At 46.9% G+C, this 71,943-nt stretch overlaps 3 protein-coding genes across 4 annotated transcripts; all 3 read right to left on the bottom strand.

Moving 5' to 3' along the window:
• Positions 1 to 28,622: 28,622 nt before the first annotated feature.
• On the bottom strand, positions 28,623 to 31,887 carry LOC119318392. The gene is made up of 8 exons (XM_037592950.1): positions 31,609 to 31,887; positions 31,352 to 31,439; positions 31,155 to 31,243; positions 30,591 to 30,669; positions 30,447 to 30,506; positions 29,795 to 29,916; positions 29,640 to 29,711; positions 28,623 to 29,279 (listed from the first exon to the last, which is right to left on the bottom strand). The coding sequence occupies exons 1-8, from the start codon at positions 31,866 to 31,868 to the stop codon at positions 29,177 to 29,179; spliced, it is 873 nt and encodes a 290-aa protein (XP_037448847.1). The 5' UTR covers positions 31,869 to 31,887; the 3' UTR covers positions 28,623 to 29,176.
• A 194-nt stretch (positions 31,888 to 32,081) lies between these two features.
• LOC119318391 (pentatricopeptide repeat-containing protein At5g38730-like) lies at positions 32,082 to 34,747 on the bottom strand. Of its 2 annotated transcripts, none has more exons than XM_037592948.1 (3): positions 33,459 to 34,747; positions 32,604 to 33,227; positions 32,082 to 32,520 (listed from the first exon to the last, which is right to left on the bottom strand). In XM_037592948.1, exons 1-2 carry the CDS (start codon positions 34,711 to 34,713, stop codon positions 32,689 to 32,691), a joined length of 1,794 nt encoding a protein of 597 aa, XP_037448845.1. In that variant the 5' UTR covers positions 34,714 to 34,747; the 3' UTR covers positions 32,082 to 32,520; positions 32,604 to 32,688. The 2 variants fall into 2 exon arrangements, with proteins under 2 accessions (XP_037448845.1, XP_037448846.1); XM_037592949.1 differs by having other exon boundaries at positions 32,621 to 33,227; positions 33,459 to 34,713.
• Positions 34,748 to 43,045: 8,298 nt separating this feature from the next.
• On the bottom strand, positions 43,046 to 48,157 carry LOC119318390 (betaine aldehyde dehydrogenase 2). Its single transcript, XM_037592947.1, has 15 exons — positions 47,974 to 48,157; positions 47,747 to 47,889; positions 47,402 to 47,482; positions 47,171 to 47,316; positions 46,461 to 46,553; positions 46,259 to 46,382; positions 46,105 to 46,170; positions 45,878 to 45,944; positions 44,952 to 45,028; positions 44,481 to 44,594; positions 43,983 to 44,060; positions 43,748 to 43,899; positions 43,571 to 43,631; positions 43,385 to 43,491; positions 43,046 to 43,307 (listed from the first exon to the last, which is right to left on the bottom strand). Exons 1-15 carry the CDS (start codon positions 48,086 to 48,088, stop codon positions 43,223 to 43,225), a joined length of 1,509 nt encoding a protein of 502 aa, XP_037448844.1. The 5' UTR covers positions 48,089 to 48,157; the 3' UTR covers positions 43,046 to 43,222.
• Positions 48,158 to 71,943: the final 23,786 nt, after the last annotated feature.

Genomic DNA, 71,943 nt, shown 5'->3' with positions numbered 1-71,943 from the left:
ATAGGAATATGATTTCATGATGAATTTTGCAAGCACTTGAAACTTTTGTCACAAAAAAATTCAGATTTTTTTGATTTTTTATGTTACTGTTCACCAAGCTCATTTGAGCTCAGGAGCAGGACACTTTCGTCTCATATTCGTCTCTCCCAAGAAATTCAAGACACCATAGCTGGGAATTCACTTACAAAGGGGAGTACTCCGCGACCTCGGCATAAAAGGCACAATTTGTTGGCCGCACCTCTATTCCCATGGTTCCAAACGGTTTGAAAGGGTTGAGCTGCCCCTGAAGTACAAATTTTTCGCTTGGCTTGTCATCCAAAATAAAGTTGTTGTATTTGAAAGATTACCATCATTTGAAAAAGATTGTTTTTACTACATGCCATTAGAAAAAAAATGATTGTTTTCTTATATAACCTGCCGTTGGAAGAAGTACCGGTCCGTATGTCATGGTGAAAAAACAGGAGGCAAGAATGGCTATCAAAGTCAATGGCAGAACATTTAATTAATACACTTTACTCCCGTACTCGAGTGCGGCAGCGCGGTAAGTCTTGCTTTCAAATCAAACTTGCGCTCTTGCTGATCTCCGCACAGACCTCGTATAGTCCCGACGCATCAACATGATGATGAGATGCATTCAAGACGGTGCAGCTGTGTTCACTGCTCTATATGTTGCCAAGAGCAACCTTCTAGAGCAGTAGCGATGCATGATGAGCTATGCATACCTCTTCCATTCAAACCTCCATCATCATCATGGCACATCACTTCATTCTTCAGATTGATGTGAAACAGTGACACATATCTTGTTCAAGACTTCGGAAAATGTCAAGAATGTGATAATTTTTTGCTTGCTGGGTTCTGTAGATTCTGCAGACATTTCTTCAACATCTTGACCAGCTAGTACTATAGCAGTATAAGTGTTTCTCTGTAGATAGAAGAATGAAATTAGCGGCAATGTGCAAGATCTCCAATGAGCAAATTTCTTTCTGTATGTTATCTTAGGAAGAATAATCCTCTCGCCTGTACTCCCTCCGGTCCTTTTTACTCTGCATATAAGAATTGTCTGAAGTCAAACTTTACAAAGTTTGACCATATTTATATGAAAAAATATTAACATCTACCATAATAAAGTTATACAACATGAAACTTTAAGTCATGACGCATCTACTAGTATTGATTTCATATTGTGAATATTGGTATTTTTTTATAAAGTTGGTCAAACTTTACGAGGCTTGACTTTAGACAAATCTAATATGCGAACTAAAAAGGACCGGAGGGAGTATCTGTAATCAAGAGTTCAAGACTCAAGTTCAGCTCAGTTTTTTTGGTTTTTTATCGTACTGTTCCATTTTACCAGTAAAGCTCTTGAATATGAAATGGGGAGATTTCTGAAGAAGTTTGCCAAAACAAAAAGATTTCTGAAGAAGAATAATAAAGGGAGTGGCTAGGTCTCTGTCGACTGAGATTTAACCAAATCTCACTCAAGTGATATACTAGTATTTAAGAAAAAAAAATACTGAAAATAAATTTTTTGTATGAATCTCCATGCAAAATCAAAGGAAAATAGTATCGACTGGGACATAACGAAGTCTCAGTCGACTGAGACTTAGCAAAACTGAAGAATAAATTTCTCATATAACACTCCAAATCCTTGTCAGATACGGTTCCTGCAAGGAATAAATTTCTCTAAACTCTTTGCTTACATAAATCTAGTACTACTAGTAGTAGTACAGACGAACTAGTACTGCAGTTGAGATATGGTGCAGGCACGAGTGCCAGCAGAGATGTAAGGGATGGTACCCTACAGAATAATGCAAGATCTGGATTCTTGGTCGGACTAGACATATTGACCTTGGAAGCCACCTGCAGATCTTACTTGCTCTGCCTGCAAAAATCATGATGACTGAGCCAACTGAAGTTGCAACATGTTCTTCCTCCCTCCATTCCTGTGAATGCAGTGCATGGTCATTGCTGGAGACTGAGAAGACTGAAAGACAGTAGTACAAACATACTCCCTTGGAAAAACAAAAGCCTGCCACTGATGTGCACCTTCCCTTGGAATATGAATGCACTGCGAGGAGCTCGGGCGGATAGGATTTCAACTTGGGCCATTACCAGGAGGACGTGAGCTCAGCAGTACTTCACTGTCACAAAGACCTGTACGTCACATACTCCTCGCTGATGGTACTCTACTCCGGTGGCATGGCTGGAATTATTTGATTTGTGTCGTGTCGCACGTATGGATGATTTATGGCATGCCTGCTTGATTTGCAGATTTTGTTATTGAATGCACATTTCAATACATTGGAGTATATAATTCGTCAATTCTTCACTACGAGAGGAAGACAAAAAACAATAACCATAATTAGACACTTTAACAGATATCCAACTTCCATAATTGCTCCCACTAGTTGGATTAATATCATTATTGATATGCGGCTTCTCGAGGTTGCACACTTCTTTCTTCTTCGATTCTGAAGAAGTAGACGATGTTTCGCATCTAGTTCCTCTATTCTAGCAACGAGTGCACGAGCATCTATCAATTTTGTGTTATCAATAGATTGATGTAATCTTCTCCCCAATATCAAAATTTGCATCCATCCTACACATAAATTTGAGCAAGCAATGAGCTACCGAAAATGCACCGAATCTGGTGAGCACAACCGAATCAAAAGTACCCCCCCCCCCCTGTTTGCACTTGAAAAATACCCATCCGGGACGTTCTGGCGTTGTAGAAACGCGCCACACGACCTGCTGCAGGCAGTCGTCGCACTTTATGACCGGCAAAGGTGAGCAGTCGAGCCGCTGGGCCAGCACCAAGCCGGGGCGACGGCCGGCGTGTCTTTGTCGGTGAACCGCCAACAGGATAGATCTGAGCGGCTAGAGACGGAGTCAATACCTGCATGCGGCGCGAAGGCGTTATGGGGGTTGTTCGGTCTAGTACCCAACCAATCCACGGCAAGGCGCGGTCGCTGGCGGCCGGATGCTCCAAATCCGAAGGCCGGCGACGGCAGCCGCAGATCTATCGGTTGTGCGCTGGCGACGAGCAAGAGAGACACAAATTCGGTGGTCATGCTCTCGACGACCGGGCTGGACAGCGAGGAGGCGGCCGGAAAATGGGCGGCGACGGGGCGGGGGAGGGGGAGGGGACAAGAAATAGGAGTGTTTGTGGCCACGATGGGCAGGCCAGGGAAGGCCAAGGGCACACGTCCAGCCCGTCCTCGCCTGTCCGTTTCGCCGCAAACGCGCCCCAAATTTGGGCCAGAAATGGGAAGAAAGCGGACAAAAAACGGATGTTTGTTCGTTTTGTCCCGCGCATTGGCCGCGATTTGTGTCTGTTAGCCCCAAACGGGCGCGGTTGGACCATTTGGGGTCGTGCGTTGAAGTTGACCTAAGGTTTGAGTTTCTTGACGTATGTGTATGATGGTGAGATCTCGTGTCAGGCGTTTTGAATCAATTCAAGGGTTCAATGATGACAACTGCAGCTTTGAAATGTTGGTCCTTAGGGCATGTGCACAAAAACTTTCCAGCTCTCATTGACAAGGTCAGGTTCACTCCGATAAGGTAGCAACGAGAGTGGCGCGTCGGTTGCTCGTTCTGATGGCAGTAGTGGCCATTCGGTGGTCCAGGAACTCCATATAACTCGTATTATCTTTGGGTGTATTTCTGGCGAACATATATAATAGATCCGGGGTCTTTTTTGCAAAAAAATAAAGGTAAGTCATGAGTGTACAATTAGGGCTCCTCTTTTGATTCAAAGGAGTTTTATAGAAACTTCAGGGGATGGTCCTTATGGAAACAAATTGCCAAGGCTTTTGATTCACATGATTTTTCTACACTCTACAATGAAACTTAGAAGAAACTTCTCAAATCTATTGCTATAATTCCTTTTATTTTTATGGTGTCAACACTATTTGATCTAAACTCGTGTATTTTTTTAATCATGTGTGATTAAAGAGGACATATGATATTCTAACATAGACCAAATAGTGCTTTAGCAGAAAAAAATAACTTAATTGATTCAACGAAGAAATGCAAAAGCCCCTAATAATAGTGAAAACTAGTATCTTAATTTTCTACTTGTCAACTAAGTAATACTCTCTCCATCCCAAAATAAGCGTCGCTGATTTAGTATACGACGGAGGGAGTATGTAGCAGTTGGTGTTGAGGCTCATCTTTGCGCTTACTAAATTGTGTTGCGCTCATCTTTTGTAACTGTCAACTAAGCAATATGTTTCAGGACTTTTGTGGGAGTAAAAGTTTGTCATCCAAGCGATGAAATCAACAAGTTTAGATAATCAATTTATCGTAATCCACCGTGATGGCAAAAAGCATACTTAACCATAGTGCACAATCATCCTGTTGTGAGAGATCAACTTCTTTTTCATTTCTGAAATGTCTAAAGTAGAACCACCTTTGATGCTTTTCATTTATTTTATTATTGATCATCATGTTTTCCTATTTAAACAGCATTCAAAATACGCATTCACAACATTTCCATAACACCTGCATTCATGTCACATTTGCATTGCATTTTATAAATAGACTCATACCTGTCCAACAGTAAGATACAAAGTGCTAAAATCTACGGTGTGTGTAGGGTCAATATATGCAATATTTTTAAGATAATGAGGTCAGTGACGTTGCATATTTCACATTCCAAAGAGTCATTCAAACCACTGGAAAGAGTGCCATCTTCTCATATAGGTGAAAAGAGGCGACACGATCGGATCTACAACATAAATGTATTTGCACAAGAATGTAGTAAGTAGTTCATATGAATTTAACAAATTGTAAAAACTTACCGATGATGCACTTGTAGCGTCCTCGTTGTACACCTCCTTTCACTATCTTTGTTTATTGCAACCAAAATATAGTGTCTCTACTGATGTGACATTGTAGTTATAGTACTGCATAAGACATTCTTATCAAAATAAGTGTTTTGTGTAGTACACTAAAAGGTCACAATAGCAACATGTGTGTAGAAAACTCTGGTTGCAAAAAATAAGTAGAATAAGCTTAACGTAGGAAAAATTAATAGTATGAAATTTAACATAGACATTGCAAAGCTAATAGCCAATTTCGTTTATCAATAAATATGCATACAGTTTCCTAACGAGGATTGTTTGGCTTTTGTAGAACCGTAGAAGAATCATGTGCTTGAATCATTGTTGCATGCAAGGAATTAAATCAAATGACCAAATCATATTTTATCAAATCAAACATGGAAGCATACATATATATGATTAAAAAATTAGAGAAATTGTGGGTTGTTCTACCCCTACCAAGTACGAACTAGGGTTATTTCATGGCAACAAATCGAATCAAAACCCGCAGAGCCGATTCGTGACCAATCAATCGATCTGGAATCAAGGGACACAACACACACAGAAGAGGAATGGATAAGGAGGAGACGCAAGGATGGCGGTGACGGTGACGGGGAGAGTTGAGGACGGCGCGGGTGGCACGGCAACAACATGCCGTGCGCGTGCTCGGCGCATGCAGTGACAACCAGCAAGATCGCCGTCAATCGGAGAGAACGGCCGTGACGAAGAGTTGGCAGCAGTGAGGCAAATCTACTATGGCGGTCGGGGTGTGAGATGGGGGGAATGGGCTAAAGTTTATGATGAAATGATGGTAGGGGGTTATGTAGTTAGGGTATAACAGTGCCGAATTTTTTTTGCAAGTGTTACGGAAAGGATATGCCAACGGCCTGATGTGGCAGAACAAGAGAACGATGTGAGCCGAAATTTACACGAAGTAAAAAAACTGAGCACCAAACAACTAGTTCCACCTTCGCGTGTAATACGGGTGGTATAACAAACTCTATTATCTTTCTTAATTAATGATGGGTGGTATAACAAACTCTATTATCTTTTTTAATTAATGGATGAGGCAAAGCTTATGCCTTCAGTTAGTAAGTGTAGCATTATTGCAATATTTCGGTCAGGAGCCTCGCTTTCTAAGCCTTCACACACCTGTCTGGCAGTCGAGCCATTGCATATACATCACGTCATGTTTGTAAAAGAGAGATTTTCCCAAATTGTTCACATTAAACTACAGATTTTGGCAAGTAGTGGAATAACCAGACCTATCTTTCATGTTACTGGTAGTCTAAGTCTGGTACGCTACGTGCCCATCATCATCAGGGCCATCAGATCAGACTGAGAAAAGAAATGGCGCCAGAGGCAAAAGCCATTCAAATACAACCCCCAAAAGCGCTACCTGCTGCCACCACTACTACTTCCTCTAGCTAAACAACCAAAGTAGAACTAAATCGTCCACTAGGACTACCAGCTTGTGCATGCATGCCAGCTCTAATCTACTCCCTCTGTTCCTAAATATAAGTCTTTGGAGAGATTCCACCATAAACCACATACGGATGTATGTAGATGCATTTTAGAGTGTAGATTCACTCATTTTGCTCCGTATGTAGTGCATAGTGAAATTTCCACAAAGACTTATATTTAGGAACGGAGGAAGTACAATCTGCTGAGTACATAGTGCTACTTAATTAACTACTCCGTTTCCACGGCTGCATTCACGCACCCGCGCGACTCCGGCGCGATCACTGGGGCTGCTGCTTGCCGGACTTGAGGCCGGACGGCTCGCCGCCCTTCGCCATCTGGGGCGCCGTCTTGGAGGAGGCCGCCATGTGCTGCTGCTTGCGCTTGAGATCGGCGAGGAGCTGCTCGTTCTCCTGGGCCAGCAGCTGTGCTTTCCTCCGGAGCCGCTCGTTCTCCTGCATGATGCACAGGTTCTCCAGGTACAGCTCCGTGTTCGCTCGCTCCATCCTCCACGCCCTGCTAGCCACCTGCACCACATTCACATCCATCTATAGTTAGATACTAGATAGTATTCAAACACAAACACATTCCAAATGTTTGTGCTTGATTCAAGAACAACTAGCACCTAGCAGCACTCAAGATTCAAGAAAGAAGGCAAGAAATGCACCAAAGATGGATTGTGAAAATGCAGTGCAACTTCTTCATATACCTCTTTCTGAGGTGCTGAAATGGTAGTACTCGGGCTCGGAAGACTGGCACTTATAGCAGAGGAAGAAGAAGGCTAGCTAGCTCGAGTGGGGGAGAAAGAACTTGTGGTGTGGGGAGAGGAGACGGGAGAGGGCGTATTTATAGGCCCGCGCGCCCCAGCAAAGCAGTGGATGGAAATGTGCATGTGACCGAATCCAGTTACTACTCCAGTGTTCTCCTGCACAGCTTGAATGCAGGCCGAGCTGCCTAGGGCTCTGCAGGATTGTACAGTGTACATTCATGGTTGTGGTTAGCTGTCAATGAGAAAGTGTGATGATGGTGATGAATTGATGACGCACTTCTGGTTCTCCGTCCAAAGATACGCAATCATTCTTATTCTCGGCCGTGCCGCGCGCTTCTCCCGGCTGACAGCATTTCCAACCTACTCCCTCCGGTCATTTTTACTCTGCACATTGCATTTGCTGAAAGTCAAACTTAGCTAAGTTTGACCAAATTTATATTAGAAATTATTAGCATCTATAATATCTAATAAATATAATATGAAAATATATTCCGAGATGAATCTAATGATGTTGGTGTTGTTATGTAAATGTCAATAATTTTTTATATAAACTTGGTCAAAGTTGGATGAGATTGACTTCAAACAAACCTAATATGCAGAGTAAAAAGGATCGGAGGGAGTAGTACCCATCCCTCCAGTCTCTCTCTCCAGAAACGGTCAAACTTATGGAACACAGCCCTGAAAAATTTGCAAACCGGCCAGGTGCATGCATCCCCGACGAATTGGTAAAAATGAGTATTTGATTTTTTTAGAAAACTTCGGATCTTTTCATGGCAGTATAAAAAATAAACACAGAAATAAAAAGATTTGCATCCATGTTCATAGATCGCGTAGCAATGACTACAATTACGGGAGCGACCAAAAGGAACGCCCTCCTCACCACCGCTCTATTATCGGAGATAGGCCAAACTTGTTGTAGTAGAAAATCGGTAAATCGACATGATAAGGCCCGTCAGAACCAGCGCGCTAGAATAGCACTCGTCACCGATGAAGAGAAGTATACGTCGAATGGATCCAATCCGTACATACACGAATAAAGACTGGATCTAAGCAGATCCACCGAAGACCAGAATGAAACCGAATCCCGCGAGATCTATCAGAGACACACCTTCACACACTCTCTGACGACGCAAGATGCATCACCAGAGCACGGGCTAGGCGAGGAGAATCTTATTCCTACTCCAGGGAGCTGTCATCGTTTCGTCTTCCTGATCAGGATACAAAACCTAAATGAACTCACAAGAACACCTAAAAACGGAGCAAGATTCCTCCCGCCAGCAGGGGCCGGGGTCCACCGCACCTCCATGGCCCTAGGGCCATTGGAGATGAGGCGGACTGGCGCTGGCGCCAAGGGAGGCAGAAGAACCCTGAGCCTTTTTCTTATAGAGGAGTGGTAGTTGCGTCTAAAAAATGAGTAGTATTATCCTTTGGAATATGTTAAATGTGTGTAACTGATTGAAATTTGTGTACAATGACAATAACTTGTTTTTGACTATTGTATCTGGAGTATTATCCTTGAGGATAGGCCATGTAATGACATTGCAATGACCGAGATATTTTTGTGGCGGCCACCAAGGTTACTGTGGTGAACAAAACAAAGCAATTTTTTGGGATTCTCCATGGCTCAAGGATATTGGCCTGAGAGACATCGCCCCAAGATCTACAAGCTCTCGCACAAGAAGAGTTGCATTGTAAGAAAGGCACTAATGGATACCTTGTGGGTTAGCGACATTGACACCCACCATGACATTCCTTTGGAGCACATTTTAGGAACTCCTCACCCTTTGGAAAAATCCCTCTCATATTTACTCTCCCAAGGAATTCAAGACACCATAGCTTGGGAATTCACTTCCGATGAAAAGTACTTCGTGTCCTCGGCATATGCAAGGCTCAATCTGCTGGAATCGCCTCCATTGTTATGGTTCCAATGGTTTGGAAGGTCTGAGCTCCCCTTAAATGCAAGTTTTTCGTGTGTCTTCTCATCCAAAATAAAAGTGCGGGCGACCGGTAGATTGCATCGCCATGGATGGACGAATTGCGGCATGTGCACTCTGTATAAGTGAGTGCATGAGTCTATCGTCCATCTCATTTGTCATAGTCGATACATGCGTCGGGTTTGGAAGGATATTACTAATTGGCTTGGGCTTTAACACATCATGGCTACGGATTGGCGCCCTGCGACAGTTAGAAAATAGGGTTTGGGGTTTTTTGTAGAGCAAAGCCTCTCCACGTCTTTCTATATATATAACAATCAGCATACAATTACATGAGACGCTAGACCTATTTTAACACTCCCCCTCAATCTGAACTTCTACTCTGTACAAGGTTTAGATTGATACTAAAACGGTCTAGCATCTGTCTGGTGGCTGGTTTAGTAAACACATCAGCCAGCTAATCGTTAGAAGAAATGAATCTGACCTCAAGAGCTCCAGAAGCAACACGCTCACGCACAAAGTGAAAATCAATCTCGATGTGCTTGGTACGTGCATGGAAAACTGGGTTGGCAGTCAGATATGTGGCCCCTAAGTTATCACACCAGAGAACCGGAACACGCTGCTGAGACACTCCAAGCTCTTTGAGTAGTGACTCTACCCAGATGGCTTCAGCAGCTCCATTTGCCAAGGCTTTGTACTCGGCCTCTGTGCTCGACCTCGACACTGTTGGTTGTTTCTTCGAACTCCAGGAAATGAGGTTCGGTCCAACGAATATGGCGAAACCTCCAGTTGAACGACGATCATCCGGACAACCTACCCAATCCGCATCAGTGAAGATACTAATGCTAGTAGAGACAGCCTTGCGAAATTTCAGCCCTGTGTGCAATGTTCCTTTCACATAGCGTAAAATCCGCTTAACAGCTTTCCAGTGAGCATCAGTGGGCTGTGAGAGAAACTGACACACCTTGTTCACTGCAAATGAAATATCCGGACGGGTGAGTGTTAAATACTGCAGTCCACCAACAACACTGCGATACCGGAAAGAATCATCGGCACTAAGAGGTCGTCCAGACACTCGTGCAAGCTGCTCGGAAGTAGACAACAGTGTGGAAGTAGGCTTACAATTCTCCATGCTCACACGGTGTAAAAGATCCAAGGCATACTTCCATTGAGTCAATGTCATCCCCCCTGAATTGTACGATGCTTCCAGACCAAGAAAATACTCCAACGGCCCAAGGTCCTTGATAGGAAAACTGGCAGCGAGGGCATGAACAAGACCATCAACCGCACGGGGAGAAGATCCGGCAATGACAATGTCATCCACATAGACAAGCATATAGATCTGAACATCACGATAGCAGAAGAAAAACAGAGATGTATTTGCTTTGGAGGAGGAAAATCCCAAAGCGAGAAGACGAGCACTGAGCCGAGCGTACCAGGCACGAGGGGACTGCTTGAGCCCATAGAGCGCTCGCTGAAGCTTGAACACATGCGAGGGAAAACGAGCATCCTCGAAACCAGGTGGCTGCTGCATATAGACGTCCTCAGAGAGATACCCATGAAGGAAAGCATTGCTGACATCAATCTGCCGAAGACTCCAACCACGAGAAACAGCCAAGGCAAGAACCAAACGAACGGTAGCCGGCTTGACAACCGGACTGAAGGTATCACCATAGTCAATGCCAAGCTGCTGTGTGAAACCACGGGCGACCAGACGAGCTTTGTACTTATCCACAGAGCCATCCGGACGATGCTTGGTCTTGAAGATCCATTTGCTCCCAACAACATTAACACCGCGCGGCCGAGGCACAAGAACCCAAGTCTTGTTGTGATGCAGAGCAGTGAGCTCATCAACCACCGCGGTACGCCAGTCAGTCTCACGGAGAGCATCACGATGAGAGACAGGCACCGCAAGAAACGCACGGCGACGGGGATCATAGCGAATTGTCCCGTCAGTAGGAACAAGAGCACGGCGAGTATGATCGCGGGTGCGGGTAACCATGGTGTGTGCAGGAGCAGCTGGGGGCGTCGCGGTCGAGGGAGCGGGACTTCCCTCGACAGAGGGCGACATGAGCTGCGGTGGCGCTGGCGGAGCATCATCCTCGAGCACCGGGCGGGGGACACCACGTCACCGCGCGGCAAGGAGGCCGCAGAGGAGCCGAGCGAAGCGGCCGGGTCCGTGGACGGGCCGGTCGAACCGGGCGAGGAGGTAGCCGATGGGCCAGCCAGGCCGGGCGAGGTGACGACTGGGCCGGGCGATGCGGGAACCGAGCCGGGCGACGCGCGAGCCGGTCGGGGAGACGTGCATGTCCCATGCACGTCGATCGCCAAGGAGGGCTGCGCGATGGCCACGGGAGGGCGGCGGGCAGAGGGCGTGCATGCGCCATGCACGTTGGGCGCCGGAGAGGGCGGAGCCGAAGAATCCTGCACAGAAGCAACAGGGCCTGGAACAGGCGTGTCAGTAGACAAATAGGACAAGTCGTATTTGCGCATATGGTCACCCGTGGCCGGTTCAGTGGGAGGAAAAGAGAGAACATCAGCCAAAGAAGAGACATCAACAGTGACCCCGGGAGTGGCATAGGGAAAGACAGACTCGTCGAAAACAACATCACGGGAGATGCAGATACGTCCCGTGGAACGATCAAGACACTTGTATCCCTTATGCATCGGACTATAGCCCAAGAAAACACACATGGTGGATTGGAAAGCAAGTTTGTGTGCATTATATTTACGCAAACTAGGCCAGCAAGCGCACCCAAAAGTGCGAAGAAACTTATAATCAGGGTGCACCTTAAGGAGTCGATATATGGGTGTATCTTGTTGAAGAACAGGTGTAGGCATGCGATTAATGAGATAGCATGCCGTAAGAAAAGCCTCATCCCAAAAACGCAATGGGAGAGAAGAATGAGCCAACAAAGCAAGGCATGTTTCAACAAGATGACGGTGTTTGTGTTCAGCAATGCCGTTCTGCTGAGACGTGTGCGGGTAAGACACACGATGAGAGATGCCTGTGCGCTGGAAATAACGATGCAACCGGTGATATTCACCACCCCAGTCGGACTGCACAACTATGATTTTAGTGTGGAGAAGACGCTCAACATGAGCCTGAAAGGCATAAAATACTTGCTCAACGTCAGACTTATGCTTAAGGAGATAAATCCAAGAGAAGCGAGAGTAATCGTCAACAAAGCTCACATAATATTTGTAACCTCCGGAAGAAGCAATAGCTGGCCCCCAAACATCAGAATGAATTAACTCAAGAGGCATAGTGGAAACATGATATGATAAATGATAAGGCAATTGTCGACTTTTAGCACGCTGACAAGCATCAAACACGGAAGGCTGACGTTCAGAGGAACACACTAAATCATTATTCCTAACAAGGTTTTGAACAATATTATTCGAGGGATGACCGAGACGCTGATGCCACTGGGACGGGGTGGTCTTGATGCTGAGGGACGCTTGGCGGGTGGGGGATGACGACGCGCGACCAAACGGGATGGGGTAGAGTCCACCATGACATCTACCGTGAAGAAGGATTTTCTTCGTGATCGTGTCCTTGACAAGGAAAAAGAAACGGTGAAATTCCACAAAGACATCATTATCAAGGACGAGACAATAAACGGAGAGAAGATTTTGATGAATGTGTGGTAGACGAAGAATATTGCGTAAACGAAGGGATGAACCAGGTATAGTGGAATGACTAATATGCGAAATAGACAAACCTGCACCATTTGCCACTTGCACTTGATCCTTCCCGCCGTAGCACTCGTGGAAGTGCATACGATCAAGATCATTCGTCAGGTGGTCTGTCGCACCGGTGTCCAGAATCCAGTGCGGCGGCTCATGGGAGGAGGATGTGGACGCGGAGTTGCCGGCGCGGTGGTCATGGTCATTGCAGCTGCGACAGTCGCCGGCCTCATGACCCCAATTATTGCATATCTGGCACCGGGGACGCCAGCGGCGGTTGCGACCACCCCCGTTGCCACCTCCGTTTCCTCCTCCATTGCGGCCATTGCCGCCGTTGTTGTTGTTACGACCAGAGGCGTTGCCCTGGCCGTTGCCATAGCCGCCCGAGCCGGGCGGGAGGGAACCGGCGAAGGGGCGGCCGCCGCTCGGGCGGCCAGAATCGGAGGCTCGGCCGGAAGTGTTGGTGTAGACCGGCCGAGACGCGGCGTTGGCGGAGGACTGCCAATCCTCGTGCTCAGACTGCTGCTGCTGAAGGGCCTCGTAGTGGAGAACACTGGAGTAGAACGCGGGGAACGTGATTGGCACGCCCGCGAAGTTCATGGAGGCGGCGATGGGGTTGAACGCCGAACCGAGCCCTGTCAGCATGTAGTCGATGATCTCATCATCGAAGAGGAGAGCCGGCGGCGGCCATCGAGTCAGCGAGGGCCTTGACCTTCTGCATATACTCGCCGGCGGGATGATCTCCCTTGCGCAGCGCCTGAATCTGGCGCCGTAGGTTGCGCACGCCGGCACTGTTCTCGGCGGCGAACATGGTGTGCACGGCCGCCCAGGCGGCGGCAGCCGACCTGCAGCCAATGAGCTGCGCGGAGATCTCCACACTCATCGAGCCGAGGAGATGCCCGAGAACCTTCTGATCCAGCGTCCACCATTGCTCGTAGTCGGGGTTGGACACGGTGCGGGCGGCCTCCCCGGTACCTGTCGTCACGGTCAGCGGCGGCGCAGTGGCCGAGCCGTCGAGGAAGCCGTGGAGGCGAACTCCGGCGAAGTTGGGGAGGGCAAGAGCCCTCCAGAGCATGAAGTTGCTGCGGTCAAGCGAGACCGTGATGGGCGGAAGGACCAGGGTGGGAGTCGTCGCGGCGGGTGGGGCGATGACGGGGGCGATCGGGACGAGCGCGGAGGGGGTGGTGAGCGTGAGCGCAGAGGAGGGGGTCATCGTAGGTGCCGGCGTGGTGGACATCGCGGCGGCCGCGAGGAAACTGCGGCGGCGGCGGTGGCTAGGGTAGGCTCTGATACCAAGTTAGAAAATAGGGTTTAGGGTTTTCCGTGGAGCAAAGCCTCTCCACGTCTTTCTATATATATAACAATCAGCATACAATTACATACGTACAGGGTACGTGTACATGAGATGCTAGACCTATTTTAACAGCGACCTTTCGTGAATGATTGATGGAGCGGCTAGCTGACGTGAGGGTCCAAAAGTGAAAGTCCATCTGTTCCTCGATGATGCTTGTAACTTGTGAAATATGGAAAGAACGGAATGTGTGATTTTTTTTGGCAACCTTAGGGCCCCGACGATGGTCATCTTGAGGATCATCAAGAAGGAGGCCCGTCTTTGGGGTTTGGCAGGTGCTATGTATTTGGGTAATGTAATTCCACAATAGTAATCCCTTTGTTTTCCTGCTTGGCAGGTCTTTGTTTAAGTCTCCTTCCTTGATCAATGAAAACGACAAGTTTTTTGTCTTGCTTAAACAAAATATTGTAATTCCAAACACGATTCAACATAATTATATGGGACACTGTAGATCATAATGGCAAATGTAAAACTACCAGTAGTACTCATACTTTTAAGATTTGCCCAAAAGATTGATGAAAACAGCTTCGTGTTACTCAGATTGGTGGCTAACCTAGCCGCCACCAACGCGAGTCATTCGTCCTCCTGATTTCCCAGCGCTACCGCCGAATGATGCTTGGGGCCCCCCTATGGTCGGTGGTACCAATAGGGCGGGCGGCTGCAGGTGGTCGGATTTGATGTTCAATGAAGGTGTCGGCGGGCATGAAGAGGCCTGGCATCAAGGATGGTTGTGGAGGGCCGACGGGTTGTTGGTGCTGCTATTGCTGCGGTGGCTTGTTGTTGGGTGCAACAAGATCTGGCTAGACATGGTCCGAGGCATGCAACGCGACAACGGGGTTGGAGGGCTTCCTCTAGGTGGGATGCACATGCGTGGAGGTGGCGCTTCGGCAAGGTAGCTTCATACGGATTTGCTCGTCTGCCACCTTCAGCAGCTCTCTCGGGAGGATGGTGTTGGATGGTGATGCGAACTTTAGCACCAAGGAGGTTGCGGCATGGTGCAGGATACGACATGGTGTGGTGCCTGCGAGATGTGGGTGTGGACGCTGGGTGGGTGACCCTAGGTATGTGGCATCAACGACTTGGGCCATTGCGGTGGCTAGGGAGTAGAGGGCAGGTAATTCAACTGGTTTGGTCTCGGAAGTGTGAGGCTACACCGGGTGAAAGCTTGACCCCGATTGTGTGAGCCAGCAATGGTGGCTCCCATGGGCTGCCTTCTTGAAGGTGTTGTCATGGCGAAGTGCCCCTCTCCCTACTAGCCCTTGCTCCGAGGGGAAACCTCATATCCGTGCATTCCCAGAGTGGATGATGTCGATGTTGGGGAACGTTGCAGAAAACAAAAAATTTCCTACGGTTTCACCAAGATCCATCTAGAAGTTCATCTAGCAACGAGTGATTGGATTGCATCTACATACCTTTGTAGATCACGCGCGGAAGCGTTCAAAGAACGGGGATGAGGAAGGCGTACTCGACGTGATCCAAATCACCGGAGATCCTAGCGCCGAACGGACGGCACCTCCGCGTTCAACACACGTACGGTCAGCGTGACGTCTCCTTCTTCTTGATCCAGCAAGAGGGAAGGAGAGGTTGAGGAAGATGGCTCCAGCAGCAGCACGACGGCGTGGTGGTGGTGGAGCTGCAGTACTCCGGCAGGGCTTCGCCAAGCACTATGGAGGAGGAGGATGTGTTGGAGAGGGAGAGGGAGGCACCAAAGATGTGTTATGAGAGGCCCTCCTTTCCCCACTATATATAGGGAGTCCAAGGGGGGGGGGCGGCCCTAGGAGATCCAATCTCCTAGGGGGGTGCGGCCAAGGGAGGAATCCCTCCTCCCCAAGGCACCTAGGAGGTGCCTTCCCCCTTCGGGACTCTTCCCCTCTTGAACCCTAGGCGCATGAGCCTCTTGGGGCTGGTGCCCTTGGCCCATATAGGCCAAGGCGCACCCCCTACAGCCCATGTGGCCCCCGGGGCAGGTGGCCCCACCCGGTGGACCGCCGGGACCCTTCCGGTGGTCCCGGTACAATACCGGTGACCCCGAAACTTGTCCCGATGCCCGAAATAGCACTTCCTATATATAATTCTTTACCTCCAGACCATTCCGGAACTCCTCGTGACGTCCGGGATCTCATCCGGGACTCCGAACAACATTCGGATTACTGCATATACATATCCCTACAACCCTAGCGTCACCGAACCTTAAGTGTGTAGACCCTATGGGTTCGGGAGACATGTAGACATGACCGAGACGACTCTCCGGCCAATAACCAACAGCGGGATCTGGATACCCATGTTGGCTCCCACATGCTCCTCGATGATCTCATCGGATGAACCACGATGTCGAGGATTCAAGCAACCCCGTATACAATTCCCTTCGTCAATCGGTATGTTACTTGCCCGAGATTCGATCATCGGTATCCCAATACCTCGTTCAATCTCGTTACCGGCAAGTCACTTTACTCGTACCGTAATGCATGATCCCGTGAGCAGACACTTGGTCACTTTGAGCTCATTATGATGATGCATTACCGAGTGGGCCCAGTGATACCTCTCCGTCATACGGAGTGACAAATCCCAGTCTTGATCCGTGTCAACCCAACAGACACTTTCGGAGATACCTGTAGTATACCTTTATAGTCACCCAGTTACGTTGTGACGTTTGGTACACCCAAAGCACTCCTACGGTATCCGGGAGTTACACGATCTCATGGTCTAAGGAAAGGATACTTGACATTGGAAAACTCTAGCAAACGAATTATACAATCTTGTGCTATGTTTAGGATTGGGTCTTGTCCATCACATCATTCTCCTAATGATGTGATCTCGTTATCAATGACATCCAATATCCATAGTCAGGAAACCATGACTATCTGTTGATCAACGAGCTAGTCAACTAGAGGCTTACTAGGGACATGTTGGTGTCTATTATTCACACATGTATTACGATTTCCAGATAACACAATTATAGCATGAAAAAGACAATTATCATGAACAAGGAAATATATTAATAATGCTTTTATTATTGCCTCTAGGGCATATTTCCAACAGTCGACGCCTTGCGTCGTGCTCCTGTAGAGGGCTTTATTTTGAAGGAGGGCTCGGCTAGAGGGACAAGTGGCAGGTGTGTGGATGATGGTAGTGTTGGCGTAAAGGCTCCGTATGGCAATGATGATGGGGTGAGTGATGCCGGGGTCGTGGCAGTGGCTGCAGTAGTCGTGTCTTCTCCGTCGTCTTCGTGAAATTTCCTCAAGTTGCTTGTTGTTATGAAATTGGAGTTGCGGCGGCGGGTCCCGATGGGGACGATGACATGAGGTAGGTAGTTTGCTCGGTGATCTTCAGTGGCGCCAGCCTTGCATATCTCATTGAGCAAACTACCTACCTCATGTTTTCAAATTTTAAAACACCATAGCTTGGAACTCACTTCCAAAGGGGAGTACTCCGCGACCTCGGCATACAAGGTACAATTTGTTGGCCGCGCCTCCACTCTCATGGTTCCAACGGTTTGAAACATTTGAACTCCTCATAAGTACAAGTTTTTCGCTTGGGTTGTTATCTAAAAAAAAGTTCTTATATTTTAAAGATTACTATCATTTGAAAAAGATTGTTTTTTACTAATGCATTGCCATTAGAAAAAAGATTGTTCTTTTATACTACAACCTGCCATCGGAAGAAGTACCGGTATGTCATGGCGAAAAAACAGAGGCAAGCTTGGCTACCGAAGTCGTCAATGGCAGAACATTTGATTAATACACTTTACTCCCGTACTCGAGTGCAGCAGTCTTGCTTTCAAATCAAACTCGCCCTAGCTGATCTCTACACAGATCTCCTACGTCCCAATGCATCAACATGATGATGAGATGCATTCAAGAAGGTGCAGCTGGTCTTCACTGCTCTATGTGCTGCCAAGAGCAACCATCTAGAACAGTACTCTACCAGTACCGTGATGATCTATGTATAGCTCATCTATTCAAACGTCCATCATCATGGCACATCACTTCATTCTCCAAGATTCAATGTGAAACTATGATCACATCTTGTTCAACATTTTGGAAACCGTCAAGAATGTGATGATTTGTTTCCTTTCGGGGTTCTGTAGATTCTGCAGACACTCCTTCAACATGTTGACCGGCTAGTACTATAGCAGAATGAAATTTAGCGGCAATGCGCAAGTTTTCCAATGAGCGGATTCCTTTCTGTATCTCATCTTAGTAAAAATAATCTTCACTGTATCTGTAAGGCCAACTGCAACGCGCGACCCATCATGTCCGCTCGTGTTCGTTTAGGTCAAAATGGACAGATGACACGGCCGACGCACGGCCGCATCCGCAAATTTTATCCGTTTCGCGTCTGACCCGCCTCATTTCCGGAGCAACACGTGCACTCGGTTTGCGGCCACACGGACGCCGAACGGACGGGCACATGCTTGATCGTCGTACGTCTCGAGAACGCGTGGCGACCGTCGACCTATCTCCACCGCCCAAAGTCAATGCGCACGAGCAACGGGCTCTGGTTGTCATTCACACGGGTGGAGGGGTCGTCGTCCTTCTTAATGTGGAAGCCGTAGACCGGCCAGTCCACAACTTCCACTTCCTGGCCGGGCTGCCTCCTCGAGCCCCGACACGAGCGAGCAAACCGTAGCCAGCGCCGCCATACCCCCGCTCGTCCACCTTCCTGCCGACGTCATGGGCTGGGATTGGATCAACAGCAAGGGGAAGCACGACCACGAGGCCGGCTCTTCCTCTGTCCGCCGCCGCTCCAGCAGATCTGCGTCGCCCGCACCACCATCTCCGCCCACACCACCATCTCCGCCCACACCACCTGCCTTTCGGCTCGCGCCGCCGGTGGTTGGCTAGTGCAACAGGATGTACGTCCACGTCGAGGTCTGTCGCCGGTACTGGGAGACGTCCACGCCGCTCCCGTGGGAAGATGTTCATTTGCCAAACAACTGGCATCTCTCCGCGGACCGCGTGCCAATACCAGCGGTGCTGGTGAGCGGTCTGCCCGCCGCGAAGAGATCAACCGTCGCCGCCAACAGCTGCCACTGGATCAGCTGCGGGACTCGAGGTACGCCATTGACTCGCCGCTATGGGACACGTGGTTCCGCGATGAGCATGACCTGCAGCGGCGGTCCTACTTTGCTGGCCAGCGCGCACCACGTCCAGCTCGTGCGGACAGCCCGCCCGAAGCACGCGGCCGTAGGCATGTGCGCAACATCTCGCCGACGTCGTCGCCATCTCCGTCCCCTGCACCGCCGGCACGCATGACCGAGGAGGAGGAGGCCCGGCTTATGAGACGTGTTATGGAGGATTTCATGAACACGCACGACGAGCGGCAATGGGATGGCCTCTTTGTGGCCGGTGACGTGGCCATCCCGGAGCTGGACGTCGACGTCAAGGAGGAGGTGCACGAGGAGCAGCCCCTCGCCACGTGGGACCCTCATCTGGTGGGCCAGCGGTGGAGCTGGTCTTGCACGGCGCCGGAAATGGATGACTCGGTGGGAGTCGGCCCATGGTCAGCAACGCCACAACGGTCGCCGGAGCAAAAGCAGGAGCCACGGGAGGAGGTGGTGCAGGCGCCACCGGCGCCTCTGGTCTTGCAGGGGCCGCCATCTCATCTTTGGCAGCCACCTTCCTCGACCTCACCAGCGACGACGACGCGTAGAAGGGCGGCTCCTCGAGACGACGGTGGCCTCACCAGCGACGGCGGCGGCCATTTTTATCTAGTTTTTAAAAATCTTTTATTAATTTTTAATTTAATTATGAACTATGGTGAATTTGGGTACTACGGCCGTGTGGCCTTTTAATGTTTATATTTATGTTTTCTTATTATTTGCATGTTCATTTAAGTTTTTTTGGATACAAATGCAAGTCCAAAACACACGGACGTTTTGGGGTGAGCCGTGCCGGTTGGGCGCACCGATGGATGGACGACCGCAAATGGACGGCCGTGTCCGTTTTTCTACTTCAAACGGACAAAAAGCGAACAGATCGGGCGTCCGTTTGGGGTCGCGCGTTGGAGTTGGCCTAATCAAATCTCAATTTCAGCTCACTTTTGTGGTTTTTTTTTATCATATATAGTGATCTAGTATTTGCCAATAAGGATCTTGAATCTGGAATGTAGAGATTTCGGAAGAAAGTTTGCCAAAAAAAATGTCAAGAAGAATTTCCCATAACACTCCAGATCCTGGTGAGATACGGTTCATGCAACTAACCACCACATTGCTTACATGAATGTAGTACTAGTAGTACTCCCATTTTGGATATGGAGGGCATGGATGCGAGAAGTAGGGCGGGTACCCTGCAGAACGATCCAAGATTTGATTCTTACTCTGACTGGAATATCGACCTTGGAACCCAGCTGCAGATCTGCCTAGCTCTGGCTCTCTGCCTACAAAAGTTATGATGACAGAGCCAACTGAAGTCGCTGTCTGTTGTTCCTTCCTCCATTCCTGTGAGGGCAGTGCGTCATGGCTGGAGACTGATGGGAAGACTGGAAAACAGTACAGACATGCACAACTACACAAGGGAGGAAGAACAAAAGCCTGCTATGGACGTGCACCTTCCCTTGGATGTAAATACGAATGCACTGTGATCTTGGGGAGGGTTCGGACGAGTCCCGAGGGAGATCTATTCCCGCGCTCGCCATCCTTAGGGCCTGTTTGGTTCCAAATAAGTCATCAACTTATAAGTTGAAAAATAAAAAAAGTGATTTATTTTGCCAAACAAACCCGACTTATAAGTCACCCCAACTTATAAGTCATAAGTTGCTCCACCCTAATTTAAAACTTATAAATCACCTCCTTTTGCATGGGTCTCACCACCTGCATAATGTTGATTGGTGTGGAAAGGTGTGTCAGGTGACTTATAAGTCAGGTGACAACCAAACAGGCGTGACTTATAAATTACTAGTTTTATTAAGTCACCTGACTTATAAGTCGAATGACTTATTGAAACCAAACAGATCCTTCCTTACCATGACGTAGTATGCAGTAACTCAGCCGATGGGTGCTGGACATACCCTGCTGGCAGTAGCTTTTCTCTAGTCAAATGAAGTCCTACCCGCAGCTGCAGTGAGATGATCAGATGGGCAGACCAGGATTTTTATTACTACTGGAGTAGTACTCCCTCTCTCTTAGTTTAGGGGGTGTGCGCGTATGCTCAGATCGTCAATTTGATCAACTTAATACAAGTCATATATTACAAAAAATATACCAATATAAACTGCAGATGTTCTATTTTCAAACGGTATAATTTTTGTGTTATATAGTTTATATTATGATGATAAAATTGATAATTTAGATATACGCGTAGGACTTGTAAATTGAGACGGAGGGAGTACCTACGTAGAGTATAGACGCACTTGAGCACCTTCAGGATTGCGCGAGTAGCAATACACGGTGTAGATATGGTTTGGGGCTGGTGAACGATGCAAACTACACTTGGACTTGGTCGCTTCATTTACTTTTGGAGTTTGGATGGAGTGTAGCAATAGTAGTACTGCCAGGAACCAATGGGTTTGCGTGGGGCAGGCCCTCTTGTTTTTTTTTTTTTTTGCAAGACAGGCCCTCTTCTTATGTAAAAAACTTAAAAATCACCGCCCTAATCAAACAACAATAATGCTTTCTTTTAGTGTTTTACCTATGATTCGTTTTTTACAACTTTCTGATATTGCTTATTTTCGAGAGAAAAACTTCTGATCTAAAGAACACAAGAAGCGATAGAAATTACATCCATATCCGATATTGCTACTTAGCTCTTTGATTCGTAGAATACTCAAAACACAGGAATAGAAAAAAAATGAAGGATTGAAATGTTATGCCCACTTAAATCCCATAGAATTAACACAAAGTGTTCGATGCCATAGGAAAAACAAAGAAAGTGAAAAAAAAAGGTTGCAGCGGATGCTAAATTGCAATGAAATCTAGTACACATGACTTCATAAAAAATTTCCTATAGAATTCGATCCTATGAATCAAACAACCAATAAAGAAAAAAATCCTAAGGATTCTGACCCTTTAAAAATCCTATGAAATTCCTTTGAATCAAAGGAGCCCTAAATAGTCGAAAAAGATATATGAGAGCATCTATAGCCGGATTTGACAAATTCAGCCCCTCAAACGCCCGCGAACGTGCCTGGGCGCGTCCGCGGGCACTGTCGGTCACACCTCAAATTTTCCTTCTCACAACCGGACACCTCAGTTAGCATACCTCAAATACATACAAACTCGTGCAACTACATAAACGATGCATTAAAAAAATGTCCGGCTACTACATCAGGACATGCCATTGGACTACCAAAATTTCACATGTTTAACAGCTATGCAGAAGGCCCTTGCCCTTCACGTCGCCCTTGCCGTCCCTCTCGCGGAAGTAGCGATCGAAAACGCAATAGGGATCGAGCCTGGTCTGCTCATCGTCGGAGCTGTTCGACCCGTCGGAGTCCTCCTCCTTCTCCTTCAGAGGCAGTCCGGTCATGGCATGGTTCGCCCGACTCTGCTCTCGGGCGAGGGCGCGAGCGTTCCTCCGCTCGCTTCTTTACAATGCGGGCGCGGATGGCTTCCTCCTCTCCGGCAGCCCGCGCCGTCGCATCAGCCGCCTCCGCCTCCGCCATGTTGACAGCGAGGCAGGCCTCGGCCACCCTCATCCTCCCCTTCCCACGACGTGCACACCAGTCCTGGTAGCACTCATACTCCACGCGGGCCGATGATGGGGAAAGGGAGATTAGAAGGCTCACAGGTGGACCGTGATGATCCAGCCTCGGAGGATCCGAGCGCCGGTTGCGCCGACGCAATGGACCCGCGCCGGATAGATCCCACCGCCAGTCAGGTGTTGTCCTCCCGGGACCGGCGGAGTGCATTGCGGACGGACATTCCCTCCCCCAACCCGCACATGACGACACTCCAGTCGATGGATCCGGACTGATCGGAGTCAGATCCGCTGCTCGCCATGCCGAAGAAGGCTGGAGATCACTGGACGGGAGTTTGGGTGGCGGAGGGGACTGAAGGGGAGTGGAGTGAAGTGGCTAGGGTTTCTTCCGGGAAGCGGATGGGAAGGAACATATATGGGGTCGGATAGGCCGGGGCTGACGTGGCAGACGCGCCTGGTCACGCTCGGGCCTCCCCATATCCACCTCATATTTGGGCTGGATATGAGAGTTGCCGGTCACTTTGGGCATTTGAGGCCGGTTTGAGGCGTCCGTCTAGGTAGGGTTTTTTTATCGATCAATGAGTAGGGGAGCTCCTATTGGGCGTTTTAAGAGCATCTCCAGCCGCCCCCCCCCCCAACAAGGCCCCCCAGGCGACTTTTTGACCGCCGGCGTAAAAAAATCGGCCCAATCGCGTCCCCAAGGGCCCAATTTTCGCCGGCTCGTGCCGAAATTGCCGCCGGCGGACCCAACCCGAACCCGGCGTGCTGGGGGGCGCTCGGGGGCGCCGGACGAATCGTTTTTGGCGCGAAAGAGCCGCGGGCCCTCCTTGCCAGCGACTCATCTCGCTTCTCGCCACTTCGTCGTCCTCATCGCCTCGTTTCCCGCGGCGAATCAATGCCAAAGCTGTCGCGCGCTGCCGCGCCGGTTAGCCTCCGCCATTGATGCCTCACGGGCGGCGCAGTGAAGACGAGACGACGCGCGTCCCCTCGCATGCCACGCGTAACGTGGCGGCCACGCGTACGCGCGGCGCCTCCGCCTATATAAAGCCAACCCCCAGCGCGCCGGTGGCACACATAGAGTCTCCACCACCGACGAGCCCTTTCTCCCCCCTTCCTCCCTCTCCTCTCACCGTCTCCAGTTCAAAGAATGGCCGAACGCTTCCCAGGTGGCGGTGAACGGCTTCGGCCACCGCCACCTTCACGAGGACGAAGCTCGGCTCCTCTTCGAGGCCGAGTACCCGATCCCGCCGGACATGCGGGTGCCCGGGGCGTGGAGAATCAGCGCCGGCGGGGTCCGGGTGCCACCAAAGCCCACCGAGGCGGCGCGGCGTGCGGTGATCGCGTGTATCCGTGCCTCCCTGCCGCGGGCGGCGAGTAAGGGGCCACGCTACGTCCCCGACAACCTGCTCTAGGAGCCATACTTCCGGCGCCATCACGCCGAACAGCTCGAGGCCACCAGCGGCGTCGTACCCTCCAGCAGGCTCAACTCTGAGGGGCGGTGCCGATGGTGGGGCGTGCCCGGGCGCACGCTGGAGGCCGTCCTCGAGTACATCGAGGGTGGCACCACGCCGAGGGCTGGAGTACCCCGACCCCCCGTCCTTCTCTCGCCGACGTGGGAGCTCGTGGACGCCGAGGCGCATGGACCCCGGGGCGTCCTCCTCCTTGTCCGGTCGGTCGACCGGCTCCCCTGCCTCCGCCCCGCCAAGCCGGAGCCCCAGGACACTCCTGTCAGCCGGCGCACCCGCAGCTCCAGCGTCCGCATCGGCAACTCCACCCCCGCCTCTGGCCGCCTCGTCCTCGTCGCGCCCAAGCCGGAGCCCGGCCTACCCCCGGAGTACGAGGAGATAGCCAGGCGCGGCTTCTCCGACGACGATGCCCTACGGTGGGCGCGTGACGACTACCTCCGCGGCGAGATGGTCCGGCAGCGCCGGGCCCTGGAGGAGATAGCCACATTCAGACATGGGCGTGAGGATGAGCACGGCGTCGTGGTCCTTGACAGCGACGACGACGAGGACACCCCCGGACCGTCCAACCCGCCGCGCCAACTGGGGGAGGGTTGCAGCAGGGACGGCGGCCGTGGCGGAGGTGACGACGACGATGGCGGCGGCGGCGGCAACTACACGCGGTTCTACCGCCTCCTCGGCATGTAGAACTACAAGGGCGGCGGGCGGCGAGGAACGTCGAGGGAGACGGTGAGGAGCAGACTAGTAGCGTTTTTTTTTCTTTTTTTTTTGTAAAATATTTTAAATATGAACGAACTCGCCGAAGTTTGGTTTAATTTGCGCCGTGTTTGTGACAAAATTTAAGTTTTTAAAAAAACGTGGGCGCCACGACTGGGGTGCATCACGCCCCCAGCACACGGTTTAGCGCCGGTGCGTCCCAGGGGGCGAATTTAGGCGCCTCCTGGGGGGGCCAACAGCTGGAGATGCTCTAAGCGCCTAACTTGACGGCATGGTACGACAGCCACTAGGCCAAGCTCACTTGGTTGTCTACTAACATGAAAAGAGTGCTATTTGATCTGTATAAATTATTTCAAAAAGAAAAATGTAAATTACAAAAGGAATTAATAAAAATTGAATGAACCACAAATTTAAATAAGGTTCATACAAATCAGGAAAAGTTGGCAAATTTGAGAAAAAATCATGAATTTGAAACTTTTCATACAAAATTCGAAAAGATCATGAATTTGAAAAGGTTCATGAATTTAGAAATAGCTCATCAAATCTGAAAGAAGTTCATAAATTTTGGAAAAAGTTCATAGAATTTGAAAAAAAAATCTTCGATTTTAGAAAAAGTTCATCAAATTTCGAGAGTAAGTTCATCGATTTTGAAAAAAATAGTTCATAGAATTTGGAAAAATGTACATTGATTTCGAAATAAAGCATTGATCTCATAAAAATGTTCATCTAATTTTAAAAAGTTCATCTAATTTGCAAAAAGTTCATTGGTTTTGAAAAAAAAATCATTGAACTTGCAATTCTTTGTTCATTTTGAAAAAAAGTTTCATCGATTTTTTTTAGAAAGTTCATGCATTTAGCGAAAAAAGAATAGAAAAACGAAAAAGGGGGAACAAAACAATTACAGAAAAAGAGAAAGAAGAAAACAAAAAACGGTTTGGGAAGCTTCCCAAAACTGAGGGCTTTGCGAGCTGGAGAAAGAATAAAACAAAGCAAACAATGTTAGTAAGCAAAAGTCGTTTGATGGCGTAGTGGTTGGTGCACCCGTGTGTGAAGGGTGAGGTCCTGAGTTTGAATCCAGTGCGCACCCCGTGTTGATGAACACACCATTGCAGAATCTTGACTCGGACCTGTCACTGAGCATCGACAAGGAGGTAATGTAGATTGTGCGTGATGAGGAGAAAAAATTGCTTCAATTGGGAAACATGGAACACTTAATGGATACAACTTGATGCAAGTAAATCAAGACGATACACCAATGCTCAAATCTTCTCGGTGATCTCATATGGACCATAGTATTTGAGGGATAATTTATGATTGGTGCATCGAATGAGGAATGACTGATGACTGAATATATGGCTATAGTTTCAGAAAAAAAAATATGTCTTACAATGCAAAGGACCTTTCAGTGTGATGTTTATCAGCTTGTTGGTTCATCCTATGTCGAACTCGAACTAGATGCTAATGAACAGAATCGAGAACCACTACACGCTGGGTCAACCATTCTTGAATGTCCATATGAGCAACATCAGTAGCAGATATTTTGAATGTCCATATGAGCAACATCAGTGGCAGATATACCAAAGTAACGAGGGGCATGTCTATATAAGATCTCAAAAGGAGTTTTGCCCACAACTGAGTGTCAATTAGATTGTACCAAAGCTCACAAAGAGTACAATGATTTAGACCACTGATGCGGATGAGCACTAATAAAACATCGAAGATATCATTCAACATGGTAATTAGCATGTTCTGTCTGACCTTCTGTCTCAGGATGATTGGTTGTGCACTTGTGCTCATTTTCAGTTCAGCACTAGTGGCTTTAGTCATAGCTTGCCAGAAGGTGCTTGTAAATATAGGGCCCCTATATGAAAAATGTACTTGGGCATGTTTTGTAATTTATACACATTATCAATGATACCTAAGCCACCTTCTGAGCATTAAAGGGATGTCACGGGGGAATAAAATGCCCATATTTTGTAAACTTATCAATAACCACTAAAAAGACAATCCACTAATAAAATCTATTGTAATCATTTCCCAAGCTTGGGTAGGAACAAGTAGTGGACAAAGCAGACCTGGATACGTCACTCTTTCTAGTTTGGCCCGTTGAAAAGTAATGCAACACTTGATCATATCCCTAATGAAAGTTTTCATGCATATCCAACAAAATAAGGAATGGACCCTCCTATAAGTAACAAGGAACCCTGAATGCCCTCACAAAGGACTGTCATGAAAAGCCTTGAATATTTGCATATGTAAATGAGGATTATTGCCAACCACAAGCCTCCCTTGTATTTGAGTAATCCATTTTGCAGAAAAACTTTTTTCCTGGAGTTTGGGTTCAAAGAGAATTGTTGTAAAAACTAAAAATCTTGTGCCTTCTGGTCATTAGAGGAAAAATCAACAATGTCCAGAAACCAAGCTAGGGTAGCACTGGACAATGTCAGGATATGTTCAGAAGAAAATGGCATCCTAGAAAGAGCATTAGCTGAAGAATTTGTAGTTCCTTTCTTGCAAGTGGTCTTATGTTGTAGGCCCATTATTCTAGTCAGAGCTTTCTAGTGCCAAGCTAGATGTAAATGTTATTATTCGAGCTAAACTCTTATGGTCAGTTCTGATATCAAATTCTTGCACTTTCAAATAAGACCTCTGTTATTCAATAGCTAATAAAATAGCTAAGTACCCCTTTTCATACACTAACAACTTAGATTCCTAGGACCCAAGGATTTGCTAACATGGTAACATATGCCAGTGGATGTTCATCTTGCATTAGCACAACACTAATTCCCATATCACAGGCATTTGTTTCTACTACAATAGGCTTATTGAAGTCAGGTAAACCAAGAACAAGAGCAAACATCAAGCCTTTCCTAAGAGTTTGGGTGGCAAGTCATGTAAGAAAATTGCACTTTCTTCAGCGGGTTTGTTAAAGGTTTCTATAGTAACCAATGATACCCAGAAATGCTCTCACTTCCTTTGTGTTAACTGGTGTAGTCCATTGAGCAATTATCATAACCATACAGTTTATATTTATATCTCTACAATATAAACCTAATTTGAATTAAGCTTAGGGTTTAACTATAAGTGTGTTGTGGGTGATTCCAAAATTAGTAGAATAAATTTAGCAGCTTCCAAAAAATATTGGAAGATTAGATATAGGTTTATAAAAGATTCACCAGGTGAAATCCCTCAATTTAAATAGACAAAATCTATTCATTTTATGAATTGCAATTTAATTAAAATACAATCCTTGCATTCTTTTAAAATTTGGGAGGGTCCTCATATTAAATATGAGGCTCTATGAATATTTAGGGTTTGGAAAGGGTATTTTGAACATTTGGCAAAATTTAGGGTTTTGTCCCTTTAGGAAAAAAAGGTGAGGATTGCAATTATCCTCATTTTTCATATTATAATGAGATGAAAATGATACTTATGAGATGCCTATGATGCACAAAATCAATTCCTAAGCATAGTGCTAGTCCTGGTTGTTACATCGCTGAAGGCCTATATTTTTGTTAAGATGCTTCAGTGAATGGCCTACTGTTGTTTCAAGATCGTGCTATGTCTTGCTCGTTTTGCCTGCTGAAGGCATGTGTTTCGGCAAGATGTTTCAAGGACATGTCTACTGTTGTTTCAGGATTGTGCTAATTGATTCGTACCGTGTGATTGTCTAGCTTCTTTCTGAAGTTGCCATGTTGGTTCATCACATTCATGCACAACAAGATACCCAAACTCTGCAACACACATGAATAGGATAGCAACATATAAACAGAGGACGGGAAAACACGAGTTTCATAGAAACTCAATTCCCCAAATATTGGTTCATTCACAGGAGTAGAAAACACATTCAAAATTGAAGTCCCAACCACATGAAAATGTTGTCTAGCCATAGATTCTACCACCAAACTCAAAATAACCATGAAGCCGTCTAGTCTAAAATTCCCCCCTTTGAGATAAAAAAGAAGAGCTAACATCCCACTAGGCTAAGATTCCGGAACACTGAGGGGGAACTCAATGTGTGCAGGAGGCACTGAAGCATCGCTCTCATCATCACTCAGCATTTACTGGACTGACTTTGACATCACTAGCAAAGGATGCAACCTTCAACTCCAAATATGTGAATCTCTCATCCACCTTCCCAAATGCATCTTGCCGGAGCAAGGACACCAGCCTTTGGAAATTATTTACATACATACATGAGCGCGCAATCCAAATCCAGCCGGTCCTGGAAGTTGGGACTACTCCTAACTCATTCCTAAACAAAATTTATCTGAACTATTGGGGGCTGCGTGGTCCCTCAGAGGCTTCGAGCCGCATACCACTTGTTGATTCCTATATTTTGAAGTGCTTGTATCCATAGTCGGAGCTCGTCATGCCTTCCTCCCAGTCGCCCAATTTTCTGCCACCAAAAACAACCTGTTTGATGCCCAAATGTCTGCAGTGTTTGCCAAACCAACAGACCGGGTGAGTTACAGTCACAATGATGGTTAAATCTGGAGAACTGTGCAATCACAATTCGTAATCTATATTATGCGTTATGAAATGATGCTGCTTAGGAGGGTTTTCAAAGCAGAAATTATAGAGCTAGCAAACTATAAATGAAACAAAAAGCTACTAGTTTGGTTATACAATTATCTTCGTCTCACAATTGGGGTTCAGCTAATATATGGTTACAGAGTTAAGGTGCCAGTGCCAATTTATCTCCACAATCTAATTGAAAACCATCATCTGAGATGATACTTCCTCCAAGCTAAACTGCTACTGTATTGTACTACGTCAGTGAGAGATGCCTTACTCTGAGCTTAATTGTGTAAGACAGTTCAGTAGTACATCCAATCCAAGATGATCTGAAGTCCCAAGGTCCACCCTGAAATAAATAGAAGATGATTTCCAGAATAGCATACACCACTTTAAAAGGCTTCAAACTTACTGAATGTTTCCAATCCTTACCACACTCTGCCCCAACTGTCTTGAAACTCGACATCACTGATATCGTGGAAAGATGAAGGCATTACAGCAGAAGCTTCCTCAGAATCGTACGAAGGGTCAAAGTCCAGCATTGAGTTGGCCAGCTGAGATCAAATTTTACAAAATCACAACTCTAAATGAGCAAGGGAAAAACATAAATATTATAGAACAGCAGAAGAAGCATGCAAGCTTTACATACATAAACTTCAATGGCCACATAGATGTTGTAACCAGATGATAAAGAATAGCTGAATAGGTAAACGCTACTATAAGAGGTAAAACATTTTTCTTTATTCTAATATCTTGGCCTGTGTGACTGTGAGTAGAGTTTGCAACACTTTTTAGGTGCCAAGTTAAACCATGCCAAAGATGGTTCACAAATTACATAGAGAAACAAAAAGGGGTAGTTCACAGATCACAACAGTGTGCATTTTTTTTTCAAAATTTAGAAGACACCAAATATAATGTGCAAACTATTTCGTATTTCCAAAAAGCTCGGAGGGTTTCTCTTAGAACTGATGCACAGTATTATCTTTCAGTTATTGATTTGGCTTCATGAGTGGAGGAATCCAACTGGAAATGAGAATAAAAAACATGGCTGCAATATAGGATTCAAATATCAAACAAGTCCAACCTGCAAATTTGAAGAGTTGAAAGCTCCTAGCCTTCCCATGACATACCAAGCCTGAATAACCTGTGAAGAAACAGTTGCCGTCAAGACAGGGTGGTGGCTTTCTACCATGAGAATCCAAAGAAAAAATATACAATGTCACATTACACCGCCAAGAAGGTCAACATCTCGATCAGTTGGTTCTCCAAAGAGTTCAAACCAGATGAAAGCATTTAACGGGTTGAAGCTGCAAGGATACAAAGATAAATGAGATTCAGACTTCATAAGACTCCACATCTTTGAACTTGGAAACTTTCCTATTGCTTTCACTGCTATCATCATATCAACCGTCGGTGTACTCCCCTCAAAAAAAGAAGAAATTAACCGTCTGTGCAATGTTGATGTCAGCTTAGCTGTTACATTGTTGATTATGCATTAGAGTGGCCCAGATTCAGATTGTTGCCTCAGTTTGAAAAATGGGAAATACTGCATTGAAAGCAGAAGTTGTTTTGGATTATGGATGTTTCTGGAGATGTTGTGTCATTATTATTTCACTAAAAAAGAATTTCAGTTATATCAAAGAATCATGGATACAGAGAGAGCAAATCGATGTTTGGCAACGAGTGCTACTACTGAAGTACTAATTGAAGCTGTCCAGAATCACTTTCATCTATCATACATGCCAAGAAGATAAAAAATACATGCGTGTTCATCATCTACGCGACAACTCACTCTCGGAAGCTGACTTTGAACGCAGCGACGGAGCCCGTCTTGGGTCTGTTGAACCCCTCCCTGCCTTTGGCACGCACCCTCTCTTGTATCTGCACAGCAAGCACGCAAACCTCTACAATTTCAGTACAGCAGATGCACTGCACTTTGAGGCCCCAAGAATCAAAACCCCGGTTATTTATTTTCACAGGAAAACGCACCCTCTGCTTCATGAGCTCCGGGTTCCCGATGCTGTCGCCGAGGATGGCGCGCATCTCCTCGTCGTCCCTGCAGGCGTTCTCCAGGACCCTAAACCACCACAGCAACCACCAGTGAGCTAGCTAGCTAACTGAGCAGAGGGTTCATACATTCATTTCAACAGCCGGGATCCAAACACACACGGTCCATACGTACATACATACAGTAGCAAAGCAGAGGGGTTCAGAAAGGAGGCGACGGGGGGAGATGGCCGACGGACCTGGCCCAGCCGGGGTAGGTGTGCTCGCGGTCGTACTCGCGGCGGCGCCGCTCCTCCCGCACCCTGGCCAGCCGCCGGTCCCTGGCCGACGTGCCGGACGCCGCCGACACTGCCGCCGCACCGTCGCCCCTCCCGCCGGCAGCGGTGGCGGTGGCGCGGCGGAGGTGGAGGCGAGGCGAAGGCGGGAGCCGGGAGGGGAACAGGGTTTTAGCTGCTGGAGCTAGCAGCGGCATGGTTACTGCGAGGTGAGCGCGCGGCATGGCCACCACCTTATCTTCTTCTTCCTGTAGCTAAAGAAGTAACTCCAGTGGGTCAATACTGCACTTCTGTCACTTGGGTTGGGCTGCTTGGCCCGGCCCAGTTGTCAAACAGGCCCAAAGCCACACAAATCTGTTTTTCAATTCTTTTCTTTTTACTAACTGAATAGCAAAACAGGATAGAAGTTTTGTCATCTACTCAGAAAAACATCCACTTTTCAAATATATATTCTCAGAAAGGCAAATGGATGGATCCACCCAGAAGAGAACAGGCCAAATGTAGTCTAAGCATCTGGGTTTTATTTGCCTATTTGTCGCTACCTTGTTGAGCTCAGAAAATAGATAAGCATGCGCATTGCTTCCTTTTCCCTAAACAGAATTTGGTATCAAAGATACATAACTGAGTAAACATATTCTAACTGAAACAAAAAACAAAAAAACAGATTGCGCTGTGAATCCCTAGCGAAACCAAAGTATCAAACATGTTCTGCTTCTACCCGCACAGCAAGGTGCTTTCACCACCTCAACTGTCCTCTTGCTGCCATACATTGGGTATGCTTCTGTTGACCAGGTTCATGCACGCGACATGGATATGCGAGGAGCATAGCTCGCAACCTTCAGCGCCAACAAGATGCGGTGCCAATTCACAGGGCACCTGAAAACAATTTTAGACACGCAGTAAATACACAAGATTGATATAAGTAAACCAACACAGAACAGAGGGATGTCGCGAATTACCAGAGTGTGTTTCATACCCTTTCACGAGGGGGGCATATGGTAATGATACATGAAACTGCCACAAGTGTATAAGCCCCCTGAGTTCTCATTTCACAGACGCCGGCAAGCCCGGCCTTGAAACAGGAGCATGCCCCTCGTTCTCAACTGCAGGATTCAATGATTTCAGCCTTGCTTGGTGCATCAGTTTGTACACACTCTTCCCAATCAGGCCTCTCTCGATGGCATGAACCCAGAACATGTTCAGTGTCTCCTTCTCGTCCCCATAAGAAGTGCATAGACAGTTGTAGATCTGGGGCGTCACGGACAGCTGCTTCTTTGCCATGTCATTCAATGTGTCGGAAGCAGCAGCCAGCTTTCCTGCGGTCAGCTGTGCGTATGCAAGTGTGGCATACACCAGACAGTCAGCTTCTAGACCTTTGCCTTGCATCTGGTCAAGTACTTTTTGTGCAAGATCAACCAGCCCCTTCTTGCAGAGCCTTCGGATCAGAGACCTGTACACTGATTTATCTGGTGGAAGGCCTCTTTTCATAAGTTCATCAGGAAGGAGTAGCACTGCATCTGCATTATTCTTCTTGTAGAAGCCATCAACGAGCCATGAAAATACACTATAATTGGGTGAAAATCCTGCATACAGATAAACCAAACATCATCAGTAGAGACTAATATGCCTACGTAACCAGTGAAGTGATGTAAAGAGTTAGTCTAATTGCATACTGACTGTTTTCTATTGTAACATAAGGATCACACGCCACTCAAAGCACTGCTGGGTGGTTAGACATTAAATCCTTCAGTCTTTAGTCCTTACCGGGCTAATACTACTGATTTAAACCGCAAAATAAGACAAATTTGGAGTACCTGCACCCATCATCTCAAACAAGGCCTCTTTGGCCTCATCTAGCTGCTTGGCCTTGCTGAATCCATGGATGAGAGCCTTGTAAGTGAACTGATCCAACTGCAAGCCTGACTCCATCATCCTCGTCTTGACCTTGCATGCCGATGGCATGTCCCCCTTCTTGGAGTATGAGTTGATCAACGTGTTGCACGTCACATGGTCAGCCTTCACCTTCCTCTCATCCATTTCGCTAAGCAACCCGTTCACTTCCTTCATCTCGCCATCCTCACAGAGCTTCCTAATGATCGCGTTGTACATAGCCACACCCGGTAACATCCCCCTTGCCTCCATCGCCCCTCGCAGTTTCATCGCTTCCCCCACATCACCCGCCCGGCAATACCCATCCACAAGCGTGGTGTACGTCACCGTGTCCGGCTCTACGCCTGCCGCCACCATGTCTCTATGGAGCTGGGCCGCCTCCTTCATCCTCCCCTCCTTGCACATCCCGTGGATCACGGTGTTCCAGGTGACGATGTCCGCCTCGACACCGTCGTTCGCCATCCGGTCCCGCACGCACATCGCCTCGTACTGCATCCCCTTCCTGACATACAGCGCGATGGCGGTGTTAAAGGAGAAGAGGTCCAGCGGGATGCCGGCGGCATCCATCTTCGTCATCAGCGCCTCGGCGCGCAGGGCGTCCCCGGCCTTGAGGCACACGTGCAGCATGGCGTTGTAGACGTGCGTGTTCATGGCGACCCCGGCCAGGCCCATTTCGTCGAACACCCTGCGCGCGGTGGCCGTCATCCGGGCCCTGGCGAGCGAGGTGAGGAGCGCGGTGCAGGCGTGGGCGTCGGGCGCGAGGCGCACCGCGCGCATGTGGTCGAAGACCCGGACGGCGTCCCCGGCGCGGCCGCCCTGGGCGAGCGCGAGGAGGAGCCAGCTCGGGACGTGGGGCTCGGCGAGGAGCGAGGGGAGGATGAGCGGGGAGGAGAGCGGGTGGCGGAGGGAGAGGTCGCGCAGGAGGGAGCGGGCGACGGGGTGGTGGCGCGGGTGCGCGGCGAGGAGGCGGACGAGGGCGAGGGAGGCGTCGAGCGGGTGCGGGGGCGGCAGCGCGCGGAAGAATGAGAGGGCCGCGGAGGGCAGCGGGGAGAGGCGGCCGAGGACGGCGGCGAGGAGGGACGGGTCGGCGGCGAGGAGGTGGGCGTGCGGCTTGAAGGAGCATTTGATGACGGCGGCGCAGATGGCGCGCGGGAGGTCGACGCCGGCGTGCGGCGGCATCGGACCGCCACGAGGAAGTGAGGGGGGGATTTTGATTTTTAGGCAACTCTACTGTCAACTCTAGCGCATGCCCTTTTCAGAGAGACTTGCAAAATTCTCTATACCCATCTCATTCTCTAAAACCCCTCAAAAAATATATTTCATTCTCTAAAAGAATGTAGAGCACTTTTTCGCCACGCTGTTTTTCACTCATGGGATTGTCTTTTTTCTCTATATATCGGGTTATTGCGGTTGTTTGTTTCATTTGGTTTTATATTGTCTGTGTTGGCAGGGCCGTACCTAGAAAATTGAGGCCCCGGAGCGAAATCACAATTTAGGCCTCATGTATAAGAAAGTCAAGTAGACAACTAAAACAATATTTTTATTAGTTACTGCGATAGTACAGACTTCTCAGGGAATTTCAACTGCAAGAGAAAAATTTTAGAATTTTAAGCTACAGTTTCATCTTAATTCGCCAGCCGCCAGCGCGGAGTCCGCGAGTCATGGTCTCAAGGAACAGGTGAATTTGATTCTTCTTCAGTCTTCTCGAATTCTCCGTGAGAGATTTGAGTCGGGCTATGGGCCTGTTGATCCGTTGGGGCTTGATGGATTAATTGAACGTGCGTTGGGATAGAGGATCCATGTTGACTAGTAGCATCATTTGCACCGGGCGGACCACATATGTTCCATGCATCGGAAAATATCTCAGTGCATCTTGAGATTTGGTGTTGTCGATGGCGCCCACTTCCCAGCTAAAATCATCGTCCTCTAATGAACAAGTAAATTACAAAAAGAAAAATGAAATCCAGGTAGGACTCGTCACATGACTATATTATATGACAAGTTTTCATATTCAAATTAGAAACATACATGTAAAATTCATTTTCTCGAACACGCACAAGAGTGCGTATCATATATTAAAGGAGGGAGAAAAGGGTACAGAAACCCAGCCACTTTGGATAGGAGCATATATTACATGGTAGTCCACCCACAATTGGGCCAGTCACATGATTTAGAGAACTACTCCGGATTAACCCACCTAGACCGTACAAGTAAAATTTACATGTATGGTAAACAAAACATATGGCTGGTTCAAGCGACTACCATGAACCGTGCATGTAAATCAGTAAATGTATGGTGAACAAAAAAAATGTTAGTCATGTATTTATAATTTTTGCCTAAAAAATTTATTTTATAATTTTGTGTCGCGTACATTTACAAAGTGTTCAACATATATTTGAAAAATATTCATACTATTCTTAAAAATTGAATAACTGCATATTTAGAACAATTTACACCATGTAACTAGCAATTGTTTAGCATGTATTTTTAGAAGTGTTCATAGTGTATTTTAGTAATATGTGACCAAATTTTCAAAATTGCATGATTTGCTATAAATACGTGAATACTTTTATTCTTGCCATACATGACCGTCTTTTCACTTTATATCTATAATACTAATTATCTTCAGAAATTTTGTGTGGGAAAGAAATTTTTTCACGCACATTTTTCCCTTTTTGAATCGTGCACACATACACGTGTGGTGTGCTACCAGAAATAGAAACAGCGCCAACTGAAAAAACAGAAACAAGTATGGTGAATGACGGGGCGTAAAGGGCACGCAGGCGGTGAATCAGGTTGTAAGCAGGGGTGCAGAGCGGTGCCCGACCCGTCCCGCATCATCCCTTCATTACGAGAGTTTAGAGCTGTCAGTTTATTTTGAACTAACTTACCATGTTATGCGGGACTAGCGGGACCCGCATCTGCATCCCTAGTTGTAAGTGAAAGTCTGCTTTTTTACGATCATATGGTGAGCTAGTTAGCGTAGCAGCTAGGCGCTGACTAGGCAACTAGTGTGCCAGCCAAGCAGATGTGCAACACAGCAAACAGAAACGAAATGTAAGCGAGCCGTTCGTACCAGCTTAAATGCGCCCAGGCAGCACATAATGTTCGTGCAATCATACAACCCACCGGCAGCCCATGTAGACAGCTAACACTACCCCATGGCACTGTATTTTCTGCTGACTAGCGCGAGTATACAACAGAAAATCCACGATGCACACATCCCAAAGGGCGAACAGCTGGCTGAGATTCCGAGCTCCATGTCGCTCGTCCACCAAAACGCCCCTCTTCTATATATACCCCTCAAAAGTATATTAATCTCTATTTATATAGTACTTGCGCAAAAATTTAGGGCTTCGATTTTTGGGGGCCCTGTGCAATGGCTCCACTTGCACCTGTGCATGTACGGGCCTGTGTGTTGGCTTGGGAATTAGTTATTTTTTGATGATGTTCTTTTTTTCGTTCGTATGTCGTGATGAGTGCTGCTAGAGACGGTATTTGTTTGAGAGGAGAGTGAAGTTGTTCGATGTGTAGTTGTGGTGCCCTTACACATTTTGGTTTCGGTGTCAGTCAATGATCGTGGCGTGAGCCCCTTGGAGCTTTTATTCCATGTTGAAACCATGGAACTGCCACCGTAACGTCCATACACGTCAGTCAACTAAGCTAATGCTCACTTAGTTCGGCTCTCTGTCCACTCGCTCGCATAGGAATTACTTTTTCTCGCTCCACTGCTATCTCATAAAAAGCTGGTTAACATTTTATTTTTAAAAACTTATTAAATGAAAATATTTTTTATGGATTTTAAAAATGCTACAAAATTAAAAGCATGATTTTTTAATCACAAATTTTAAAAATTCATGAATTTATAAATATTTGCACATTTGAAATAACTTTGCAAATCTTAAAAATATTCACAATCTTTTAATACTCCTGAACTTTAAAAATATTCATGTATTTTGAAAAGAAACATGAATTTAAAAAATATTCAAGAATTTTAAAAATGTTCACATTTTTTAAAATGTTCATGAATTAAAATGTGAATAATAAAATTAAAAATAGAAAGAGAAGATAAACCAAAAAAAAACATGAACCCTCAACCAACGACAAACACCGTTACAGACGGGCCCAATGACCCCTACAACCTTCGACGCATCAGAAGACTTTAATCAATCTAGGGAGCTTAATATGTTAATTAATTAATGGATGGATGTATGTAACGCCCTCGATGCGGCTATATCTCCCATGTGTCGAAGCGCGACTTAGAGGCATAACCGCATTAAAAGCAATGTCGCAAGTGAGGTAATCTTCGCAAACAACCCATGTAATACAATAAGGGAAAAGAGATACATAGTTGGCTTACAATCGCCACTTCACACAATTACATGAACAAAGCATTACATCATCCAGATACAAACAAGGTCCGGCTACGAAACAAAAATAGAAGAAGACTACCCCAAATGCTACACAGATCCCCGATCGTCCCAACTGGGCTCCACTACTGATCGACTAGAACGAAACAACACAAAGGACAAGATCTTCAACGAGCTCCTCCTTGAGCTTGGTTGCGTCACCTGCTCGGTAACATCGGCACCTGCATACTGGTTTTGGAAGTATCTGTGGGTCATGGGGACTCAGCAATCTCACACCCACGCGATCAAGACTGTTTAAGCTTATGGGTAAGGTAAAAGGTATGAGGTGGAGCTGCAGCAAACGACTAGCATATATGGTGCTAACATACGCAAATGAGAGCGAGAAAAGAAGGCAAAAGCACGGTCGGACAACTATGATCAAGAAGTGATCCTAAAACAACCTACGTCAAATCTTACTCCAACACCGTGTTCACTTCGCGGACACCACCGAAAAGAGACCATCACGGTTACACACGCGGTTGATGTATCTTAATTAAGGTCAACTTCAGGTTTTCTATAACCGGACATTAAAAAATTCCCATCTACCCATAACCGCGGGCACGGCTTTCGAAAGTTCAAATCCCTGCAGGGGTGTCCCAACTTAGCCCATCACAAGCTCTCACGGTCAAGAAGGATATTCCTTCTCCCAAGACAATTCGATCAGGCTCGGCATCCAGATTACAAGACATCCTCGACAATGGTAAAACAAGTCCAGCAACACCGCCCGAATGTGCCGACAAATCCCGATAGGAGCTACACATATCTCGTTCTCAGGGCATACTCAGATGAGTGCTCCATACAACTAAAACCAAACCTCGAGTTTCCTCGAGGGGGCGCTGCACAGGGCTCTAGTTTGGACCAACACTTAGAGGAGCACTGGCCCGGGGGTTTAAATAAAGATGACCCTTGAGTCTGCAGAACCCAAGGGAAAGAAAAGGCTAGGTGACGAATGGTAAAACCAATGTTGGGCATTACTGGAGGAGTTTTATTCAAGGCGAACTGTCAAGGGATTCCCATTACAACCCAACTGCGTAAGGAACGCAAAATCCGGAAACATAACACCGATATGACGGAAACTAGGGCGGCAAGAGTGGAACAAAACACTAGGCATAAGGCTGAGCCTTCCACCCTTTACCAAGTATATAGATGCATTAATTAAATAAGAGATATTGTGATATCCCAACAAAATATCCATGTTCCAACAAGGAACCAAATTCAATCTTCACCTGCAACTAACAACGCTATAAGAGGGGCTGAGCAAAGCGGTAACATAGCCAAACAACGGTTTGCTAGGACAAGGTGGGTTAGAGGCTTGGTTCAACAATATGGGAGGCATGGTAAGCAAGTGGTAGCTATCGCAGCATAGGCATAGCAAAAGAGCAAGCAACTAGCAAGCAAAGGTAAAAGTGATTTCGAGGGTATGGTCATCTTGCCTGAAATCCCGCAAGGAAGAAGAACGAGTCCACGAAGAAGACAAACGGACGTAGTCGAACGGGTCCTCACAAACGCGACGTTATCGGAACCAACCTGAAGAAGCAACACCGGAAAGAAGCACACAACATAGTAAACAACCAACACATGAACATGGCATGATGCACAATCAAGTATGATGCATGTCCGGTTTAAAGAGGCATGGCATGGCAAAGTGCACAAACAACCCTACAAATTAAGTGGAGCTCAATATGCAACTCGGTTGCATATTGACGAAACACCACGTTCCATTATTTAGTTCGCTCTCGTTATGTACCCAACAATATTAAATGTTCTTAACATGGCAAGGGGTGAAACACAACAAAACTACCTATCTAGGCAAGTTTAAATGAGGCCGAAAACAACGAACAACAATTCCGGAAACTCCTCATGAGCATATTATAGATTTGGTACTGTTCTGCCCTAAACCATATTTTAGAGTTGTTAAACATGCAAAGTGATGCCACCATGATAAACTAGACACTCTTCCACCCCATTTACATATAAAGTTTATTAAAATCGGAGCTACGGTTATTTAGTTATGAATTAAAGCATTTTAGCATGGCATAGGAGCAAATTTAAACAAACAACATTTTAAACATTTTTAACATGGTTGAAAAATACATATTATGAAACTAGATGAGAAACTAAGCATTTTACACATTAAGTTTGTTTAAATCCGATGCACGGTTTGTGAGTTATTAAATGCATGATGTATGAGGGCTTTTCTGTAAAACTGTGATCTCTGAAATAAAAGGGAAATCGTTCTAGAGAAAAAAAAACATGAAACGGGCCGTAACTGTTGGCCCAACAGAGCACAGAGGTCTGAAAGGGGGGTCTCACCATGGGCCAAGCCCAGCTAGCGAGGGGCGTTGGGCATTGCGCGACCCATGAGTTGGCGCTGGATGGACATGGGCCGACTGGGTCAACGGGCACCAGCGAGCGCCTCCCAGCCCGAAGCTGGGGACGAGGCGTAGCTATACCCGGCCGCCGGCGATGTTGGGCAAGGTGGCGCAAGGCTTGACGTCGGGGAGGAGCAGAGGAGGCCCCTGAGGTGTGGATCCGGACGGGATCCGTCCGTTTCCGGCCGCAGTGGTGGAGATCCGGCGACGGCGAGCTCGGCTCACACTCAACCATGGCGTCGGTGGCTCCTGTAGAACGGGAGAGAGGGAGACGTGAGAGGAGGGAGGAGAAGGAGATAGACAGGGAAGTAGGAGCGAGGCGGCGGGGTCCGGCCTGGTGCTCGTCGGCAGGAGCAAGTCCGGCGAGGTCCGCGGGGTGACGGGGCAGAGCGGCGGAGGAGCTCGGATCGGGATCTCCCTCTCCCGATCTGGAGCTCGGGGAGCAGGGGCGGTGTGGTGCGGGCCTCAGAGCCCAGATCGGGGCCCGGGCGGGCCTGGCGGCGCGGGGCGATAGGAACGGGGCAGGGAGGCCACGTGGCATGCCCTGGATGGCCAGGTGCGGTGGTTGCAGCGGCGCAAGCCAATGGGGGCTCGCCAAGTGGCGCTGGTGAGGTGGCTGGCGCCGGATTTGGAGGGGGAAGGCGGCTGGTGGCATGGAATTTGAGGAGGGAGGCGGCAGGGAGGTGGGGAAGGGCTAGGTTGCCAAATATGGAAGGGGGTTGTCCATATATAGGCAGGGATGGCTAGGGTTTGGGTTTAGGGGGGGGGTAGGAGCGTTTCGAAGCCTCCGATCGCGATCTGACGGTCCGGAACGGAGGGGGGTTTAGGTGGGCTGTAGGTGGGTTGTGAAAAGATGTTGGGCTGAGATGGGAGGAGAGGAGTGCAGCCTGGCAACTGTTTCCGGAGACCGAAACCGTCCGACGTTTAGACCGACTATAATGTCGCTATAGTTATCTGTTGGGGCATCAAACAAACTCCGAATGCGATGAAACTTGGCAGGCGGTCTACCTACACTATAACACGACCGCACGCCAACTCTCATCCCATTCCGAGAACATTTTCCAGCCACTTATAAAATACTATTTCGGACATGCCGCGGGCGCGTGCAAGTGTGGTCGGGCTCAGAACGAACAACAAAAAGAACGAGGAGACCGGGACGGATGCAAGTTTTGAAAACATGATGATGCAATACACATGATGACACGATGAAATGCAACACGCAAGCAAATGGCATGGCAACGACAGCGAATAACTGGAAGACACCTGGCGCATCGGTCTCGGGGCGTTACAATGTAGCCCCCATTTTTAGAGGTATCCAAATTATCAGAAAATCGATGTTGAACTCCATCTCTGACTCGGAATATTGAATAGATAAATAAACACATTGCACAAACAAAGAACACCAACATTTATGGAAAGAAACTTATATAGTTTCGCTAAAGCACATCACATCTAATCCTATGTCATTGATCTTACGCGGAGATTTGTGTGGGTGTTTTCTTTTTCCCCTTTTTAATGCTTGATTGAGTCACTTAGATGCACAGTAACTATGTCACATCTAGATGTGCCCTAGATAAACCAAAACTTGTAAGCTCTTTGTTATATTCCCTTTATAATGTTTTTTTCTCGTGAGCTCAAATCAACTTATGTATAGAAACTCTCCATCTCATGGCCTTTTATAGCGTAGCCCACTTGAAGCATTTTAGTAATAAGCTCACATTAACCTTTTGACATTTTACTAATGACATTACTTATTATTTGTATGACTCGTAGAGATCAATTGAGTAGCATTGCATAGATTAATGTTGCATAACACTCCTCGTTCAGGGAGTCTTCCTTCAATTACTTGTTACGTAGCCACCAAGTACTCTTCTAGAGTTCATGAGGGTAGAAGAATATAGGAGCTACTCCATCCGTTCACAAATGTAAATATGTTTTGAATATTTTAATATGGAGTACATACATCTGAATCAGAAGAAAAACCATCTTATAATATTGAGCGGAGGGAGTATATGCCTAGTGAGATTGCTTATTGACATAACTCATTTGCACTCGTTCTTTCAAAAACAAAACCTATTTGTATTTGTGCAACACAAAGCAACATTATCATCGCATATAATTGTGGGGGTGTTGATGGTATTGAGTCCACGTGGCTTCTGAATGTGATTAGTAATCCGTCGCTATGAGGGCCTGCTTACATGACCGCCAAGAAATTGATGTTCCACTATAGAGAAACACAAATCCAGTTAGCGATCTACCCATCATAGTCAAGTCTTGGTTCTTCTGGTAAAAGAATCCAAGATCACGAGTACCTTGGAGGCATGTATATATGGTTTTGATATACTATCCCAATGCGTTCAAGTTGGGGGTTGCATTATACATTGGCTATGCGGGTTTACAGCGGTCATAATGTCAGGCCTAGTGCAATTTGTCTCTAAAATCCTCCATTATTTAAGATCTACATGCATCTTCATCAATGTTAAGGGATCTTACAACCATGGGTTCTTTAAGAGGGTGAGACTTGGCCATATTAAATATTTAAAGAACCCTCTGTATATGCAGACTAGGGAACAAGAACTCCTCCAAGAAGTTTCTCAAGTCGTAAGCCTAAACAGAGCCTGGTTTTGGAAGTCTTTCATCTCAAACTCCATCTAGAGCTAACTTCCTTTATGTCCTCTGTATAATTTCAGATGATCGATATAGACTGGGATATTAACGGGGAGTTGATGGAGATACTCTAATCATCTTAATTTTGAAAAGCAAATCCATGCCACACATAGCCTATGTCCATAAAACTCATGCCATTTATTTTGCAAAGAAGGTTCAGCAGTACATGGCAAACTACATTTATTCACCACTACAAAGGCCGGCGCACAGATTTATCCTGATGGAACAGATCCAAGTCTCTCAAGCCGGAGCTTTGTACCATCCCCACGGCGCATCAGATGTGTACTCCGTGACCTGCTTGATGCTCAGGTAGTTGTCGATCCCCCTGCAAAACAGAAGGCACGGACGGCGTCAGGTAAAAACAATTGACAGTTATAACATGACTCAGAGAACACAGCTCACCCTTCTCCGAGCTCACGCCCAAAGCCGCTGCGCTTGTTCCCGCCCCACGGAGCTTGGCAGAAGCAAGGCTGCGAGCAGTTCACCCAGATGCATCCCGCGTCGATCTCCTGTAGTTGGAATCGCCATCAGACACCTATTACAGAGTCGCAGCAAAGCAGAGTCCAAGGATCGATTTGCAAGACATACCTCGGCTAATCTCTGGCATCGCTCACGGTCACCGGAGATCACGGCACCAGCCAGACCATAACTGTCGAAAGGGAACAGGTTATCGGAGTTAGCTCACAAGCAACAGGCTAACATATATGATGCAATCCCTCAAAGCAGCAATGACATCGATGCTCTAGTGAAACGAAAGTAGCTCACTGAGTATCATTGGCCAGTTCGATGGCTTCCTCTTCAGTAGAAAATTCCTTCACACACAGGACTGGACCAAAGACTTCCTCCCTCCAAATCTCCATTGATGTGTTGATGTCAGTGATGATTGTGGGTTCAATGAAGAAACCTTTCTCCAGATGCTGCAAAAACACAAAACGTTAGCTCTATTCTAGTAGCACGTGAATGCCTGTACATGTACAAGCATCTGTGAACTGGGAATTACCTTGGGCCTGACACCCCCAGTCAGAATGGTGGCACCTTCACTTTTAGCATTCGCTACGAACTTCTTGATCTTCTCATACTGAAACCGGGCAATACCACAAGTAAGACTACTAACAAGGAATGAGTCTAAGCAACGGGTAATATGCAGACACGAAGAATATTTGTAAAGCTGGAAGGTGATGGATTGATCGTGATGTTTATTTTTCTCAGTCAGTGTCATGGGCTATGACAGAAACATCAATTCTTGCAGTGAAAAACATAAAAGTAAATCCAAAGAATGTGGTGCTTCAGTGCATTTGGACACAGTTCCTCCAAGTATAAGTTGCAGTTTGTAATAACTAGCAAGAACAAGAGCGGCTACAGCTGCTAACTCAAAGGAGCAAACTGTATCACTATATATAATATAAAGGAGAACATAAATCCAGCAAAAAGACATGTGGTTTATTCTTGATATTACTTTTTTCTCTCCCTGAATTTATATAAAGCTAACATGTAGTACCTGTCCTTCACTAACAACTGGCCCAAGCCTGCATCCCTCCTCGAGAGGGTCTGACACCTTGATATTTTTGGACCATGCAACCATCCTGTCGACGAATTCTTTAGCGATATTTTTCTGCAAAGAGTTTGATGTCAGGAGTGCAAAGCTGACTGCCATATATGCTCAAGAGCAATAAATTAATAAATCTGGAATATAGCTTCCAGAGCAACATTTTGAAAATTGCTCCAGATTGCCAGCCATACAGTACAGCAACCCTGCTTAATGTGCTTTAAACAACAGGCAGTCCATATGTTACTGAGAAAAGCATACTGTAAACAACGCAATGACATATGCCATGTGAACTGATAGTGGTGCATCATGCAATAATCATAAGTGAAAAGTTGATGACCGGTCTGAGCTATCGTTGAATCCCATCAAACATGTAGAGTGATTCATTAGCATTACAATTAAAGTTGCAACATCAATACTTACATGGATAAGAAGACGAGATGTCGCACTGCAAATCTGACCGTTGGTCCAAAAGCACCCAAATAGAGTCCACTCAACAGCTGTTTAAATAGAAGGATCAACAATCAAAACTAACTAAAGGTCACAAAAGGTACTTCACAGAATCGTATTTTTCAATCAAAATGTATGTATCAACTAACTTGAGTGAATCACTGTCTAGAAACACTTAGATCGTAAAGGTTTCCAGAGCTAAAGCATACTAATCATGTTTTAATAATCAGTTCAAAATAAGTGCCTTGCTTGTCACCAAAAATTTGTGATGAAATAATTTCCTGTATGTTTGGGCCTCAAGCAAGAAAACCCCTAGACTAGCCCAGCAAGGTTGTGCGTTTTGGAACAACCAGAATTTACTATTTGGCAGCGACGTAGCCTACGATGGTTTCAAAAGTAGTTGCGTGAGCCGAATCCGTTTGCACTTTTGGGCAAGGATCGCACACAAGAACAGCCCTTTGGTAACTCATATGGATCTCTGAGGGGGCTTCCCTACAAAACGTAACTATCCTCCAAAAGCTAGGATTAGTCTTTTTTTAGGGGAAGCTAGGATTAGTCAGATTAAACCAAATAGCTAGCCAAGGCCAGCACAACAAAGCCGGGATAAGTTACTTGGGCTACAGCCCAGCTTATCTAGGAACCAAATGTATCCTGCGTTTCATTATTCAGCTTGTATGTACCCTCCATAAAAAATTACGCCAGTTTGAACAAGCAGAACGTCTGGTGAAATTATAGACATCATTCTTTTTAATCATTTTAGAGGTTACTAATCCTAAGTTCTAACAATTATTTATCATGACAAGACCCTGACACCAAATGAAGGCTTTGGGGTGTGTAACACCATGCATTTCGAATTGGAACAAACCTTGACTGGATAAATCTCAGCATGCAGTATGTACCTTTGTCAATGTCGACATCATCAAATACTACAATAGGACTTTTTCCACCAAGTTCCAATGTAACAGGCTGTCAAGAAAAGATGCAACACAAAAGGTGAGTTGGTCTGCTATCAGGAGAGCGGTGTAGTATCTTGGTCAATATTTTAAAAACCTAAAGGAGGGGAAAAAAGGATACTTGGTGATAAATTACTACAAAGATTAAAAGAATAGGGACATGTGGAACAAACCTTGACTGTAGGAGCTGCAGCAACCATAATCTTTTGACCGGTTGCATAGCTCCCGGTAAATGCAACCTACAAGCTCAAATAAGCCATGTATTGTGAGGAATATACTCCATCGACATAGATGGATCACAAAAAGATATAGGACAAATATATGTACCTTGTCGACGTCAGGGTGTGAGGACAAAGGAGCGCCAGCTTCATTACCTAATCCAGTCACAATGTTTAAGACACCTGATGGAAGACCAATCTCTTTACACACATCACCAAGCTCTAAGCAAGTCCTGGTAATTACAAAAATATAGAGATATTTCAATTCCCATTTCTTATAAAATGGAAACACGGACAAATATTAAACTTACACGGAAGCTAATTCAGATGGTTTCAGTACAGCTGTACAGCCAGCTGCCAGAGCAGGGGCTACCTTCCATACAGCCATCAGGAGAGGATAGTTCCTGCAGCAAAATATGTCAAACGAAGAATATTATATGTCAGGACCAACTAATTTAACGCTATAGCATAAAACTATAAAAAAGAAAAATACAACTAAAACCACAAAGTTGAATGTAATCAATAATTAATTACTGGATCAACTGTTCTTGTTCAGCAGTAAGATTCTAAATAATGATATCTACGTAATTAGATTAAGTGAGCAGGGCTGACAGCAGATTACCAGGGCCAGTAAGGAAAAGAAATATTTGGATGAGGAGAAAACACGGGGTTGAGGGTCGTATCAATCCATAATAAGTTTAGTGACACTAGCCAAAAGTTTCACATGCACACGCACACACAAATGACATTGTCTCAGCTGCGTGAGTTTGAACACTTGATAGTACTTACAAATCCGGAGAACACGAGCACAATATGCGGGCAAGGAAAGTGAGAGAAAGTGCACTAAAGCAGCGACAAGTAGTATGGATCGGAGGGAGTATCAAATTACTTGGATTGTGATGGCTAAGCCTAATAGTCGTCGACGCCAGTTTAAAGCTCCTTTACTATATGAAGGATTTGCGGTAGCATGCTTGAACCATATATAGAGATACAGGCAAGACAGGAGGGGAATGGGAAATACCAAGGTGTGATTAGAGCAACTACACCAATAGGTTCCTTCTTAAGATGACATTTAAAATTCTCCGGGAGAGCAACTGCAGCATTTTGCCTTTTGTCCAAGGCTTCAGCATGACCTGCGAAGAACTCAAAGCAGCCGGCGACATCGTCCTGATAAAAAGAACATAGTGCACATCAGTACATCCTGTGTACAAAAATACAATGCATGCAGACAGTGAAAAGGTGGATCGCATACCATGTCCCATGCCGCTTCATCAAGAGGCTTCCCGCAATCAAGTGCCTCGAGCCTAGCCAGATCAGATTTCCGCTCAATCATCTGAAGGAAAAGGAAATCAAATGCATCAAAAACTGACATATATTCTCGAGTATCCTTTAGAGCTTGTTTATGTGATTTCCTACTGGATCACTGACAAATCTGGCATTCATTTGGCACCCATAATAGGAAGTAAAATACTAGTAAGAAGTTGACTGATTGACCAACTGAGCAGGCACAATTAATGCACAGCCCATGGTGTTTCAAAAAAAAAAATACACAGCCCATTGACTTGCGCGCGGAAGCGGCGGGGAGCTCCTGGCGTACCTTGGCGGCGATCGCGCGGAGGTACTTGGCCCGGACGGCGCCGGGGGCGCGGGACCAGTCGCGGCCGCGGTTCCTCTTGAGGGCGGCCCGCGCGGCCGCCACCGCCGCGTCCACGTCCTCCGAGGTGCCCGCCGGGATCTCGCCTGCGCAAAGCTACTGATGAGCGCCCAACGACACGGGCGAACGGAAGACAGAGAGAGGGAGAGGCGCAGGGATCTGGTACGGACCGATGGAGGCCTCGGTGGTGGGGTTGATGACGGGGAGGCGGCGGCCGAGCGCGGGCGCGCGCCAGTCGCCGTCGATGAAGAGCTGCCGCTGCGGGATCTTCGCCGTGGCGACCATCGCGGGATCTGCGTCGGCCGGGGCTGGTGGGTACGACTGCGAGGCGCGAGGTGGGGAGGTGGGGAGCGCTATCCTCTCGTCGCTCCGTTATTTGTAGACGGACGGAGGACGCGGCGCCGTTATCATTCTGGTTCCACGATCCACCGTGCGTCTCGGATCAGAGCCAGCCACAAAAAAAGGCCTCGATGATGTGCACGTCACAGTTCACAGGTGGTTGGTTGGTGGAACGGCGCTATCCCCTCCCGTAGTGCGATAAAAGGAAAGGAGGTGATGACAAAACGGCGAACGTGCTTCCTCTTTATAGTTGTACATTTGGTAGAACGTATGCAACATATGTGCGTAACAACATAAGCAACATGTGGTGTGAACGTGGATAGAAGATAACTTCTTGGGTCGATAAGTCTATGATAATATCACCCAACAGTCTCTATTTCCTTTTAGGGGCATGCCTAGAAGGCTAGAACTCAGTCAACTGGGATGTACATCAGTTGTTTGTGGTGCTACGAACGGCAGTGCTGGATGCTGCAAACGGCAACGACAGTCACTTCGGGACATGTTGTTAGATGCTACGAGGTGATGGGACGACATGCTGCGAGCAATGAGGGGAACATTGTGATCGGTGAGACGACATGCTGCAACCAGCACATACGGGCGTTGCGACTGTTGGGACGACGTGGTGCGAGGGGCAGTTGGACGATGCTTATTCTAGCACGAATCTCCACACAAAGATCCATTGACTAATCAGTCGACCGAAACTTTGTTAAATCGATTAACATTCTTATGAACTTCATGAACAAAATTTGAATTCAAGAACATTTTCGAAAATTGGATGGACATATTTTGGAAATAGATGAATATCTCTTGAATTGAACATTTTTTAATTTGGTGAACAATATTTGACATGAACATTTTTTAATACAATTATTATTTTAATTTGATTGGTTTTTTAAAATTGATGGACAAAAATGTCCAGTTTTAAAATATGTTAAAAAATCGAGAAAATTTTAAAACTGAAAATGTAAAAGAAAAATTATGAAAAAGTAAAAGAAATAACGGAAACAATTGAAAAACAAACAAAAGTATAGAAATGTTCTAGAACCTTCCCAAAACCGGAAGAGGGATCATGCGCTGGGCTGACCCAACTCACTTAGTGAGCACGGGGGGTGGACGTTTGGTCGACTCTTGTCGACGTCCCCTAGCCGTGGGGAGTGGAGGGGTAGATCCTCCTCGGCCCAGCGGGTGTACGTCACCGCCAGCAGGAATGACACAACGAACACGACCAAATCAACGGCCAATTACTACACTTGACAGCCTGTTTGGTAAACACTTGGGCAAGGGAATGGGAGTTTGCACAAGGGTGTTTATGAAGGGATTAGGCATGGGAAGTAGATTTTTACTTCCATTCTCTTGTTTGGCATATGATGGGAATTGGCGTGGGATAAAACTCTCTTCACGAATTTAACAGGGTACCCCCTGGAAAGAAATCGATGGGAATTGGCTTCCCCAACTCCGAGTCCCCTTTCCATTTAAACTCCCATTTCCTCTAATCAAATAGTGGATTTTTAATTTCCTTACCTCTCAACTTCTATTCCCCATCTCTAATTCCCCTGAATCAAACACGCTATAAGTAGTTCTAGTGGTTATGCAGACTCGTACGTGAAGGCTTTGACCCGAGTTTGAATCCTGAAGGGGGGCACTTTTTTGTTGTTTTTTCGCTCTTATAAATTCGATGCACAGCATGTTCGTGGGTTGGCCCAACTGGACGCTGCAGTGAACGCCATTCGGCTTCCACGGCACTAATATTCTTATCCTTTTTAAACAATATTTACCATTTATATAATTTTTTATGTGCATTTGAAAAATATTTAAACATGTCTTCAAAATGGTCAACATGTATTGAAAAAATATTCAACATGTGTTTGACATGTATACAAAAAATGTTCGACATGTATCTACTACTACTATAAAAGAAAGAGAGGGCGGAGAACCAAATCATCCTATCCATCGAAACCTGCAATCTGATGGTCTACATCCCTCCAGATACTAAACACGTTTTACGCTTTAATTACCCACCATGCCATTATCTATCTACTACCACTATAAAAGGAAGAGAGGGGCAGATCCAAACAATCACATCCATCCATCATCAAAATCTAATGGCCCTTAATCATTCTGTGTTTAACGCTACCAACCACCCAACAAGCCACAATCAATCGCCAACCCACCCTGCCCGTTCGCACGACATGTCGCCCCGCTCGCACGACCCCTAGTCGCCCCCTCCTCCTCCATCGTCCCGCCCGCACGACCCCCAGTCGCCCCCTCCTCCTCCTCCCGCGTCGTTCGCCGCCCCGCTGTTCCTCTCGCAGCCGTTAGCCGCCACAGGTCGCCACCCTTCGCTGCGGGAGCCGTTGGCAAGTCGCCTCCCGTCGCGCCCTTCGCCATGGGAGAGCCGGAGCCGCCGCCCGTCGCGCGCCGGGGGAAAGACGCCGCAGGTCGCCGCCCTTCGCCGCAAGAGAGCCGGAGCCACGGAGCCGCCGCCCGTCGCGCACCTGCCTCTCCTCCTCTGCTGTCACAGGTACGCCGACGCCTCCTCCCTCGTCCCGCCCGCACGACCCCAGTCGCCCCCTCCTCCTCCTCCCGCGTCGTTCGCCGTGGGTCATCGCATGGTCCACCGTCGCCGTTCCCATAGCATGCCACCTGCACTTCCTCTTGGTCGGCGCAATCGTTGGGTCACTGGTTCATCTGTTCGTCCCTAGATTGTCGCCGTTCATCTTTACTCATGTTTCTCTTTGATGATGTCCAGGTGCCGCAGTGCCATTGCAGGAGGAAACAGGCGGGTGCTCGGGGACATCGGCAACATCGGCGGGTGCTCGAGGGGTAAGAAAATCAGCGCAAGGATCGAATCCCAGTCCTGTTTTTCTTTCTTCCGTTATTTTTCCTGAACTGAACCCGATCTTGTTCGTTGCAATAACAATATCCAGCTACCGGTGGGGATCACTCCAATCACCAGGAACTTCGGCGCTGAGCTCTGAAGAAGGCCTAGGCTGATCCATCCAAGGTACGGACGCTCTGCTGTTTACACCACCTACTCTCTTGTCTGTTGGAGTTCATGGCCTATCACTCATGTCCTCACAGTGTAGGCAAGTGATCAATTATCCTGAAATCTTTGCCCTATTGTACAGCCCGTTCAAGCAGTCACAGAAGCCTCTCTATAGATTGCATTAATCCCTAACGTTTGATCAAGAAAAATTGGTACTTTTGGTGTCCATCTACCAGCACTGCTCATGACCATATCATGCAAATACAGGAGCGAGGGGAACCAACAGGGGTGGTGTCCTGTGTGCATCTCCTACAGCGTCCTGAATCCCTGCAGTACACCATCTTTGCGCTCTACCTAGAAGCTACATGTGCTTTCAAATTCGATCTCCTGTGTGGCTTAAGACTTTGAAATAAATTTTGATTAGATAAATCTTCAATAGTTTTAGTCATACTCTCTATACAATTAGTAATTGTTTAGATGATAATTCCGAACAATGTTAGTGCTAGAGACTCATACATTAATTTCAAGTAGCAGTTTTAGTTCCCCGTTCTCCAATTGATACAAATATGTTGGAAATATGCCCTAGAGGCAATAATAAATTGGTTATTATTATATTTCCTTGTTCATGATAATCGTTTATTATCCATGCTAGAATTGTATTGATAGGAAACTCAGATACATGTGTGGATACATAGACAACACCATGTCCCTAGTAAGCCTCTAGTTGACTAGCTCGTTGATCAATAGATGGTTACGGTTTCCTGACCATGGACATTGGATGTCGTTGATAACGGGATCACATCATTAGGAGAATGATGTGATGGACAAGACCCAATCCTAAGCCTAGCACAAGATCATGTAGTTCGTATGCTAAAGCTTTTCTAATGTCGAGTATCATTTCCTTAGACCATGAGATTGCCGGATACCGTAGGAGTGCTTTGGGTGTGCCAAACGTCACAACGTAACTGGGTGGCTATAAAGGTACACTACAGGTATCTCCGAAAGTGTCTGTTGGGTTGGCACGAATCGAGACTGGGATTTGTCACTCCATGTAAACAGAGAGGTATCTCTGGGCCCACTCGGTAGGACATCATCATAATGTGCACAATGTGATCAAGGAGTTGATCACGGGATGATGTGTTACGGAACAAGTAAAGAGACTTGCCGGTAATGAGATTGAACAAGGTATCGTGATACCGACGATCGAATCTCGGGCAAGTATCGTACCGCTAGACAAAGGGAATTGTATACGGGATTGATTAAGTCCTTCACATCGTGGTTTATTCGATGAGATCATCATGGAGAATGTGGGAGCCAACATGGGTATCCAGATCCCGCTGTTGGTTATTGACCGGAGAGTTGTCTCGGCCATGTCTGCATGACTTCCGAACCCGTAGGGTCTACACACTTAAGGTTCGATGATGCTAGGGTTATAGGGAAAGTATGTACGCGGTTACCGAATGTTGTTCGGAGTCCTGGATGAGATCCCGAACGTCACAAGGAGTTCCGGAATGGTCCGGAGGTAAAGATTGATATATAGGAAGTATGGTTTTGGCCATCGGAATTGTTTCGGGCATCACCGGTAGTGTACCGGGACCACCGGAGGGGTCCGGGGGTCCACCAGGTGGGGCCACCAGCCCCGAAGGCCTACATGGGCCAATAGTGGGAAGGGACCAGCCCCTAGGTGGGCTGGGGCGCCTCCCACCAAGGCCCAAGGCGCCTCCAAGAGGGGAAGGGGGCAAACCCTAGGGCAGATGGGCCCTAAGGCCCACCCCAGGTGCGCCTCCCCCTCTCCCCCTTGTGGCCGCCACCCAGATGGGATCTGGGGGCTGCCGCCACCCCTAGGGAGGGAACCCTAGGTGGGGGCGCAGCCCCTCCCCTCCCCCTATATATACTTGAGGTTTTGGGGCTGCCTAAGACACACGATTCAATCTCCCTGTTGGCGCAGCCCTACCCTTCTTCCTCCTCGTCTCTCGTAGTGCTTGGCGAAGCCCTGCTGGAGTCCCGCGTGTTGGGGAACGTAGCAATAATTCAAAATTTTCCTACGTGTCACCAAGATCAATCTATGGAGTCATCTAGCAACGAGGGAGGAGTGGATCTACATACCCTTATAGATCGCGCGCGGAAGCGTTCAAGAGAACGGGGTTGATGGAGTCGTACTCGTCGTGATCCAAATCACCGATGATCCTTGCGCCGAACGGACGGCACCTCCGCGTTCAACACACGTACGGAGCAGCAACGTCTCCTCCTTCTTGATCCAGCAAGGGGGGAGGAGAGGTTGATGGAGATCCATCAGCACGACGGCGTGGTGGTGGAAGTAGCGGGATTCCAACAGGGCTTCGCCAAGCGCTGCGGGAGGAGGGAGATGTGTCATGGGAGGGAGAGGGAGGCCCCAGGGCTTAGGTTTGGTTGCCCTTCCTTCCCCCCACTATATATAGGGCCAAGGGAGAGGGGGAGGGCGCAGCCTTGCCCCTTCCTCCAAGGAAGGGTGCGGCCAAGGGGGGGAGGAGTCCATCCTCCGCAAGGCACCTCGGAGGTGCCTTCCCCCTTTAGGACTCTCCCCTCCTCTTGTCCCTTTGGCGCATGGGCCTCTAGGGGCTGGTGCCCTTGGCCCATGTAGGCCAAGGTGCACCCCCTACAGCCCATGTGGCCCCCGGGGGTAGGTGGCCCCACCCGGTGGACCCCCGGGACCCTTCCGGTGGTCCCGGTACAATACTGGTGACCCCGAAACTTGTCCCGATGGCCGAAATAGCATTTCCTATATATAATTCTTTACCTCCGGACCATTCCGGAACTCCTCGTGACGTCCGGGATCTCATCCGGGACTCCGAACAACTTTTGGGTTACCGCATACTAATATCTCTATAACCCTAGCGTCACTGAACCTTAAGTGTGTAGACCCTACGGGTTCGGGAGACATGCAGACATGACCGAGACGACTCTCCGGCCAATAACCAACAGCGGGATCTGGATACCCATGTTGGTTCCCACATGTTCCACGATGATCTCATCGGATGAACCACGATGTCAAGGACTTAATCAATCCCGTATACAATTCCCTTTGTCTAGCGGTACGATACTTGCCCGAGATTCGATCGTCGGTATCCCGATACCTTGTTCAATCTCGTTACCGGCAAGTCTCTTTACTCGTTCCGTAACACATCATCCCGTGATCAACTCCTTGATCACATTGTGCACATTATGATGATGTCCTACCGAGTGGGCCCAGAGATACCTCTCCGTTTACACGGAGTGACAAATCCCAGTCTCGATTCGTGCCAACCCAACAGACACTTTCGGAGATACCCGTAGTGCACCTTTATAGCCACCCAGTTACGTTGTGACGTTTGGCACACCCAAAGCACTCCTACGGTATCCGGGAGTTGCACAATCACATGGTCTAAGGAAATGATACTTGACATTAGAAAAGCTTTAGCATACGAACTACATGATCTTGTGCTAGGCTTAGGATTGGGTCTTGTCCATCACATCATTCTCCCAATGATGTGATCCCGTTATCAACGACATCCAATGTCCATGGTCAGGAAACCGTAACCATCTATTGATCAACGAGCTAGTCAACTAGAGGCTTACTAGGGACATGGTGTTGTCTATGTATCCACACATGTATCTGAGTTTCCCATCAATACAATTCTAGCATGGATAATAAACGATTATCATGAACAAGGAAATATAATAATAACTAATTTATTATTGCCTCTAGGGCATATTTCCAACAGTCTCCCACTTGCACTAGAGTCAATAATCCAGTTCACATCGATATGTGATTAACACTCAAGGTCACATCCCCATGTGACTAACACCCAAAGAGTTTACTAGAGTCAATAATCTAGTTCACATTACCATGTGATTAACACTCGATGAGTTCTGGGTTTGTACATGTTATGCTTGTGAGAGATGTTATAGTCAACGGGTCTGAATCTTTCAGATCCGTATGTACTTCGCAAATTTCTATGTCATCTTGTAGATGCAACTACTACGCTACATTTGGAGCTATTCCAAATAACTGTTCTACTATACGAATCCAGTTTACTACTCAGAATAATCTGGATTAGTGTCAAAGTTTGCATCAGCGTAACCCTTTACGACGAACTCTTTTACCACCTCCATAATCGAGAAAATTCCTTAGTCCACTAGTTACTAAGGATAACTTTGACCGATGTCCTGTGATCCATTCTTAGATCACTCTTGTACCCCTTGACTGACTCATGGCAAGGCACATTTCAGGTGCGGTACATAGCATAGCATACTATAGAGCCTATGTCTTAAGCATAGGGGACGACCTTCGTCCTTTCTCTCTATTCTGCCTTGGTCGAGCTTTAAGTCTTAACTTCATACCTTACAACTCAGGCAAGAACTCCTTCTTTGACTGATCCATCTTGAACACCTTCAAGATCATGTCAAGGTATGTGCTCATTTGAAAGTACCATTAAGTGTTTTGATCTATTCTTATAGATCTTGATGCTCAATGTTCAAGTAGCTTAATCCAGGCTTTCCATTGAAAAACACTTTCCAAATAACCCTATATGCTTTCCAGAAATTCTACGTCATTTCTGATCAACAATATGTCAACAACATATATTTATCAGAAATTTTATAGTGCTCCCACTCACTTCTTTGGAAATACAAGTTTCTCATAAACTTTGTATACACCCAAAATCTTTGATCATCTCATCAAAGCATACATTCCAACTCCGAGATGCTTACTCCAGTCCTTAGAAGGATTGCTGGAGCTTTGCATACTTATTAGCATCTTTCAGGATTGACAAAACCTTCCGGTTGTATCACATACAACCTTTCCTCAAGAAAATCGTCGAGGAAACAATGTTTTTGACATCCAATCTGCAAGATTTCATAAATAATGCAGTAATCGCTAATATAATTCCAACAGACTCTTAGCATCGCTACGAGTGAGAAAGTCTCATTGTAGTCAACTCCTTGAACTTGTCGGATAACATCTTAACGACAAGTCGAGCTTTCTTAATGGTGATACCTACCATCATTGTCCGTCTTCCTTTTAAAATCCATAAGTACCTAACAGCCTTACGACCATCAAGTTGTTCTCCCAAAGTCTACACTTTGTTTTCATATATGGATCCTCTCTCGGATTATATGGCCTCGAGCCATTTTGGAATCCAGGCCCACCATCGCTTCTCCATAGCTCGTAGGTTCATTGTTTTCTAGCAACATGACTTCCAAGACAGGATTACGTACCACTCTGAAGTAGTACGCATCCTTGTCATCCCACGAGGTTTGGTAGTGACTTGATCTGAAATTTCATGATCACTATCATAAGCTTCCACTTCAATTGGTGTAGGTGCCACAGGAACAACTCCCTGTGCCCTGCCACACACTAGTTGAAGAGACGGTTCAATAACCTCATCAAGTCTCCACCACCCTCCCACTCAATTCTTTCGAGAGAAACTTTTCCTCGAGAAAGGACCGATTCCAGAAACAATCCCTTATTGCTTTCGGATCTGAGACAGGAGGTATACCCAACTGTTTTGGGTGTCCTATGAAGATGCATTTATCCGCTTTGGGTTCGAGCTTATCAGCTTGAAACTTTTCACATAAGCGTCGCAGCCCCAAACTTTTAAGAAATGACAGCTTAGGTTTCTCTAAACCATAGTTCATACGGTGTCATCTCATCGGAATTACGTGGTACCCTATTTAAAGTGAATGTGGTCGTCTTTAATGCCCAACCCATAAACTATCGTGGTAATTTGATAAGAGACATCATGGTATGCATCATATCCAATAGGGTGCAGTTATGATGTTCGGACACACCATCACACTATGGTGTTCCAGGCTGTATTAGTTGTGAAACAATTTCCACAATGTCTTAATTCTGTGCCAAACTCGTAATTCAGATATTCATCTCTATGATCATATCATAGATCTTTTATCCTCTTGTCACGACGGTCTTTCAACTTCACCCTGAAATTACTTGAACCTTTCAATAATTCAGACTCGTGATTCATCAAGTAAATATACTCAACATCTACTCAAATCATCTGTGAAGTAAGAACATAACGATATCCACTACATGCCTCAGCACTCATTGGACTGCACACATCAAAATGTATTACTTCCAACAAGTTGCTTTCTAGTTCCATTTTACTGAAAACGAGGCTTTCAGTCATCTTGCCCATGTGGTATGATTTGCATGTCTCAAGTGATTCAAAATCAAGTGAGTCCAAACGGTCCATTTGCATGGAGTTTCTTCATGCATATACACCAATAGACATGGTTCGCATGCCTCAAACTTTTCAAAAACGAGTGAGCCCAAAGATCCATCAAAATGGAGCTTCTTCATGCGTTTTATACCGATATGACTTACGTGGCAGTGCCACAAGTAGGTGGTACTATCATTACTATCTTTTGGCATGAACATGTGTATCACTACGATCGAGATTCAATAAACCATTCATTTTAGGTGTAAGACCATTGAAGGTATTATTCAAATAAATAGAGTAACCGTTACTCTCTCCTTAAATGAATAACCGTATTGCGATAGACATAATCCAATCATGTCTATGCTCAACGCAAACACCAATCTTGATGGTAGAAGGAGCGTACGATATTTGATCAATCATGGAAATACTTCCAACACATATCGTCATCTCACCTTTTGGCTAGTCTCCGTTTATTCCGTAGCCTTTTGTTTCGAGTTACTAACACTTAGCAACCAAACCGGTATCTAATACCCTGGTGCTACTAGGAGTACTAGTAAAGTACACATCAACACAATGTATATCCAACATACTTCTATCGACCTTGCCAGCCTTCTCATCTACCAAGTATCTAGGGTAATTCTGCTCCAGTGGCTGTTCCCCTTATTACAGAAGCACTTAGTCTCGGGTTTGGGTTTAACCTTGGGTTTCTTCACTAGAGCAGCAGCTGAATTGCCGTTTCATGAAGTATCCCTTCTTGCCCTTGCCCTTCTTGAAACTAGTGGTTTCACTAACCATCAACAATTGATGCTCCTTCTTGATTTCTACTTTTGTGGTGTCAAACATCGCGAATATCTCAAGGATCATCATATATGTCCCTGATATATTATAGTTCATCACGAAGCTCTAGCAGCTTGGTGGTAATGACTTCGGAGAACCATCACTATTTCATCTGGAAGATCAACTCCCACTCGATTCAAGCGATTGTTGTACTCAGACAATCCGAGCACAAGTTCAACAATTGAGCTTTTCTCCCTTAGTTTGCAGGCTAAGAAAATCGTCAGAGGTCTTATACCTCTTGACGTGGGCACGAGCCTGAAATCCCAATTTCAGCCCTCGAAACATCTCATATGTTTCGCGACGTTTCAAAACGTCTTTGGTGCCTCAATTCTAAACCATTTAGCATTACGCACTGAACTATCATGTAGTCATCAAAACGTGTATGTCAGATGTTCGCAACATCCACAGACGACGTTCGAGGTTCAGCACACTGAGCGGTGCATTAAGGACATAAGCCTTCTATGAAGCAATGAGGACAAACCTCAGTTTACGGACCTAGTCCGCATAATTACTACTATCAACTTTCAACTAAATTTTCTCTAGGAACATATTTAAACAGTAGAACTGAAGCATAAGCTATGACATAATTTGCGAAGACCTTTTGACTATGTTCAAGATCATTAAGTTCATCTTATGAACTCCCACTCAGATAGACATCCCTCTAGTCATCTAAGTGATTACATGATCCGAGTCAACTAGGCCGTGTCCGATCATCATGTGAGACGGACTAGTCAACATCGGTGAACATCTTCATGTTGATCGTATCTACCATACGACTCATGCTCGACCTTTCGGTCTTCTGTGTTCCGAGGCCATGTTTGTACATGCTAGGCTCGTCAAGTCAACCTAAGTGTTTCGCGTGTGTAAATCTGTCTTACACTCGTTGTATGTGAACGTTAGAATCTATCACACCCGATCATCACGTGGTGCTTCGAAACGACGAACTTCCGCAACGGTGCACAGTTAGGGGGAACACCTTCTTGAAATTTTAGTGAGGGATCATCTTATTTACTACCGTCGTTCTAAGTAAACAAGATGCATAAACATGATAAACATCACATGCAATCAAATGGTGACATGATATGGCCAATATCATATTGCTCCTTTTGATCTCCATCTTCGGGGCTCCATGATCATTATCGTCACCGGCATGACACCATGATCTCCATCATCATGATCTCCATCATCGTGTCTTCTTGAAGTTGTCACATCATCTATTACTTCTACTACTATGGCTAACGCTTTAGCAATAAAGTAAAGTAATTACATGATGTTTATGTTGACACGCGGGTCATAAATAAATTAAGACAACTCCTATGGCTCCTGCCGGTTGTCATACTCATCGACATGCAAGTCGTGATTCCTATTACAAGAACATGATCAATCTCATACATCACATATATCATTCATCACATCCTTTTGGCCATATCACATCACATAGCATACCCTGCAAAAACAAGTTAGACGTCCTCTAATTGTTGTTTGCATGTTTTACGTGGCTGCTATGGGTTTCTAGCAAGAACGTTTCTTACCTACGCAAAGACCACAACGTGATATGCCAATTGCTATTTACCCTTCATAAGGACCCTTTTTATTGAATCCGATCCAACTAAAGTGGGAGAGACAGACACCCGCTAGCCACCTTATGCAACTAGTGCATGTCAGTCGATGGAACCAGTCTCACGTAAGAGTACGTGTAAGGTCGGTCCGGGCCGCTTCATCCCACGATGCCGCTGAATCAAGATAAGACTAGTACGGCAAGCATATTGAACAAAATCAACGCCCACAACTACTTTGTGTTCTACTCATGCATAGAAACTACGCATAGACCTAGCTCATGATGCCACTATTGGGGAACGTAGCAATAATTCAAAATTTTCCTACGTGTCACCAAGATCAATCTATGGAGTCATCTAACAACGAGGGAGGAGTGGATCTACATACCCTTGTAGATCGCGCGCGGAAGCGTTCAAGAGAACGGGGTTGATGGAGTCGTACTCGTCGTGATCCAAATCACCAATGATCCTAGCGCCGAACGGACGGCACCTCCGCGTTCAACACACGTACGGAGCAGCGACGTCTCCTCCTTCTTGATCCAGCAAGGGGGGAGGAGAGGTTGATGGAGATCCATCAGCACGACGGCATGGTGGTGGAAGTAGCGGGATTCCAACAGGGCTTCGCCAAGCACTGCGGGAGGAGGGAGATGTGTCATGGGAGGGAGAGGGAGGCCCCAGGGCTTAGGTTTGGTTGCCCTCCCTTCCCCCCACTATATATAGGGCCAAGGGGGAGGGGGAGGGCGCAGCCTTGCTGTTGGGTTTCGTAGTAATTTCAAAAAAATTCCTACGCACACGCAAGATCATGTGATGCATAGCAATGAGAGGGGAGAGTGTTGTCTACGTACCCACGCAGACCGACTGCGGAAGCGTTGACGCAACATAGAGGAAGTAGTCGTACGTCTTCACGATCCAACCGATCAAGTACCAAAACTACGGTACCTCCGAGTTCGAGCACACGTTCAGCTTGATGACGATCCCCGGACTCCGATCCAGCAAAGTGTCGGGGAAGAGTTCCGTCAGCACGACGGCGTGGTGACGATCTTGATGCACTACAGCAGCAGGGCTTCGCCTAAACTCCGCTACAGTATTATCGAGGAATATGGTGGCTGGGGGCACCGCACACGGCTAAGGAATAGATCACGTGGATCAACTTGTGTGTCTAGAGGTGCCCCCTGCCACCGTATATAAAGGAGCCAAGGGGGAGGGGTGCGGCCAGCCCTATGGAGGCGCAGGAGGAGTCCTACTCCTACCGAGAGTAGGACTCCCCCCCCCCCCAATCCTATTCCAAATAGGATTCCCAAGGGGGAAAGAGAGAGAAGGGGGGCCGGCCACCTCTCCTAGTCCTAAAAGGACTAGGGGGAGGGGGGAGGCGCGCGGCCACCTTGGGCTGCCCCTTTCTCCTTTCCACTAAAGCCCATGTAGGCCCATATGGTTCCCGGGGGGTTCCGGTAACCTCCCGGTACTCCGGTAAAATCCCGATTTCACCCGGAACACTTCCGATATCCAAATATAGGCTTCCAATATATCAATCTTTACGTCTCGACCATTTCGAGACTCCTCGTCATGTCCGTGATCACGTCCGGGACTCCGAACAACCTTCGGTACATCAAAATGCATAAACTCATAATATAACTGTCATCGTAACCTTAAGCGTGCGGACCCTACGGGTTCGAGAACAATGTAGACATGACCGAGACACGTCTCCGGTCAATAACCAATAGCGGGACCTGGATGCCCATATTGGCTCCTACATATTCTATGAAGATCTTTATCGGTCAGACCGCATAACAACATACGTCGTTCCCTTTGTCATCGGTATGTTACTTGCTCGAGATTCGATCGTCGGTATCCAATACCTAGTTCAATCTCGTTACCGGCAAGTCTCTTTACTCGTTCCGTAATGCATCATCCCGCAACTAACTCATTAGTTGCAATGCTTGCAAGGCTTAAGTGATGTGCATTACCGAGAGGGCCCAGAGATACCTCTCCGACAATCGGAGTGACAAATCCTAATCTCGAAATACGCCAACCCAACATCTACCTTTGGAGACACCTGTAATGCTCCTTTATAATCACCCAGTTATGTTGTGACGTTTGGTAGCACCCAAAGTGTTCCTCCGGCAAACGGGAGTTGCATAATCTCATAGTCATAGGAACATGTATAAGTCATGAAGAAAGCAATAGCAACATACTAAACGATCGGGTGCTAAGCTAATGGAATGGGTCATGTCAATCAGATCATTCAACTAATGATGTGATCCCGTTAATCAAATAACAACTCCTTTGTCTATGGTTAGGAAACATAACCATCTTTTATTAACGAGCTAGTCAAGTAGAGGCATACTAGTGACACTCTGTTTGTTTATGTATTCACACATGTATTATGTTTCCGGTTAATACAATTCTAGCATGAATAATAAACATTTATCATGGAATAAGGAAATAAATAATAACTTTATTATTGCCTCTAGGGCATATTTCCTTCAGTCTCCCACTTGCACTAGAGTCAATAATCTAGATTACACAGTAATGATTCTAACACCCATGGAGCCTTGGTGCTGATCATGTTTTGCTCGTGGAAGAGGCTTAGTCAACGGGTCTGCAACATTCAGATCCGTATGTATCTTGCAAATCTCTATGTCTCCCACCTGGACTAGATCCCGGATGGAATTGAAGCGTCTCTTGATGTGCTTGGTTCTCTTGTGAAATCTGGATTCCTTTGCCAAGGCAATTGCACCAGTATTGTCACAAAAGATTTTCATTGGACCCGATGCACTAGGTATGACACCTAGATCGGATATGAACTCCTTCATCCAGACTCCTTCATTTGCCGCTTCCGAAGCAGCTATGTATTCCGCTTCACATGTAGATCCCGCTACGACGCTTTGTTTAGAACTGCACCAACTGACAGCTCCACCGTTTAATGTAAACACGTATCCGGTTTGCGATTTAGAATCGTCCGGATCAGTGTCAAAGCTTGCATCAACGTAACCATTTACGACGAGCTCTTTGTTACCTCCATATACGAGAAGCATATCCTTAGTCCTTTTCAGGTATTTCAGGATGTTCTTGACCGCTGTCCAGTGATCCACTCCTGGATTACTTTGGTACCTCCCTGCTAGACTTATAGCAAGGCACACATCAGGTCTGGTACACAGCATTGCATACATGATAGATCCTATCGCTGATGCATAGGGAACATCTTTCATATTCTCTCTATCTTTTGCAGTGGTCGGGCATTGAGTCTTACTCAATTTCACACCTTGTAACACAGGCAAGAATCCTTTCTTTGCTTGATCCATTTTGAACTTCTTCAAAATTTTGTCAAGGTATGTCGTTTGTGAAAGTCCAATTAAGCGTCTTGATCTATCTTTATAGATCTTTATGCCTAATATGTAAGCAGCTTCACCGAGGTCTTTCATTGAAAAACTTCACCATATAAATCTTCAATAGTTTTAGTTATACTCTCTATACAATTAGTAATTGTTTAGATGATAATTCCGGACAATGTTAGTGCTAGAGACTCATACATTAATTTCAAGTAGCAGTTTTAGTTCCCCGTTCTCCAATTGATACAAATATATTGGAAATATGCCCTAGAGGCAATAATAAATTGGTTATTATTATATTTCCTTGTTCATGATAATCGTTTATTATCCATGCTAGAATTGTATTGATAGGAAACTCAGATACATGTGTGGATACATAGACAACACCATGTCCCTAGTAAGCCTCTAGTTGACTAGCTCGTTGATCAATAGATGGTTACGGTTTCCTGACCATGGACATTGGATGTCGTTGATAACGGGATCACATCATTAAGAGAGTGATGTGATGGACAAGACCCAATCCTAAGCCTAGCACAAGATCATGTAGTTCGTATGCTAAAGCTTTTCTAATGTCGAGTATCATTTCCTTAGACCATGAGATTGTGCAACTCACGGATACCGTAGGAGTGCTTTGGGTGTGCCAAACGTCACAACGTAATTGGGTGGCTATAAAGGTACACTATAGGTATCTCCGAAAGTGTCTGTTGGGTTGGCACGAATCGAGACTGGGATTTGTCACTCCATGTAAACAGAGAGGTATCTCTGGGCCCACTCGGTAGGACATCATCATAATGTGCACAATGTGATCAAGGAGTTGATCACGGGAAGATGTGTTACGGAACGAGTAAAGAGACTTGCCGGTAACGAGATTGAACAAGGTATCGTGATACCGACGATCGAATCTCGGGCAAGTATCGTACCGCTAGACAAAGGGAATTGTATACGGGATTGATTAAGTCCTTCACATCGTGGTTTATTCGATGAGATCATGTCAGGACCCCGACTCGATGCCACATCGATCTAGCATGTAACACCTCATATCGCTTTGCGGCCTCACGCACGGTATCCCCACGGTGTCGCCTTACCTTTGCCCGGGACCGTTTGCGCATTTTGGCACACGTATATGATGGTGTCGCTAGCATCCATATGATAAAGAGCCCGGGCTGACATGGCTAGTCGTAAACCCAAAGTGGCACTAACTTACAGGGACAGGCATCCATGACCCAGCATCGAACGTGTCGGTCATCAGCGAGTGAATCCAGGCTGTAGCACTGGGCTAACAGGACTCCGGTGAACCGGGCTGTAGCGGGCTAGCAGGACTCCGGTATTCATCGGGTGACATTTCCCCGAAGGGACAGACACAGGATCGAAGAAGGACACATGCCGGCCTGCCTAAGTGTTCCGGAGCAGTAGCAAGCTACCAGGGCTCAGTGGAAGCACTAGGAGACATTTCCCGGTAAGAGAGGCTACTAAGAATAAACAACTAGATAGTCAGATCCCACACATAGCAATACACATTACACGTACGCATAACATGCAAGTATGTGCTGTACAACATGGCATCACAGCATAACTCATCAACTCATATAGATAAAGGCTCAGAAGAGCCGTCATAGCATATATTGCAAACAGGGGTCACAAGACCCATCATACAGAGCATACAAGCAACAAGCGGAAGCATTACATGTCTGGGTACAGACATCTACAAAAGAAAAAGGCTGAAGAGCCTGACTATCTACAACATCCGATCAAGATCGTAGCTGAGGTACTAGCTACTAGTCGAAGTCCATGGGAACACTAGTAAGACCGAAGTCTCCGCTGCAAAAACATAAATAAAGCAACATGAGTACAAAGGTACTCAGCAAGACTTACATCAGATCCTATCATACATGCACTTGTATCAAGAGGGTAACGTGGGGTTTAGTTGCAGCAAGCTAGCTTTGACTCTGTGGCTATCCTGTTCTACGACTACCAGAAACTCTGGAGGTGAAACAACGAACACGAGTCCACTAATCACCATACAATACACTACTATGGATTCATCCCCGTCTCCCTACGAGAAGGCCATCCATAGCACTCACACATGTCTTGAGCATTTTATAGTATCCACTTCAAGTTGTCTATGTACCATGTAAGCATCCAAGAAGTCCATAACCGCGGACCCGGCTATTCGAATAGATCATGTTAACCCTGCAGGGGTGTACTTCTTCACACACGCTCTCGCCACTTACCGCCATGTACACGTCATGTATCTCGGCAACCTTCAAGCGGAAGCCTGGCGAGGGTGTCGGCCACGACCTGACTAACCACACAAGACTCTAGTCCAGGTTTATCGCCTATTCGGGTTCCATCCGCAAGGAGATCCGGCCGGGGTGTCGCTTACGGCCCCAAACGATGTGTACAGGGTTCCCGAGCCCACCAACCGGGTGCCACTCGGTACACCGGGCCACGTGTGCCTAGTCTGTCCCAAGCCCACCCTGCCGGGTGCCACCTGGTAGAAAAATAGCACTACCTACAAACACCAGAAACTAGTTGCGACTCCTGGACAGAGATCAAGTTGGTTAATAAGTCGAGAGGGCTTGGAGCGCCCGGAGCCCAATGTGTGGTAGTATCGAATCATTGGACAACATACACAGAACTCAGTGCTTAAGGACGGTTCCAATGAGACAACCCACCATGTACTCCTACATGGCCTCTCACCGCTACCTTTACCAAATCGTGTTCACACACTTCACCCTCAGCATCAGAACATATCGTGACACTCCAATTCATTCCCAATGAATCAGACCTGACACAACTCTAAGCAATAGCAGGCATAGCATGGTAGGAACACATCAGTGGCTTCAATCAACTCCTACACATGCTAGTGGGTTTCAACTAGTTACTGTGGCAATGACAGGTCATGCAGAGGAATGGGTTCAACTACCGCAACACAAAGTAGCAGATGAATCGTTGTTGTCCTAATGCAATAACTGAGAGCAGGAGCGAGAGAGTAGGGTTTTATCGAAATGAACAAGGGGGTTTTGCTTGCCTGGTAAAACAACAAGGAAGGCACTGCTCCACGGACAGGTACTCTGGAACGTCTCCGGAGCAGGACCTATCGAGAAGGAACGGTGCCGGCAATCAAAACACAATCATATGCAGCAATATGATGCATGAACATGGCATGTAGATGTGATGCTGTTGAGCTAATGCAACTAGTGTTCACTTGGTTTGAAGTCCATTTGAACCAAAGGTTCAAATGCATTTCTAAATTAAGTCTCTTATATATGCCATAATGTGTTTTCCCATATTCAGCATGTATAAGTTTGTTTTTCATGCATGAAACTAGTACAGATGGAAAGATGGCATTTTTCTGATAATTTTTCATATATAAATTATTTCAATCTGAGCTACGGTTGAATTTCTATGAATTTTTGAAGTTTAAATCAATTTCTGGAATTTTCCTGATTTAATTAAATCCAGAATTTATATACTGCGCCAGCATGACGTCAGCACGACGTCAGCGGGTCAACGCGGCTGTCCAGGTCAAACCTGACGTGTGGGACCCACACGTCAGTGACAGGGGGGGTTAACAGGGTTAATTTAATTTAATAAAAAGGTTAAGGGGGTCGGGCCCACTGGTCAGCGTCAGGGGGGGTTAGTCAACGGTGATTAGCACTAAGCTAATCACCTGACGGGCCGGCCCCACCTGGCAGGGCTCAGGCGACGGGGGCTCGTCGCCGGCGACCTCTGGACGCGGCGGAGTCCGCGCCACAGGCCACGGGGACGGCGTCTGAGAGCACCGGGGCGTAGCCCGGGCTCTCGCGCATCTGGTGGGACAGGTGGGAGGAGCGGGGACGGCCGGAGCTCGCCGGAGCAAGGCTCGCGGCGGCGGCCGGGGTTCGGGCGCGAGCGGGATCGGGCTGCGGGGCACGGGGAGGCCACCTGAGGGGCCCGTCGGCACCCTCGTGGCACCAGGAACGCGGAGGGAGGCTTGGTTTGGGCGGAGGCGGGCCGAGACGGCGGCGGCGACGTGGACGGCGGCGAGGGGCTTCGGCCGTGGTGGGGAGCGGCGCTACGGCACGGGAACGGGAGGGAGAAGAGAGGGGAACGGCGGCGGAGCTCACCGCGATCACGCAGAGCAGCACAGCGGGGTCGGGGAAGGCCTGGTGACGGCGAATCGACGGCGGCGGACGGCGGAGCCCGAGGAGGAAGACGATGGCGATGGTGGCTCCTCGGGGCACTCCGGCTTGCTTGGCTCGGCGAGGAGGTAGCTGGCGACGAAGCGGAGCTCCTGGGCGTGTCGGGGAGGTGAGGGGAGACCGGTGGCTACGGAGATGCCCGTCGGCGGCGGCGGTGGTTCTCGGGTGAGAGGGAGAGAGAGCAGGGGGAGAAGAGGAGAGCGAGGGAGAGTGAGAACGGTGCGGGGCAGCGCGTGGCGACGTTCCGGACGTCCAGGCGTCGAGGGGAGGACAGGCAGGCAGGTGCCGTGGCGGCACGGCGGTGCGCACGCGCCGGCCACACGCCTCTGGCCTCCTGGCGGGAGGTGGAGGACGACTGGCGCTAGCCAGTCGGCTGGGCCGGCCAGCTGGGCCGCACAGGGGAGGGGAGGCCCAGGTAAGCCCCTCCTTCTATTATTTCTGTTTTTCTATTTTTTTCTGACATTTGTTTGATTTAACAAATATATTAAATCATTTAATTTTATTATGCCAATTTTTGCAGGAGCTAGATATATTATTCCAGAGCTCTTTTATAATTGGCATAATTTTTGGACCATATTTCATATATATAGAAATATATTTCCAATGCAAATATTTATCGAATTAATCCAAATGGCCAAAATAAATATCCATGAGCTCCTAAAAATATTGTTTTGATTTTTATCTCTGTCCAATATTTTTAGAGGCATCATGAGCATTTTCTTGGACCCTTTTGGAGAAATTTTTATTTAGGTCATTTTCAAAAATGATTCTGAGGGTTCCACCAATCCTCATTTCAAATTTAAATGAAATTTAAATATGATGCACAAATAGCTAGCTAGTCTAAGTCATACCAGACTAGGGATGTGACAACTCGCCCCCACTTGACAGAATCTCGTCTCGAGATTCAGGGGTCGACGGAAAGAAAGCGGGGTACTCCAGTCGAAGACGATCTTCTCGCTCCCAAGTAGCCTCTCTCTCGGAATGATGAGACCACTGAACTTTGAGAAACTTGATGTTCTGACGTCGGGTAACACGCTCTGCTTGATCAAGAATGCGAACCGGGTACTCTCGGTATGTGAGGTTATCTTGGAGATCAAGCGTTTCGTGGTCCACTCCGCGGATGGGATCCGAGAAGCAACGCCTGAGTTGAGAGACGTGGAAGACATCATGAACTCGAGAAAGATGTGGGGGTAGTTCCAATTGGTAGGCAACCTCTCCTCGTTTAGCGAGAATACGAAAAGGACCAATGTAACGAGGAGCCAACTTGCCCTTGATACCGAAACGATGGGTACCCTTCAAAGGAGTAACCCGAAGGTAAGCTTGGTCGCCAATTTCATAAGTCATATCCTTATGATGACGATCATACTGACTTTTCTGCCGAGACTGGGCTGTTTTCAAATTCTCATGAATGATGCGAACTTGCTCTTCTGCCTCCTGGATCATATCCGGACCAAAGAATTGTCTTTCACCGGTTTCTGACCAGTTCAAAGGTGTTCGACATCTTCGTCCATAGAGAACCTCGAAAGGAGCTTGCTTGAGGCTGGATTGGTAGCTATTGTTATAGGCAAACTCGGCGAAAGGAAGACATTTCTCCCAATCCATACCGAAAGAGATAACGCAAGCTCTGAGCATGTCTTCGAGAATTTGATTGACCCGTTCCACCTGACCACTCGACTGAGGGTGAAAAGCGGTACTGAAGGAAAGATGGGTTCCCATGGCAGTTTGGAAACTCTCCCAGAAATGAGAAGTGAAAAGACTGCCACGGTCTGAATTGATCTCTAGTGGAACACCATGAAGTGACACTATTCGAGAGATATATAAGTCAGCAAGCTGACTAGCAGTGATACTCTCTCGAACAGGGAGGAAGTGAGCCACTTTGGAAAGACGATCAACGACTACGAAGATAGCGTTATTCCCTCTCTTGGTCCTGGGAAAGCCGGTGATGAAGTCCATACCAACTTTATCCCATTTCCATTCAGGAATAGCTAAGGGCTGAAGGGTGCCAGCAGGTCTTTGATGCTCTGCCTTAACGCGACGACATACGTCACATTTAGCAATGAACTCAGCGATTTCTCTCTTCATCCTAGTCCACCAGAACCTCTGGCGTAGGTCCTGATAGATCTTAGTACTACCGGGATGAATCGTGAGAGGAGATTCATGCGCCTCCTTAAGGATCAATTGTCGCAGATGTTGATTCTTGGGAACCACCAAGCGATTCTCAAAGAAAACAACACCACGATCATCCATAGAGAAACATCCACCAACTCCCTTCTTAATGTTTCTCTTGATCCGAGAAATTCCTGTGTCTTGCTTTTGAGCAGCGATAATCCGATCTTCAAGATCAGGTTTCGCCACCAGGGTAGAAAGGAATCCGCGAGGAGCTATGTGTAGATTAAGCTTACAGAATTCCTCATGGAGAAGTGGTTGGCCTTGCTGCAACATGAGATTGTTGCAATAGGATTTACGGCTTAGCGCATCAGCCATGACATTGGCTTTGCCTGGGGTGTAGGTAATCCCTAGATCATAATCTGTGATCAACTCCAACCAACGTCTTTGCCTAAGGTTCAGATCCGGTTGGGTGAAGATATACTTGAGACTCTGGTGATCGGTGTAAATCTCGCAACGTTTACCAAGGAGGTAATGTCGCCAGGTCTTGAGTGCATAGACTACGGCTGCAAGCTCTAGATCATGTGTAGGATAATTCTCCTCATGTGGATGCAACTGTCGGGATGCATAGGCAATCACATGACGATCCTGCATAAGGATGCAACCTAGTCCCTGTCGTGAGGCGTCGCAGTAGATAATAAAGTCTTTTGTGAAATCCGGTGGCACAAGTATGGGAGCAGAAGTCAGGCGTCTTTTCAGTTCCTGAAAACTGTACTCACACTGTGGGGACCACTCGAACTTTTTATCTTTCTTGAGAAGTTCCGTGAGGGGTTTGGCTACTTTGGAGAAGTTTTCAACAAAGCGGCGACAATAGCTGGCTAGACCAAGGAAACTCCTAACTTGTTTCACGGTCTCAGGTGGAGTCCAATCGAGAACGGCTTGAACTCTCTCGGGATTGACAGCAATGCCCTTACCAGAGATTACGTGGCCTAGGTAGGTCACTTCTGGCAACCAAAATTCACACTTGGAGAACTTGGCATAAAGGCGGTGCTCTCTGAGTTTTTCTAACACAAGTCTAAGATGTTCGGCATGCTCTTCCTCGTTCTTCGAGTAAATAAGAATATCATCGAGGTAAACCACGACGAACTTATCTAAGTACTCCATGAAGATCGAGTTCATCAAGCGGGAGAATGTGGCTGGGGCGTTGGTTAGGCCAAAGGACATGACGGTGTACTCGTACTGGCCATAACGAGTGACAAAAGCTGTCTTGGAAATGTCCCCGTTTCTGATTTTGATTTGGTGGTATCCTAACCTTAAATCCATCTTGGAGAAGACTGAGGATCCAGCGAGCTGATCATACAGGTCGTTGATCCTAGCGGATACTTGTTCTTGATCGTGACCAAATTAACGGGACGATAATCAACGACCATCCGGTCCGTACCGTCTTTCTTCTTGACAAAGAGGACGGGGCAAGCCCAAGGAGAAGAACTAGGACGGATGAAACCCTTTTGCAAGGACTCATCGAGTTGTTTCTTAAGCTCGGCTAGTTCTAGGGGTGCCATCTTGTAAGGTCTCCGGGAGATTGGAGCTGTTCCTGGGATAAGATCTATGACGAACTCTACATCTCTGTCAGGTGGAACACCTGGCAGTTCCTCTGGAAAGACATCCGGAAAGTCACGGACTACCGGGATATCTTCAAGGTCTGGAAGAGGGCTGGCATTAAGAGAATAGAGCTGACGCTCTGCAACTCTAGTAGAGACGGTGACTAACTTGCCAGATGGGTGTGTAAGCTGAACAGATCTTGTGTAGCAATCAATCTTGGCATGATGAGCTGTCATCCAGTCCATACCCAAGATGATGTTAATATCTGAAGACTTGAGGGCTACAAATGATGCAAGGAATACAAGTCTATCAACAAGGATTTCATTACCATGGCTGATTCTGGTGGTCTGCCATCTAGACCCTGGGGTTTGGATTTCAAGCGGAGTTGGCATATCACAAAATGATATGTCGTGCAAACGAGCATAGCCTTCAGAAATGAAGGAGTGAGTTGCTCCAGTATCGAATAGAACTGATGCTGGATGACAATTGACAAGGAGTGTACCAAGAACGACATCCGGATCATCATGAGCGTCTTTAGCTGAGACGTGATGCACACGTCCACGTTCAGTGGAAACTGACTTGGCACTGATCATCTTGCGTGATGGCTTAACGCAGCCAACAGTCTTCTCGGGCTGGGGTGGAGCATAACTAGTCTGAGAGCAGTCACGTGCATAGTGTCCTGACTTCCCGCATGTGAAGCAAGTCCCTGAGGTTGGACGGGGACCCGCACTGACAAGCGGTCTACCAGTAGGCCTGGGTGGAACATACGACTGAGCTGGGGAAGGCACCACATGAGATGACCTCGGTGTATAACCGGAAGGAAGAGCGGAGTTTGGAACCCAAATCCGGCGCTTCTGGGAACCAGAGCCAGAGGAGGATCCCAAATCACGGGTGTGCTTACGAGACTCCTCGTAAGTGAGCTGAGCTGTCTCTGCATTAATGGCCTTGTTCACAAGGGCTTGGAATGTATCACAATGATGCAGGTGAAGATCACGACGCAACTT

The sequence above is a fragment of the Triticum dicoccoides genome, chromosome 6A, assembly GCF_002162155.2.
Source record: "Triticum dicoccoides isolate Atlit2015 ecotype Zavitan chromosome 6A, WEW_v2.0, whole genome shotgun sequence".
Taxonomy (NCBI): Eukaryota; Viridiplantae; Streptophyta; class Magnoliopsida; order Poales; family Poaceae; genus Triticum; species Triticum dicoccoides.
Note: the sequence above shows the minus strand (reverse complement) of the source record. Positions and strands in the feature narration are given on the sequence as shown.

What these genes read in the sequence shown, in the direction of transcription:
- LOC119318392 (XM_037592950.1), bottom strand. Translation starts at nt 31,868, where the DNA reads ATGCCGCGCGCTCACCTCGCAGTAACCATGCCGCTGCTAGCTCCAGCA. An exon ending in TTCAAAGTCAGCTTCCGAGA is followed by an intron (nt 30,670 to 31,154) that starts GTGAGTTGTCGC and finishes GTATCCTTGCAG; the next exon opens with CTTCAACCCGTTAAATGCTT. An exon ending in CTTACACAATTAAGCTCAGA is followed by an intron (nt 29,280 to 29,639) that starts GTAAGGCATCTC and finishes CAAACACTGCAG; the next exon opens with ACATTTGGGCATCAAACAGG.
- LOC119318391 (XM_037592948.1), bottom strand. Translation starts at nt 34,713, where the DNA reads ATGCCGCCGCACGCCGGCGTCGACCTCCCGCGCGCCATCTGCGCCGCC. An exon ending in GTTTGAGATGATGGGTGCAG is followed by an intron (nt 33,228 to 33,458) that starts GTACTCCAAATT and finishes ATCTGTATGCAG; the next exon opens with GATTTTCACCCAATTATAGT.
- LOC119318390 (XM_037592947.1), bottom strand. Translation starts at nt 48,088, where the DNA reads ATGGTCGCCACGGCGAAGATCCCGCAGCGGCAGCTCTTCATCGACGGC. An exon ending in CTGCAGCTCCTACAGTCAAG is followed by an intron (nt 45,945 to 46,104) that starts GTTTGTTCCACA and finishes TTTTCTTGACAG; the next exon opens with CCTGTTACATTGGAACTTGG. An exon ending in TGATGTCGACATTGACAAAG is followed by an intron (nt 45,029 to 45,877) that starts GTACATACTGCA and finishes CTATTTAAACAG; the next exon opens with CTGTTGAGTGGACTCTATTT.